Here is a 64,520-nt window from a genome sequence, read left to right on the forward strand (position 1 = left end):
GCACCCGGTTCGTTAATCACGTGAAACGACAGCATCTTGTTTTGCGAGACGACAAATGAAGTGGAGGGAACAATTGAACAACTTGGTCCCAATTATTTATTTTTAAACAATTTGTATAAATTTGCCATTTAAATGTTATCTAGTAATTATAGCGACTCTGAAATAATTATGGAAATAATATGAAAATAAAAACAAGAGTGTTTCAACTTCACTTCTATAGTAAAAAAAGAGAGAAGACAAATACAAAATAAAAAAGAACGAAACAACCATTATAATCGTTGGAGATGCTGGTATATTTCATTAGAGGAGAAATGATGAGAAACAAAAACCTTTATCTACGAAAACAAAATTAAAAACACAAAGAGTAAACGCTCTGTTGAGACTATAGTAGCGAAAAAAACCTAGTTACATGTAGATTATCGCAGAATACTGAAATTTACTGACTATACACTTCATTCGCTGCAACTGTAGGCAAAATGGCGAGCATAAAACAACAAAAGTAGGTATATAAAATCCAACCGTATAGAGCTGCAACAGACCGAAGACGAAGAAAAGTACACAACAGAGAGTTGAAACAATAGTGTGACACAAACAAAAAACAACAGTAAAGAAATATACAAGATGCTGCTTAAGATCCACAATTCAGAAGGATACCAACAAAATGAGAAAGAATGCTGACGAATTATATGAACATAATTTAAAAACCAGAAAATAAATGAATTATAGAAATAATTATTGAAAAAAGAAGATCGTGTTGATGTGTTCCGAAATGTTCCCATAAGCATTTTTACCACTTTAGTTTAATTCAAGTCATGAGTGTTCCAAGATGCATGAGCTTTCCTAACTTACTGGAATTCTTAATTATGGTTCCATTTCGTGCAATGTGTGTAACACTACATCGTATATTGCACTGTATGCTAATCCGCTTTCGAGGTTCTATTTTAAGCTTTCTGCCTATTCATATTATCCTTTTTCGGAAAAAACCAGCCTAGAGGCCGTGTGGCATCCCGCGGGTTGAAGTATCTCAGCCAAGAATTGATCCACTGGATTATGTCTCCCATGTCATAAGAGTCGACTGAAAACAGGAGTCCCCAAGTCAAGGTGTTTCTTCGTTCCGAGGACTGAATGGTTGACAGAACAAAATTATGCCAGTCGCGCACGAAGTGTCATGGGTCTGGCTGTGTTAAAGCGGATCTCTGACACAGTGTACGTTTGTTTCTTCGTAGTTTGTGAGAGTCAAATGATGGTCATTTCCCTAATACCCATTTCGGGGTTCGCTATTGGTGATTATAAGCAAAAGTGTTTGGTATTTTCTAGTTAAATAAGTTATTGGAGGCGTTTTAAGTTCCTCGCATCAGAATCCGACACAAACTTAGTTAACGGACTAAGCTAGCGCCGGATTGACGCTAGCTCCAAAGATCTTCTAGTTGCTGCGTCGCCAGCAACCAGAGCAACTCAAATAGCAAGCCACGTTCGGAGGCACTGTTGGAATCCAAGTCAATGAACACCCTACACTCAACACATCACGCGGAACATTTTATTGCCCAGATTTGAAAATGCTAACCGATGAGGAAATAATGGAAGCTAGAGTTACAGCGCAAAACGAAAATGAAGATTTTGAAGACAGCTACATTCATCATAAGCTTAAACTTGAGCCATCTACCAACAGCGAAGTCCCCAGAGAAGGAATAAGCACACATCAACCCACCACCCCAAATACCCACCAAACAACTAAGCGACAGCAGACATTAGTACAACAAAGAGAGGCAGACCCACAAGAGCACATAAAAGCACTAACTTACATGAGAGACCAAACTGAATGAAGAAAGCTGAATGAATCCGGAGAGCAGAACGAACGTAGCAGAGAGCTTAATGAGCGCGGAAAGCAGAACGACTGCATGAAGCGGTTGGAACATGAATATTGAAGCAATGCTGTTCAACGAGCAGTGGCGTAGTAGAAATTTTTTTTGGGAGGGGGAGATATGAATATTTTTTGTGTATGTGTACAATGTATGTATGTATATATGTTTTTTAGAGCAGAAAAAATGTTCAAAACAACCAGAGAAGGAAAAAATGTACAAAAACCAACAACTCAGGGAACGGGTTTGGATAGTCACCCGACCCGTTAATACAACTAATCTTGTACGGAACCTGATTCCTCCCCGGCATTACCTTACGGCATTACTTCGGAAAGAGGTTTTTTATGTGCACAGCATATAGGGAAAGAGGGTAACAGTGGAACTATGAAAACAATACGTTTTCATAGTTCCACTGTTACCCTCTTTCCCCTACTCATATTCATCTACTTAGTAGTTAGTTCTTACACTACCAGTTTTCGACCATCCACACAACGTGGCAATATCTGTATGGTGGTAGGAAAGTTAGCTGTGGTTCTAGAGTTAGTGCTCTCCCTACGAGGACAATCTGGGCGGCAACCTTCAGACCGTCAAATTTACTTAGCTCTTCGGTTCCCTTGTGCTATTTTATACCACTTCCTCATTGAGTTCGCGAATTACTCGGTCTAATCCCCGACGATGGATCTAGCCTACTCTGACGAAGAGTGTCCTGGCGAGAGAAGTTCGAAAGCGAGCCAACCAGCCAGGTGCCAAGGTCAGTTTGGCGATTCCGGTGGAGTAGGGCGTCCAGTTTTCTGGAGCCCCGGTGCTACTGGTGGTGTCTCGTCGCGGTCTACTCAGTATAGCTCCCGGCGGTGAATCTGACTGTACGCTGACGGAGAGTTCTCCGGCTAAAGAAGTTCTCCCATTACCGATTCTTCTTTGGTTTTGGTACCACAATTTCTTGATCTCTTTGGCTGCGTGTCCGATGCCATTTAGCACTCCTTTAAGCCCTACAGTTCTCTTCTTGTGCCATTTAGCACTACTTCCTTGATGAGCCATTCAACTCCCCGACTTGTTCGCGAACTACTCGGTCTAGTCCCCGACGATAGACCTGACCTACTCCGACAGAGAGTTCTCCGACGAGCAGTTCCTCAGAAGCCAATCAGCTAGGTGCCGAGATTAGTTCGGCGATTCCGGTGAAGCAGGGCGTCCGGTTTACTGGTGTCCCGATGACCCCGACTGGTAGTGTCGTCGCGGTCCATTCAGTCTAGTCCCCAGCGTTGAATCTAACTTAAGCTGACGGAGAGTTCCTTGGCGAAAGAAGTTCTTCCAATATTCGATTCTTCTTTGGTTTTCGCTATATGTCTATTGGAATAACCGGTGGGGTGCTACGGTTGGTCTGGTGATTCCGGGTGAAGCGTGGCGTCCAGTTCACTGGCGTTTCGACGACCCACACTCGGTGTTCTGTAACAGTCTACTCGACTAGTCCTCGGCGGTGGATCTAGCTTATTGCTGCGGAGAGTTACCCGTTTCCGGTAAGACGATCACGATCTACATCATAACTCTGTTGACTGCGTTCCACGTCTGTATGTCGGTTGTCATTTTGTAGGCTACATTATCCCAGTTGATGTTCGGTCCTCCCATTTTAAGTAGCTTCCTGCACGTCGCTTCAAACCTCGCACATGTTTCAGGTGGAATTGTCCCACTGTTGCCACATCACCATTGAATCGATTCTTATAATCTTCCTCACTTTTGTGGCGCTTCATTGATAGTAGCACTTAATACCCTCTGCCAGGGTGATGCAGATGGGGATCATATCGGCAATAACGCTTACCGCCTCCAAAGATATTATTCTGTACGCAATCGCAATTCGTACGACCACCAGCCGGAACATCATGTTCAGCTTTTCCTCACGTTTGTGGCGTTTCATTGATAGTAGCACTTAATATCCTCAATCGCAATTCGTGCGACCATCAGCCGGAACATCCTGTTCAGATTTTCGCGGTTCCGCTTAGTTTTTATTGCTGTATCGATGACGAAACACTAAATAACAGACGTACTTTTCGCAGGTGTAATCAACGTGATTGTTAAAGCTCAACGGTGACCTGTTCCGCTGAACCGCCTTGCAGTTGCTGACCAACAACACATCCGTCTTGTGGTGAGCTATTTACAGCTTGACCCCGTTCATTCAGCTCTTGATCGCGTCTATTGTCTCATCATTTTATCACATTTGTTCTCACGATCTCCTAACCTCCTATTCATCATTGTATCCCTGTCATAGTTCTTAATTTTACCACTACGTACTCACAACCTGCTTTCCTTCGTGTGCTGCTATCACCCACACTACGGGCCCTTAGATGGCTTCGTACCACCCTCGGTTGATGCACCCTCAACGCCGGCGTCGCCCCTTTCACACGCCGCCTGCTTACGGCTCCCTTCCGGCGCACTATCGGGAGTGTCTCTTGCTCGCGCAGTGAACCCTGTATCACTTCTGTTTCACCTGCACTTCCCGATCGACGCTTCTCTCGCTGCGCTCTGGACCGATATTCCAATAACTAATCGCCGTGCTCTTCGACAGACAACGATCTTCGCCCTTGGGAAGATTTACCATCCAGCCATCTCTCGCACCGAATCGTCGGCTCTCCTGACGATAAAAATCAATATTTATGTTCGGCCAAGTAGATGTAACGTTCCAACTTACTTGGTGATCCCCTGTTGTGATTAGGTTCACGCTCAATTCGCCGTTCTTCGAGACTGGAGCTAGTCGCTTTACCCAATGAGCGTCTTTTCCTGCGACTCTTCCGCCAGTCGTAGCTTCGGCTCGCTGCAAGCTTTCCCTGTATAGAAATGTCATGTTACTGGCCCGCATTTCAAACAATCCGATTCACGTATACCTGCTGTCTCTATCCCTGCCTCGTCAATTACTTCTGCTATTCTTCTGTCTTTTCCGGACCGTTTCGATCCTTTCGTGGTGTAAGAATATCGCGTGAGAACGATGCTCAAATCGATGTCAATTGGCTTCCTACTTGGTAATCGGGGTTTCTAAAGTGCAGATACAAAGGCCCTTAACTTATTTTTGCAAATGCTTTTACTGGTGTTTTGCACTCACTGCCACTAGTCGTGTGCTTCGATTCACTTCGCCAACGAGAAAGAACTTGCCAATGGCGGTGCGAGATGCTTCGTATTTTCTACTGCAGCGTCTGTGTGTGTGGTGGCGAGTGCCTATCGGGGCAGTTGATGGAAGGCGTGTCAAAGTCAAGACGGATACAGGTGTGCACATTTTTTTCTGTGTGTGAGTGCGGTTGTCATTTTTCTTTGATGAAGCAGAAAAAATAAGAGGATATGAAGAAGAAAAGTACAAACAAATGACGTTGTGGGCCTTTCTGTTGCCACAAGTTTTCTTTCGGTTCGGTCATAGTTAATTTAATCGTTTTTTTTAAGTAAAAAGTGTCCCTAAGTCTTCTAATAGCTAGATCGGAGGTGAAGCCCGGCCTTTTCTCACTTTTCATCGTGCGCCAAAGAATCAGGATGCTCGTTCGTTCACTTCAAGGGCCCCGGCCGCCATGCTTAATTGTGCAAGTATTAAACTAATACACTCAAAAGTGTCAAATGTTCCCGCCTTTCTCCCATCTTGCGTCAAAGTGGTGTCGTGTTCGATAGCGATGTTTTAGGTACGTTGATACGAGAGGCTTTGCACGCGTGATTCTCGCGCTTATATTTAAATGTTTTCTGGCTCATTTTTTCAATGCGTCTTATAAACTTAGTGTGCTTAATCAAAAATAATAATCTTACGTAACACACTTCTTAAAATGTCTTAAAATGAGAAATCGCAGTGTTAAGACCCCATCGTACATCTCTTAAGAATCTGGCTCATTCTTCTGCGCAGCGCTGCGACCCGGTGTCTTCCCTGACTTTAACAACAATACCAGCTTCTTTACCTTTCACATTTCGGGGAAATTGCCATTATCTAAACACTTCTACAGTAGCATTCTGAACATGTTCGGATGGTCCAGGATCGCAGCTTTCAGCACCACGTTTGTATTTCCATCCGGACCGAGGGCTTTCTTTGATTTTAGTCGCATCGACGCTTCTATCAGCTCGTCGTTAGTCGCTTGCCACTCGACTGTGTTTACTCCTTCTGCTTTGCCGTGCGGTGTCGGTGACCAGGTAGTTGGAACGTGATTCGAGAAGAGACCCTCAACGATTATCTTTAGCTTACCCAGGCATATTTCAGCTGGTGTCGATGGGCCCTCATCTTCATCATGACGACTCAGTACGCGTTCCCCATAGATTGACGTCTACTTCTCAGCACTGCTTCTTATGGCAAACTGGTTTGCTAAGCTTGATCTCTCGTTTTAAAGCGTCCCTACCTTCTCGAAACGTCGCTTGGGCTCCTCTCTCACTCTCCGATCTTGCTCTCTGAACCCGCCTTCTTGCTCTAAGACAAGCAGCGTGTAGTGTACTGAGCTACTCATTTAACCAGTAAGCTGGGGTTGGAGGTTTGTCCCCATAGTAACGTGTAGCGCCAAGAATGATAAGAAACCCAGCGAAGGTGGTTGTAAAGAGATGAAAATTATTATGAACTACACTTCCTAATCAATTTGTGTTTCAACAGGTTTACATCACACCTTAGCAAGTCAGATATACCACGAAGGTTGGACAGCAAGCAAAAAAGCAACAATGGAACAAACAAACATGAACTATTAACACAACATAAAAATAACAAGAGCACAATTACTCAATTTGATAAGCTGAGTCGGTTGGTATACAAGCCTCGGCCCTCCAGGCCTGGGCAAAAATATTAAAAGTTTGAAGGATTCTATACCTTTCTGTTATAAGAAACATAAATATTCAAAATTCTCCCCTTGAGAATTCTCTGTGCACGTGCCTGCTACCTAAGAAGCAGAGAAAACTATGTTGGAAAACGGTTTGCTCCCAAGACATGAACCTGGCTGATGTTTGCTGTAAATTTCCGTAGGAATTATGTATGTCATCAGAGACATCTATTGACTTGCTATAAGCTTTTTGGCTTCAATGTCCAGTTGATACTAAGATTTTTATCTGCATTGTTGTTGTCACAAGATAGCAGAACTCGTTAAATCGAGAAATAATCACTATGCTCCAATTTGTAGTGCTTTAAAAATCCATGGCATGACATAACACATCTAACTTAGTTTACCTCAAAATGGCGTTTGTCATAACACAACGACGACATACGGTATATTTTGAATGTCACTTACTTTATTTACCATATTGAAGTACAAACAGAATTATAATTATTCCTTAGAATATTAATCTGAACTTGGCAAGTTCATGAGTTATGATCAGAGTTGACCACAGATTTTTTTTCTAAACGATCCTAAACAGAACTCTGTCGATATGAGATTAATGCAAGATTCGCATTAGAATTCCATTCACATGTGGTCCTGCGTGCTTCAAGGATGGTGTCCCGAATACCAGAATGCAGCTAAGACGAGACTCGTAAAGGGAAGAGCATTTTCTTATTGAAACACCTACAAACCGCATTTATTTTTATGAGCACACCATTTGTCATCGATAACCGAAGACGGATTCCAATAGTATCCTTATTTGGTTCAAAAAAGCACATACAAACTAAATCTAGGACACATCTGTAGCAAGTCTACGAACTCTATTATATAGCGGGCGGTGGGGATTGGTTGAAATCGCTGTCTACTTCTGCGGAGGAAATTTTGTGAGGACCGGGTCCTTTGACACGTTCTTGAACTTCCATGAAGCTACTTTTGATTTCATCCAAAGCCTGACCAAGACCACGCTTGATTAGATTGAATTCCTGTGTAACCAGCGACAAACGACCCAGAAGATAGTTTAGATTCGAGTCCACCTCGGACATGCGACCGGTAATCAACGAAACCTATAACGAAATTAGTGTTAGTTTTGGTTGAGAAAGTAAACTGTTGGAACAGCGGATATGTTACCTTTCCTTCCATGCTATCCATCGTATTTAACGTGCCATTCACATAGGTTTCAGTCTGCTGTTGAAGGCGGTCCAAGGCTTGTTTGCTAGATGAAATCTCTTGATACATGATGCCGATCTGTCGCCAAACCTGACTGATTTCGGTTTCAATCTTCGAACTGAGATTGCTTAAGGCACCGTTGTGATTGTCCAGAATCGTAGCGCCAATATCATCAAATCGTTTAGTAACTGTCTTGTTGAGCTCTTTGGAGTTGGCCTTGACAACCTCCGTTACCTCTCGCAGAATCTGATGAATGCCATAATCGATACCTCGTTTGGCGTCCAAAACGTTCTCACCCGTTTGCAACAAGAACTTTTCTAATCTACTTAAAGCAGCGATTTCATCCTGCAATGATCCAATATCTTTTTTGGTAGCAGAGAAGAATGCTTCCGTATCTACGATCTCTTCCGAGAGAGTCTTTAAAATCTCATTTACGGAACCCTGCAGCACCTCGTTGTTCTCCTTGATGCGAGTCGCCGTCTTCGAGAAACTCTTATCGGACGCGGTCAAAACCTCCAAACGCATATCTTCGATTGCCTCCAAGGTTTCATTGATCAAGCCATGTACAAACTCCTTATCAATCGTTGAACCATGAGCAGAGACAGCCGCTAGAGCGGATGAATGACTTTCCTTCACGGCAGCATCGATCGTGTCTAGCTTCTTGATGACCTTCTCTTCGAAGTCGACGTTCGAGTGGGAGATTGCGACCGGATTGTTGTAGTACGAGGATAATCTTTCCTCGATTTTGCCAATAATTTCGTCAGACGATGATCCATGCTTAGCGTGGGCCAATTTTTCTGCCTGCTGAATCAGGTTACGGTTAGTTTGCTGGAATAAAATTCGAAAACATGTTGTTAGCAAGCTTCTTGAAATACACTTTAATATTTTCCTAACTGCTATTATAAACCATAGAAATACCAACCTCAAGTGTGTCTCTATCCGATTTCAATTCCGCGACCTCCCTTCTCAGCTCTCTAATACTTTCGGTAATCTCATCCATCTTGCCACCAAGACCTTCGCCATCTTCGTATGGTCTTGCCTCCGGGATGACCCTCGCCTCGAGTGCTGGTGCATTGTCAGTTAACCAACGCAGAACGCCCTCGAGTGTTTCGCCCAACTTCATCTGCTGTAGTGTGTTTTTCTCATCTTGCTGCAACGAAAGGAGGGTGCGGTCATTAATTGCACTTGAAGTTACCGGCTGGCGATTATATTCTCAAGTAGCATTCATAATTGGAAATACTTACGCTGAGTAGTGCCGTTTCGATGCTACCGACGCGTTCCTCCAGACGCGTGATGGTGCCCTTGAGTGGTTCAAATATTCGCTGGTTCTTCTGCAGCGTGATCAAACCCTTTTTAACCTGCTCACCGAGAGACCGCTCACGCTGCTCGTGTCGTTCTAGTTTGTTGTCCAGCAAGTTGTACGAGTGCACCAACGACAGGATGGCATCGCGGATTTCCTGGTTTCTGGAAGATTAATATGTTTGGAATAAGTAAACATAATAAACATAGTAAACACATGGAATCAGTAAACATGACCTACTAAATGAACATGTATGATGCTTATAGTTGCATAATTATGATAATTCATGTATTAACTTAACTTGTTTCTTTTTTTTTCGAAACCCCAAATATCTCTCGAAAATGGTATTTGTTAGACCTTTTTACTATTGTGCTGAGTATCACAAACTAAGATAGCACGGAAAAAGTTGAAATAAATAATATTCAAAGCAATAAACAAAAATTACCTAATTAGTTATTTGCAGAATTTGCATTTCGTTCTCATCAGAATCCGACACTAACTTAGTGACAGGTCTAAACTAACTCCAAAAACGAAAACAATACTTGTGTTTCTGAGCAAATCCATTGTCCCGCAAGAAAGAGTTATGATTGAGCTGAAGAGAATGAATGAAATCGAATCTTGGTTTGGCGAAAATTTGATAACTAATTTTGTGAGGGTTGCCGCCCGGTCAAACCATTCGGAACTTGATTCGGAATCCTGAATGGAGTCAGTATGGATTCCAAATCAAATGCAACAACCGATTCTGAGTCGGAATCGGTTGTTGTATTTGATTTGGAATCCATAATGACTCCATTCAGAAATCCGAACCGGTTCCAGAATGAGTTTAACTGGGTTAGCTCGCTCCCACTGACAAGGCCTACTTGATTGTTGAGCGTTGACTCTCCTGGAGGTAAGTTGTGCTTGCGGTTAAATCGGTAAAGATTGCTTGCTGGGTGATTCCCGATGAGATTCGGATTCACACATTAGCGATCCCGCCAGGCCGCAGACTAGAAAACTGAATTTTCCTTAAGGTGAAGATATGTGGAAACCAGGAACGCACGTTTGTTGCTAGGCACCGACTCACTTCTTTACATTGAGAAAAAATGGAATTCGAAGTGAAAATTCAAACGCACAAATGAGAGTTTTCGAATATTTTTCTTCGGTCATCTGCACAGTGACAGAAAATTTGAAGTTTTGTTAGTAAACGATTAAAGTTTCGCGGGTGAAAATGAAAAGAAGAAAAATAGGCGTGTTTCGAAAAGAAACCCCAAGTGAAGAGGGGTGACATTTTCGCACAAAATAAAAACTACAGATGGCATTCCGTCAAGAACTCGGGTTGATTGTATAGGAAAATGTTCTAGTTTCCTCAAGTAGCAGTTTCGTGGTACACCGGCAACGTTGGTGTGTGGACAAAAGTATTTTTATATTTGATCATGTCAGATACATGGTTAGGCAGGGGAGAGGTATGTTTGTGACGTAGGAGCTATGTTGTGGCTCGCTTGTATAATGTCCTTAATGTGCTTGAAATTATCTAATACAGGAGTCATCAAGGAAATCACCCAACATGCGAAAGAGAACAAGAGTGAAAGAAAAGTGAAACATCAGTGTTCTTACAAAATCGCGTCTGTCGAAAGAAAATAGAAGCTATACGGATAATGAGCAGCTACAAGGAATTGTAACGATGGCGTATTGGGAATCGAACAGTGCAGTAAGTTAGGAAAATAATGCCTATGGGAAAATATAAGGTTTCCCCTTGTCTCAAAAAAAATTACCGAATGCCGAAGTTGCGTGTGAGTTGGGACTATTTTCTCGTGCATCGATCCACTACACGATATATTAAGCGCGTCGAGACAACCACAAGAAAAAAAATCAATCGAATGTATAAGATAAATGTTTCATATGATCAGGCATGGGAAAATACGCTCATTCGCGCGACTGTTGCTAACTGTGGATCACAAAGTAACCAAAATTTTGTGCTCACTAATTAACCATGAACAACGCACCAAGGGAGAAGTCTAAAAACTTAACAGTAGGTCACTAGATGAGCAAACTGCGAATAAACAGTGAAGCCACAGAGAACAGACATATAAGCTGGAACAAACTTTCCCGAAAAACCTGTGTAAACATTTAAATGAAAATACGTTGAAAATCACCATCGCATACAGGTTCGCATGCGTGAGTCACCATTGTATGCAAGTTTGCACACAAGTCCCGTATAGCTATTGCTGGTCGATCGAAGCGCTGGCAAGTGGCAAGTTGCTACTTGCTGTTGTCATTTCAAAACGACAGTTTTATTTCTTACACAAGTTGAAAACTTTACTTGTAGGGTGATGCGCCTATTATGGCAGTAGAGCCTATTGTGACCCTATTTCGTACCCCGTGGTTTCGAACCAAGCATATGAGATAATGACACTATCGATTTGGCTAAAACAGGTAACATGAACTTGTAAATATAATGTAATGCAATTTCAGGTATAAGTAATCAATTACTTCAAGTTATTAAACTAATTGCTGATTGCAAATATTTTATTTTCATCTGCACATACAATTCGGATCGGGAGAAAGCAATGTGTGATGTGAAACTTGTCATTCTAGTTGTTAACCTTCGAATGGTTTTTTTCTGCGTGCGCAATTCTGGGCGCTCTTCTACTAACAGCTGATGAGTTTCATTGTTATGCGTGATGTTTACGTTTGTTTTGATCGGCTGAAAAAAGCAGAATGATTCGTTTTACAAATCACACGTTGGCGTCCATGATCTGGATACCTAGTTAGAATCGACGCAAATGGAATATGAGGCATTGCGTTTCAACTAGATTGTTTTTCGATGAGGTGGAAATTGGCACACCCATGAGGCAATAATTGGATCGTTGAGGAGGGAATAGATGCACAGAATGGAACATTTATTTTCATTTATGCTGAAAATTGAGGCAATTCTGCTAAATAAGCATTATATAGATGTTTAAGAAACAGTACACTGATACTTTATGCTGTGAAAGGTTATAGATATGGCTTCTTTTAAAGTTGTTCAAAAAATAGTGCGACCCTCTCCCTAATGGTGCCAAAATAGGCTCATCACCCTATGTCAGTTCTCAGTGGTGAAGCTTAAAATTTTTAAGAGCAGCATAAATTTTTCGCGATTGCATATGATGATATTTTAGCGTGTTGGGACAACCGCTTCGGAAAAAAGCGAGTTGGGACGACCGCTATGAATTATTGGAATGGATGGAATCTAGTTCAATTAATTAGAACTTTTGTTAGAGTTAGTAGTTTGTGCAGTAATTCCAATATATAGTATGAAAAACGAGATGAGAGAAACTGGAAAGTACTAATATTTTTCTTGTTGATTTACAGATAAGATTTGAGCCAACTATAAAGATCAACTATTTTGAAAATGTCTGAAGGAGGTATATACGTTCGAGTCGGTTCGGGTTATGATAGTAACTCGGAGGCTTCACACTCCAAAGAAGTAAATATTGGAGAATATGAGGCAGGAAAATACGTCCGTGCTCCCGATATCGACAATGTGGAACACGAAGAAATCATTGACAACCAACAGGGAAGCTCGTATGACCACTATCTGTTACCATCTGCGTCTGCTCATCGGAACAAAGAGCTTAGCAAGAGAATTTGTGATTTAGAAAAAGCAATAACAGATTTGATTGCCGCGAATAAACCGAATCTGATCGACGCTCCCACAATGTAGATTCGAGTTGGGGTATAGTTCCGACATCAGGTTTACATGAAAGTAAACTACTGAGTATTAGAGGCGATTATATTAAACCAATCACTAAAGGCATCCTCGCTAATAAAATGTGGGAAGATTTGACGAGGTATGTAGAAAATTTTGAGAAAGCTTCGTGCCTTTCAAACGCGCACGATCTGGTACGGCGAGTGCAATTGTTATTTCTGTAGATTGGTGAGGAGTTGCAAGGCATCGTACGAGCCGCCAAACTACGTCCTAGTTTAAATGACACATCTTGCTATACAACCTTCGTGAAAAATGTTGAACAGTACCTGAAGCGCATGACCGATACCTCGGCCGAACACGGCACCTTTGTTAGCATGGAGTAAGAGAAAGGAGAATCGGCCGTGAACTTCCACGCTAGGCTGATGGAAAAAGTATGGATTGGTGGGTATAGTGTAGCAGACCAAGATCGTTTCGTGCGAGCCCAACTGTTGAAGGAGCCAGGGAATCAAAATCTAGCAAAAATGGCACGAGCCTATAGTTACGAAACTAATTGCATCATTCAGTCCGCCACTCGAGATGAAGTGTTTAAATCCACAACGGATCTAGTACTCGACACGGGTATGGAAATTAGTCGTTTGGGTGCATGGACTCTTGATAGATTCAGGGTCGGACACATCGTTGGAGGTTCAGCTGGCTCAGCTCAAACAACAATACACGCATTGCGAAACTTGAGATGTTAGATACACTGGCTAATAAAGAACTGCGCACATACGCCACTTATAAGCCAATGGTGATCGAATACGCTTTCGAAGCGGAACTCCAGGTATCTCACCTTGAAAAACTTACGATAACAGAAAATTACCTGGTGGTACAGGAAGGACGCCGCTCGTTGCAAGGACGATCGACATCCAGTTTCATGGGCTTGCAAAAAGTGGGAGGCTCTATTCGAATTCGATAAAACGAGCACGCGATTTATAGGACATGATCTAGATGGAAAAGGACTCCACGTCGATGTAGCGAAAATTCAAGATATTAGGAATATCCGTAGACTGCATCTGAACTCAGGAGTTTTTTAGGGTTGGCTTCGTTCGTGAGCCGATTCATTGAAAATTTCGCGCACATCAATGCCCCTTTGTGGGCTGTTGCAACTACCAATACATGGAATTGGAAAACAGAGGAAGAACGTGCGTTTCAACTTGTGAATGATCGTATCGTCCATTCCACAGAACTTTACTGTATACCGACGCTTTTCCCAATGCTCTGGGAGCAGTATTAGTTCTAAAAGCTGCTAATAAAACCGCCCCGTACAATTAGTTTTGCCTCTAAAACACTAACGACGGCGGAGAAGAGGTATACCCAGAATAAACACGAGACCTTTTATCCTCAATCATGCACGAGAAAAGTCGAAGCGAGCCTTGACAAGAGTCAACGGCTGGGCTTTTAGGCTCACTCCATGTAGCTACGATATAGAATTTGTCCGAGGTCGTGATAATATAGCCGACTCATTTTCACGTCTGAGTGACGGATGCAACGATCTCTTTGACGAAGAATCTAGTCCTTAGGAAATTGAACGCTTAGAGGCGAACTCAGTTATGTTGTTAACGGATGATGAAATTAGAAAATCTACGATGAATTATGCCACACTAATATCGTTAGCAGATGCGTTGAGAACTGGAATATGGTCTAAAAGTTTGCACACGCATAAATTTTTAAGTAATATTAGATGACCTGTATACATACAACGGCATCATGGATGCGCAATCATTCCGAAAGATCTCCGCCAAAAACCCTGCAGACTGCACATTCTGGCCACCCGTTAACAGCAAAATTCAAAAGCATTCTTCGGGAACGCGTTTGGTGGCCGGGTATGGCTGGTGATGCTGAAGACCAACTCCAATAGAACGAACATTTGCTCCTAAAACCGTTTGAGAAACAATGGCAGTGGATTTCAACGGTCCACACCTGAAATTTTAATTTTAGTGATAATAGATTTCAGGTCCAGATATGCGATTGCCCGCCCTGTTAGATCGACTAGTTTCGACAACACCCGGAAAGTTTTAGATGAGGTTTTCGACAAAGAAGGTTTTCCTGGAGCAATAACGACCGACAACGGTCCTCCCTTCAACGGCGACGAATACAAGCGGTATTGCGCAGATCGTGGCATCCAGGCGATTTTCTTTCCGCAACAGAACGGCTTGGCTGAGAGCTTCGTGAAAGTTGTCAATTAAGCTACGACTACTGCGTCAATGACCGGAGCAACTATTTGCAGGAGCTACAATCTGCAGTACATGCGCATAGCGCGGTTGCACATACAGTTACTAAAATTCTACCAGAGAAAGCAATGTTAGGCCGGAAAATTAGGCGTGGGCTACCTTTACTGAGCATGTTTATCTATGTTGTCAATTTCGGCAGTAAGTGCCTTTTGAACACATACAAGCATCCATATCTTGGAAACTAAACATCGGAATCAAAAACAAATTAATAGATTGGATTTGGATAAAGTCGGTCCAGCCATTGCGGAAAAACAAGAATGAGAGTTTGTCCGTTACATACACACACAGACATTGTCCCAAATCGTCGAGCTGAGTCGATTGGTATATATGACTCGGCCCTCAAGGCCTTGGAAATAAACTTGAAAGTTTGAGCGAATTCTATAATTTCTTTTATAAGAAACGTAAAATAAAACGTGAATTTTAATGAAATTTTATAATACCTATAACTTGATACATGAAGACATAGAGCATCACTATCTTCAATAACTTGTCGTGGTTTTGAATGCTATAAAACTTTGCCGAAGACAGCAAATCTCTAGGATGCGAAATAAAAAAAATTTAACATCGCAGCGCAACCTATGCGGTGAAAATCCAAACTAATTTACATCACCAAATTAGGGACAGATAAAACCAAGATATTTTGCTGAATATAGCAACTACAAAATGCACTTTCACAGCGCTAGACGTTTCGTTTTGCTAATTTTCTGCCCCACTGTGCATTGAACACATAGGCGTACTTTAGTTTCTCTCACTAGTGCCACCATGCGGCAAATTTTACATTTTCCGAATGAGAAATGAATGTTTTTTTAGTAATCTACAACTTCGTAGAAAATCAAAATGCTCCATCTCTTACCGTTGTACAGATAGTATTCCCTTTAAATTGCTTGGCTCAGTACCAACACCATGCGGAGAACATCATAACTTTCTATTTCTCATCGTTTTAGAGATATGTGTGTTTTTCCTAACTTTGCCCAACCTTTACACGTGGTTCACATACATGAGATAAGCGGAGTACGCCCTTTGCGAATGTTAAGCAGCAGTATCCAACTTTAAACGTTAATAACACTTTAACGGTTGGTTGGATTGTCTTGCAGTCTTCGACAAACTTGTTTGCCATATCTTCAAAAGTTTAACTCCTTCCTAGGTCCGTGTTCGGATGTTTGCAGTGATCTCTAGTGGCAATTTTGTAAACTGCGAGTGTTTTCATATACATTTTGGCCAAAAATCCCATACAAACTTTAAGTCACCCTACTATTCAGTGTAATAAATTTGTACAATTCTAGACCAACATGAGAAAAGGGCGGAAGTCCAAATGAGAATCTCTCTTTGTTTACTCTTTCTTTCGTCAATAACTCGGCCGCTTCTACGTTTGCTTCTTAAGTCGTAACATAATATGCTAGACGACATCAGAATCTTTCAATATTTATTGAAACAATGTTGGAGAGATTTATGTTGACTCCATAATAAGAGAAAGTAAACACAGAGAGACTCTCATTTGAACTTCCGCCCTTTTCATATGTTGGTCTAAACAGAGTGTCTCGAGGAATTGCCGGGCACCATTAATCATCATCCGATACGACGAACATATTTCGGATCATGTCCCCGAATGAACACATGTATACCGGGTGACACTCCAAAGACACATGCGATGGTCAAACATCACAGCTTAGTTTGGGAACGATCAACTATACAACAACAAACGGCATCAATTATGACCAATTAGATCCTCTTCTAAGCTTGCTCGAACAAACATAGCTTAGTACTGTGTGAGATGATGGCTCTTAAATATATATTTAATGGGTTCATTGCCACTGCTGGTCGATGCGGATCAAATCCGCTTCCAACATACCACAAACTGTAGGGACAAACGCATGCGGTCTGTCCGATACGCTACAGTTAACTTAATTATGCTGCCGGGATAATCTTAATTAAGATGTTTGTTTATTTTTTGGAATGGAAAGCAACGTTTTCAAGTGCACTTGCGGTGCAATGACATAATGGAGACAAGTGTTGTTTCGGAATATTGGATAAACGCAAAATGTTTTGATAAATAGTTGCATTTCGGGAAATTTCAGCACTTAAATTTGAGCCAACGGGGATAACAATGTGAACTGATTTCTTCTAATCAATGCGATGAAGTCCGAATTGACATGACATGCAAACGAATCAGTATATGCGGCTGAATGGAGAACAGGGAGTTGCACGGAAAAAATCCGTTCATAAATTCATGAACGAAAGATCACGATTTACGAAAACCGTAACCAAGTCGCTGAAATTATGAATATTAAACCTCGTTTTCATGAAATTATTAGTGTTTTCAAAATACTAGTTCGCCCCGAATATATACATGGCATTACATTCGAATGTTTGGTTGGGTTACTGTTGTTGTTCCTTGAATATGTTTAGTTCTTGTGACATTTCTTCTTCATGATCTGACAGCCGACAGTAAAACAATGTTTATGACTTCAATATCCTATTCGCGATTTTGGTGATTTCTCATCGTGCTATTTTATTCATGAGTTTACCATCGGATTTTTCTGTCAGACTAACGGGATTCATGTGAATGATTTCAGGATCTTATTCGCGATATTCGCAATTTCTATTCACGTTGTCGTGATATTTTAGTAATAAGTAAAGTGATTCATGTTCATGACTTCAGAGTCTTAGTCATAATTTTATTATTTTAATCACGACTAAGGTGATTTATGTTTATAGTTTTAGGAACTTTTAATGATTTTCATAATTTCTTTTCACGCTATCGTGATATTTTAGTCATGATTTATGTTTATTTGTGTTCATGAGTTCAGGATCTTTGTCGCGATTTTTAATATTTTTGTCACGATTTATATGAACTTAGTCACGATTTTCGTAATTTTTGTGTACGTTATCGTGATATTTTATTCTAGAGCTTACTTTCGAATTTGACATTTGGAATAATGTGGCTCGAGTAATGATATCAGCAATTTTATCGTGGTATTCGTAAATTCTCTTCGCCTATCGCGTTCTATTATTTTTTGGTTTCCATCGGTTTTTTTACTCGGAGTAACGTGACAATATGAGCTAGATCATAAAAGTGGGACTGATTCACGGTGTCTTGCTCTGTGAACTATATCACGAACACAATTCGTGGTGCACAGCTCAGTTTTCGTTTTCTGTACAGACATCATACTGAACCTTATCAAATGAATAACAATGTTTGAGGCCCCACTAGTTTTTTTATATCTACTGCTTGTTCTTTTTACTAGCAGCAGGACATTTCATGAAAAAGTGCATGAACAAAAATGATTCTACGAAAAATAGTTCAAATTTTGTGAAATAGTTAACTTAAAAATTTTATTAGCATGTTACATGAAATTGAAAATCGTTGGTGATATCTTCTAAATATCACCATCAAAATAGATCACAAATCATGTTCTAGGAATCATGAACAAGTTCACGAATACAATGATAATATCTCATGATTTCGTGAATTATTTCACGAGCACGAATGGTAAGTCGTGACTATTATACTAAGTATCATGAACTAGTTCACGAATACATGAATAATATTTTATAATTTAATGAACAATTTCACGAGCATGGATATTGAACCGTGACTTATATATTAGGAATCATGTTCACGAATGAATAATATTTTATGATTTTGTAAACTATTTCACGAGTACGGATTTCGGATCGTGATTCATATATTAGGAATCATGCATTAGTTCCAGTGGATTGAATGGATTTATGAACAAATTCCGAGTTTCGAGAAATAGTTCACAAGAAAATATCTAGAATGTTTTGATTTTGTGAACTAATGTTCCTAGATCTATGAATAACATCATTAGTCAATCTTTGGTTTTATGAATAATGTTCATAAAGTTGTGAATTAGTTCACGTGCACCAAATCGATTCCAGAATTCATAGTACCGTCATGCGGGGCTACTTTGGATATGTGGGGCTACTTTGCACACTTTAGCTTTTCAATATTTGCTAACAGACGCGCTTTTAATAGTTTTATTATACCTTTGACATTTGTAGAGCCGCATGTCTTTAACCATATTGCATATGACTTTTGTCATTTTTCGTAACACTGTTTACCAAAACAAACAAAACACCTCAAGGGTCGATAAAAGTGATTGGAGGCTCGTAAAACAAGACTACTCAACAAAACAGAAAATCTTAAGTGTGCCGTGACCACATACTGGTTTTCGGAAAGAAGAAAAAAGATGAAAAATCCATATCAACTTTTGAATAGGGCTTATAAGATTTGTAAACAAACTTTTGTTTTACTGATTTCTCTTAATTTGTTATCATTTCAACACAGAAAACATGTGGAACTGATTGTACCAACGGTAAATATGTTGATTCATATGTATTTTTCATGAAATGCAACTCGGTAACGGAATAATGTGCGAAATAAGTTTGTTTACAAAAATCTCATTAGCCCTTTTGAAGAATTACTATTGAAATGGCTTTTTTCGTTTGTTTCTAGTATGCAAGGATCTGCCTGTGTTTGTGTTTTTAAAAAAGTTGTTTTTAATATCATTATCAACAACTTTACCGAAGATACCAAGCCTCTAAATACTGTTTTGAGTTTATTCTCCGTAATTATGTCCAAGAGAATTAATTACCAAAATTGTTTTTTTCAATAGATGTTCTGTACTATGTTGTATAATTTCTTTGAAGACATTGAACCTCCAAAGTTGGTGGTTGCGAAATAATGTGATCTTGGCCGTGAAAAAGCTGGTTTCGAACCTTTATTTCAGAATTCTTGACATATAAAGTGCATAACTTGAGAACGTAGCCTTGTGTACTAATTACGCCATCAATTTAGCACTCAAATATACGTCATAAATAGCCTCTTATTTCACTTTTTTATTTTGCGAAAGTCCACCGTGTGACTATTTTTATAATTGATAGTACAAAAAATCTTTAAATGCCCATAAACCTATTCTAACATACTAGAAACAAACTGATATTGCAATTTTTCATCATTTTCCTTTTTTCTACACAAAAAAACAATATGCAGTCTCAACCCACTCAAGTTTTTCAGACAAGTAACTTTATAAATGTTACATTAAAATGAATCCTTTATTTTAGAAAATACGATAAATGCGTGATGCTTTATTGTTGAAAAAGCCTCTGATATCAGTATAAATTAATGATATTGCAATGAAAATCAATAAAACTGGTTAATTTTTATTTTATATCGAATTCAAGAGGTGTGCAAAGTAGCCCCCAGCTAGTTCACAAAAAATATTTTTGAACGCTATATGAACAACTTTTTTATATGTGAACCAATTCTGCTTGATAAAAAGTGCGCAAAGATACCCCGCACAACGGTACTTTATGCACGATTTTGGGAACAATTGTTTCCGTGTATATACGGTATGCAAACTAGGCGGTTCCAAGATATGTTCTCCTGGATCATATACATTTGGAGTAACATCATATATCGTTTCAAGCTGTTCTCAATTGCTATTCGACAGTTTTCACTAAGCCACTCGCGTTACGGCTTGGTAGCATTTCGGCTAAAAGCGGCAGATAGTTTATAGTGACTATAAGAATCGAATAGGCATATGTAAAGGTTTTTAATTTCATTGTCATTTCAGATAGTAGGATACTGTAAGATGCAGAGGCGAATAAGTGATCTCATTTTTTACCACAGAAACTATTGTACTAACTCCAAATCAAATCTATGGAACATTCGTAAGAAGGAAGACAAGATATAAGGAATAATAAAAGTGATAACTAGAGCTTCCAACCGTTTTCAGCCTCCCGGACTCGTGTACCAAATAAGTAATTTCACTGAAAATCTCGGGAAAAATAGCAAAATGAAAAATGAATTGTTTTCTTGCAAAGGAAAGAATAAATTGAAAAGTTTTCAAACCCTATTGATTTATATATGTGCGAAGAAGCGTTGACAGAGAATGCCGATTTGGTGGACTACAGATCACTAAAACATGTAATAACGGGACTGGTTGATGGAACGATATCGTCGGAAGATAGTTTGCCCTGTATAAAAAATAGGTATCTGGTACGAAAAATGTAAAATACTCGAAGAGTACGAGGGTCAATGATAACCCACGCTGTTCCAATTAGAACATCCGCTATCATATTAAAAAATAGAGAAATTTGCCAAATTTATAAATCTATTGTCATCAAAATATATTGATGCTCGGTACATTAAATAGTTGATATATTTAAAAGGTTACATAAGTCGTGCTTGGCAATATGATTTATTAAAAAAACTAACAATTTTCCAAATCCCGCGATTTCCGGTTGAGCGATTCGCGAGATATCGTAGGCAACGCAGGCAGTGATTGAAAGGCAGTGTTTTGGGGTAAGTCCATATCTCCGTTAATTGTTTAGAATTTTTAATAGTATTTTGTGCACAATTTTATAATGAAAAGCTTGTTTAATAAAATTCTGCTATTTGCTATATTATTCGTAAAATTTTTCGACCCGCAACATATATAAAAGCCTAATAAAATAATCTGCATTTTGAATGTTCTATTGGATGCCTAATTAGTATCTCGAATACGATGGTGATTTGTGCGACTTTGCTATAGATGGCACAATGTTTTTTTACGTGCAAGCAGTCAATTATTTATATTGTTTTAAAGTGAAAAACTTACGTCACATCTACCCTCTGCTGGGCGAACACTTGGGATGATATTAGACTTAAAGTTGCCAAAATGAATATGCTGGATTTCGCAACCATGGTTATCTATAATATCTGAAATAGAAACAAAATCCAAAATTATTGAACCTAGCAGTTAGTTTCGTAAATTGCATTAAAAATTTGATTGCTCCATTTATCATATTTGCTTATCAATAAAAATTCGTGTGAGAAAGTTGACAGTTAGATCTGGCACCAAGTAGGAAATCGTTCAATTCGGATTTCAACTTCATTTAATGCTATGATCACATTTTTTTAATGTTCGAATGGTATGCAATATGATAATTATAAGCTTTAAGAACTGTTGATATAGATGCTACAATATGGACAGACTTAAAGTTAGCACTACCACTTTCGAAAAAGTGTACCGCATTATATGGGTTAATTGTCATTTAAGAGGTTACATATGTTGATCGGTCAAAAATCGAAAAAAAATATTCTTCTATCTTGAAGTTTAGGTTGCGAATGTTATCGCAAATTTTTATAGAGATCGGAGCGGTAGAAGTAAAGTTATAGCGTTTTTTATCTTGCTCCCTTACGGAGGCGTGGCCTATAGGCCGGAAAAGTTTTCATTCGATTTCAATTTTTTTTTTAAATTTATTGGAAATTTAACTGCCGTGTCCTTGATTGATTCCATTTTTTCGCCTAAATTTTTGTATCAATATTATACAGGTGAAAATAGTGATATGTTTGGAAAAGTCGTACTCGTTTGCAAAAAAAATAAATCGCTCAAGGACATCACAAGTACCTATACTAAGGATTTTTTTAATTTAATGCTTTCAGTTGAGCTGTTGGCCTGGAATCGCAGTCACGAAAACTTCTTTGAAAAAAAACACGTTTTGCGGAAATTCTTGTAACTTCGACAATTATTATTATTTTTTTCATTTTCTCAAGTGGATTTTGCAAATTAGACATTGCACTATACTAGACGTATAACAAATATTTCATGAGAATATGGCTACATAGCTTTACAAAAATTTAAATCTTTCCCTTTTTCCCGCATCTCAACATATATAACCTCCCAATTGTGATAAATGTGAAGTCCATTTAACGCGTTCTTTTTTATAAAAAGGATATGGTAGTGCTAACTTTACAGAAAAGTTAGCACTACAACTCAACTGGACAGATAGTTGATTTGAATTCATTTTTACCATACACATTACTGGTACAAATCCCCGACTACATACGGGGAACGTGCCATTTAAGCCAATATATTCTGATTCCTGATTCCTACTGTGTAGCAACAATTGAACCTGATGGTACCCATTTCTTGACCAATAGAAACATATTTATTCGCAGAACATTAAGACTTGTAATTTCAAGCATGTCCATCCATCAAAAGCAGTTTTTATGTCCAGTGACACTTGCGCTTCCAACAATTTAAGTACTTATCCTGAAAGTTTGAACCATTCCTAGGACTCATTTATCCATAATTCCTGAACGAGAATTCCGAACGAAACAATATGCAAGCTATAAGGATGACTGGAAAGAGACTGTATTATAATCAACGGAATGCACGACTTTAGTGCTTTCGACATAGCCTACTTCACACTTACGTCAAAACAAATGAAAACTTTGAAATATTTACCTGTCTCATTCACGAATCGCATTCTCCCTCTGTCGGTCTCTGTTTAAGGGGCTTGAAAGTACATGTGACCTTGACTCCCTGTATTATTTCGAATTGCTCGTATATACGTATTCTGCACAAATTTTTTTTCGGGGTTATGTGACCAATAAGAACACTATGACTTTCAAAACAAATTGAACGTTCCAGGCTCCTTATAACTAATTAAGGTCCATCAATAAACTAATCACATAAGATAATCTCAAACGACGCCATCAAGAAAAGAAGAACGAAAACGAAAAGGTGAAAACAAAAAAGAATGGAAACCCTACAAAGTCCATTGTATATAAATTAGCCATTTTCCAGATAATGGGATTTTCAAAGACAATTTATAACTTTCTGATACAATGTTTCTCAAATTCGTGCAATCTGGATTATTCATTTAGTTTCTTCAAAAATGGTTTTCAATTTCATTCTAAATAGACGTTTTTTCAGTATCTTTATATCATGGATTTCATTCATCTTGTTTATTTTATTCATTTCTAATTTTAAGTATGTGATCATTTTAAGTATATGATATTGTTGTTGATGGAGAAACGCTTTTGACTTATGAAAAGGTCATAATAAAACAAAATAATTGTGTTGTTGAAAAATAATTTAAAATATCTCGAGAACTACTACATTTCAGGGAATTTTTCCTATGATCATTTTGATGTAAAATGGTGTTCATTCAAAAAGACAACGGTATTTTTGACTGCAAATATTGCACAGTTCCCACAAAATCAAACTGCACAGTATGAAAGTGTGATGAATCAAAAGTGCAACTCCTTCGACCTGACAAATTATTGACATAGAAAAGTGTCAAAAACAAACTTCTTCTTACTTTTAGTAGCTGAAAGGTTAGCATGGCTGCCAGTATCCCGATTTTTACAATAAATTTGATAGAAAAAGTTAGTTTTTCGTCGATTTCGTATCATTTCATTTGGCAACCGTGAAAAAAGTGTGATAGCGAAGTGCATCAAAAATCCAACTTTCAAAGCAATAAGCAATAGTATGAATTTTTTAAATATGTCAAAAGTTGTTGTTAGGAAAACTTTTTTTATTGAGAGCTTCTTCATGATCCAATTATACTAGGAAAATTTCTTCTTTCGTCTTTAAATCAATAAACATAAAATTGACATTTTATGATTGAGTAAGTGAATAACTTTTAAAAAGGGCATAATCACACGAATTAATTGTTTTTGTTGGAGAAAAATTCCAAATATCTCGACAACTATCACATTTTGGAAGATTTCTGTTAAATGCATTTTGATTTGCAATGCACAGACTAACAGACACTTAAAAACAAAGCTTCGCCCGCTTTAACAGTCATTTTAAATATATTTGTAGTTGGGACTGTGGCCACATTTGAAATTATGGCGCCACTGACATATGAACAAGTATATGGGGGATAGACCACTAGTGAAAAATTGCTTCCAAGCCTGAGGGGTAACCCACCAGTAAATGAGTGTTTGGGACCGTGAATAAAAGGTGGAGCTAGTGTTCTGGGAAAATGGTCGGATCGATGTTTTTTGAGGGAATTCCCTCATAGTGTTATGTCTGTTAGTCTGTGATGATACTTAGAATTATATTCTGTAATATAATTACTGTTTTGTATGCCAATTAGTGTGTAATTTAAATACATGTATAAAGTTATTGTTAGACAAACTTTTTTAAGTTCTCCATCAAAAACATTCAAAATATAAAAAAAATCTGTTTTTTTGCGATTCGAATTTTTAATATAAATTTTTTCAGTGTATATTTTTTTCGTATAGAAGAATTAATCCTTTTAAAAATTACTCTTGTATCAAAATATTGCAATTGCCAGAGACAATCATGGAGATTCATAAACCGAAAACAACTGCAAAGTTTCGTTCGAATCCACTATCGTCATATTTTGCGGTCGGCCGGTTTCTCATGGAATTCCTCTTTAATAGGATATTACTGCTGGAAGCAAACATGTTATTCCCGCGGATTGCACATAAGTATCTCTGCTTATGAATCAGCCTAATCTTTTGGACGTCCCTTTAGCAACAGCAATAGTGTGAAGATTAAGTAATAAACCATTTCAAAGTTACGGTAGATCGGACTGCCCACACTGGGAAAACCTTGAAAACATCACATCACACATTTATTTGAAGAATTGATTCTAGGAAGATTAATTACTAATGTTTCTGTATCAGAATATGGGCTGTAGATTTTTTCGAAGATGCTAAACTTCCATAGTGGATGGTTTCGAAATGATGTGATCTTAACCGTAAAATACTGTTTTCAAATATTTATTTCACCTTTTCTCAATTCAAGTGGGCATAGCTTCAGGACGAGACCTTGAACAAAGTCTAACCACACCGTTCAATTCAGCATTCAAATGTAGACCATAAATAGCCACTAAATTGACCACTTTTTCATTTTTCTTTATTTTCAATCTCACTTGGTGGCTATTTTTAAAATCGATAATATAAGCAAAGATTTACCACACCTAGGTCAGACGCTCCTTTATGCATCTCACTAGTAGTATTTTGCGGAAAAGTTATACTCATATATCTTTAACAAGTTTGAAACAAACTTAACTTGCAGCAAATACACAATCGACATACAAAACTAAAAACCCAGTACCAAACTTACTCAAAATTGTTTCAAAATTATCACTATCATGGAGCATTTCCATATCAAATTCTCAAAGTGAAAAAAGTAATACAATAGTACCAGCGAAACCCATGCGGAATTTCGGTCGGTTAACGCCAAACCTGACATGAACAAGGCGAAATCAGTGCGGCTAACCGTATCCGTATCCGAGAATGTTCAACATAATTATGAATTTCATCGATAATTGTGATAATGAAATGAATAACATGGCTTAGATGAATTGGAAAGCATCTACCGGGTTCTACCCCACGCACATAACGAAAAAACAGAAACGAATCGACTATCTTTCAAAAAGTTAAAGTGAAACATTGAACAATATTTTGAAAGAACTATGTAAAAACTTTACAGTTCATACTTTAAGAAACTAATAGCACATACATATTTTGCAAGCAATGGTTACAAAACAAAAGAAAGTCATGAGGTGAGAAATCACAGAGAACTAACTACTTACTACACTACTGATTATGTTTTTAAATCTAGCATACCGGTATAACTACAAATCCCATGAATTTTAACGTTTGTTTTATCTTCAAAAACTGATCAAAGTCAGGTAAAAGAATTTCCTGTGAGATTGAAGTGAACACATTTTTATCCATTCATGCATAACTGCAATCCAATATATTCCGTCTTTGTTACACACCATTCACACTGATAGAATTTTTTCAAATCTACATCCAGCTGATCCTGCTTCAAAATTGCCCATACAATCAGTTGACATTTACAATAATGGAATGTTAATATATACCACAGCCCACACAACAGAGTTTAAGAACATGACTCTTTGACGATTATTTAAATAATCCGAAGACGATTATGTCTAAATAGTATCAATTTATGAACAGTTTGTTCATGAAACCATAGCAATTGGTTTTACCACATAGCAGGAATTTTGACAATTTATTGCGAATTCATACATCAAACCACCAGTAACTAGCGATGAAACAAACTTTTCTCATGTTCCCGATCTAAGTTCATTTAAGTACACACGTTACTTATTAAAGTCTATGGGATGAGCGGGCAGTTCAAAAGATTGTTGCTGATTAAGGTAATTTGTCAGCAATTAGATCGCATTCGAACGATTGAAGATGCTAGTCTTTCAAAACCGTCTATTAAATCTACAACTGTGAATTCTTTTGTTCTGATGCTCCTAAAAGTTAACGGAGTTTAATTACAGCAAAATACTCATTATTTACAATACAATTTTTACGATCATGACCTTTCACATAGGGAGATTGGCGTACATTACGTGAAAATATTGATAACCTAGTGCCTACAATAGATTTGACACACTCCTAGTGGTCAAAGATCATGGAAACAGAACGTCGGGTTCTTGAACCACTCCATCTCGTTGATCACCCATGCACCGCCCACTTCAAGTACTTTATGATTATGACTCTAGGGACGCAACTAATATTGTGTACTTATAGCCCTTTAAAGTGACATAGTTTGAACCCTTACAGCTTTTACTATACACCATATGCACTCACATTTCACAGCACTCTAAACCGTTTTCAACTCCGAGCCACTAGATGAGAACACGTGCGGTCCCTGAGCAGGACCAATGCAGACTAATGCCACCGCGGGATACGGTTAGCTCCTCACTGAGAGTCAAATGAGTAAACACACCAAGTTTTCAGTTAAAAAATAAATCGCATAAAATTCTATTTGTAACACGATCCAACACTCTGTTCGTCTTGCGAGCATATGCTGGATGAACGCTTGGTGCGCAAGTGGACGAATTTTCGGAAAATCAACCGAAGAAGAAAAACTTCTCAAATTACAAAACTCATCAATGACACTTGACTTAAATCTTATCACTTAGTTTTCTGCTTGAAGAAGTAAAAATAACTGAAGAATAATCTTTTGAGCGGTCCTCAGCACCCAGAGCTCGAACAAAGATGTTCACCGATCGAGCACTGCGATTATACTGAGAAAAGGATCGATCACTTGCTGTTTACACTAATGGGAGGGAATTGCATTGCCGGCTGGAGACGTCCAGGGTTGCCGATTATAAGCGATGTACGGTTGCAGTTACGCAGCGGTGAACCTTGTTTTATTTGGAATGTTTTCAAAATCTACTTCTTAGTCTAGATTCGTATGCGAATGGTTATTAGAGTAAAATGAAATACTTTAAAGTCATTAATTAGTTAATCAGTGTTCGAATCTTTCTCAGTAAAATTACGGAAAGATGAAGCCCAAACCTTATATTTTAGCAATAAAATTCATAATTTTGTGAATGACCCTACACACAGAAAAAAAATGTTGGTAAAAATAAGAGTATTTCACTCTTAGCAAAAAAGAACCAACGCATACTCTTAGTTTGAGAATAAAACTTTTATTTTGAATACTATTCTTCATTAGCTTAAAAGGAAAACTTTTATTTTGATTATTATTCTTGATTAATTTAAAAGTTTTACTTTCAACCTGATAGTAGGCGTTAGTTGTTTTTTGCTAAGAGCGGAACACTCTTACTTTTACCAATATTTTTTTTCTGTGTGTATCCGACACCATCTTAGCTATCACCTTGTGGATAACATAACAAGTTGTAATTAGCATACCTTGCTATTCACTCAAATCATGAGCACTTTGATTATATATTGAACAGACAATCGGGCAGAGAAGACAGATGGATCCATTGACGCTGGACTTTCGAGAGCGAAAACAGAATGAGTACAGAAAAGAATGGATTTCAGACAAAATTTCTGAAAACAGGGAGCGTTTAGTTAGAGTTAGAGCAGTGTCTGCTATCTCTATTGAACGTATTAGGTCAAATGTGTAGGATGAATTAGAGTGCCTTGGCTTTTTGTTTCACTCCAACACGAAGATTTTACCTTTTGAAAGCCGGATTTTTATGTTACTGCTTCTTAGGAACGAAGCAAGGATGCTGAGACCTATTTAAGCGCAAACCAATCACTGTAAGCCGAGTTACAATTGAACTAGTGAAGTTCTTACTAATGGTAATGAATAAAAGTTCGTCTACACTACCTTTTAAGTTCCAAATATATACGTTTAATTGAATTTTATGTTATATCGAAACATAAAAGAAATATGTTTTCAAGAAGAATTATTTCTTTATTCATCGCATGTTGAAAACCATTGGCTGGTATACGGGGTGGATGAAGGGAATACGAATGTGTGGCTGGACAGTGAGAGTGGGGATGAGAGAGTTGGGGAGTGGTGTGAGAGGAAGGAGGAAGAGGAGTGGTTAGGGAGGGGGGGGGGGTACAGACAACTTTATATTATATTTTCCATTTGAGACTAGGTTAGTGAAAATTGACTCAGTCATCACTGAAATGGCTTTAGTTCTGGAATATTCCCGGAACTCGCGACTTCCGGAATTATTAATAGTGGACAATATATGTCAATAATCTTTGATTCGCCATCACTGATCCAGACCAGCAAATCGAAGTAATTTGATGTTCATTTGAATAGATATGTGAGGTAGTACGATTGTACCGGTTAATAGGAGAAATTTCTATGTGACCGCAATAACCAACCTGTTACTCAGGAACAAAAAGCCAGAAATGAATGAAATTTGATAGCGGTCATTGGGAGTATTATATCTATCATATGAAATCACGTTTGTGAAAATCGGTTCAGAGCTCGCTGGAATATAGGTACGACATTGGCTTAGGAACTAGGTGAGTTCCCCGGAGGCATCAAGAACCGTCATAAGTGGCCAGTGTTACCAAAACTACTTTGATTTTTAGTGATCTAATCCCGCAAATCCATGAACTTGAACCCATTCGAATATGTATTATATCATTCGGACATCATAGTGTTGCCAGTTTATGTGGAAAATTGCTGTGACCGCACTCTTTAACCCGTAACTCTAGAACGGGAAGTCGGAGAAACTACAAATTCAAGAGAAGCCTATGGGAGTATTATATTAGTTCATTTAAAACTAAGTTTGTGCAAATCGGCCATCTCTGAGAAAATTGTGTGACATTAGTTGATACACACATACATACACACACAGGTATTTTGCGATCTCGACTCGACGCACTGAATCGAGTGATAAATGGCACACGGCCCTCTCAGCCTATGTTGGAAGATAGAATTTTGGAGTGCTTGCATAGCCTTTCTGTATATGAGAAAGGCAAAAAGATGCAAAGTCAACCAAATCCCAAAATGTCCATAACCGCTAATTTTTTTGAGATGACATCGAATCTCGCCGTTTCATACATTTGAAAGACATTTGGCATTAAAAATATGAATTCAATTTCTGAAATATTCATGTGGACTCCTTTGAAAATAAATTTTTGGTTCCCGCTTATATGGGAATTTCATATGTGACCAGTAACCAGACCCCTAGCGGGGACTACTGGTAGCCTTGGCGGAGTCTCAGTTTTGCTCCTCCTTAGTGTTTAAATGGAACTCGTAGTTTTACTGCCCTTAATTTTCGACACCAGCAAGCACTCGAGCCGACTGTTCCCAAGTTTGGAAACTGGAATGCGCTATATTTTATCTTAGGAATTGTTTTTACACTTACTTGCTCGACCTGCATAAAGGATGTAAAACCGTAGCTGTTTGTTGTGTACGAAACGAAAAAGGGCTAGCTATGGTTAGTCCGATGCTTAGCGTAAACCTTCCCATTTGAAACTGTTTCTTAAAACGGTATGTGGTATCTATGATCAAGGCATTGATTCAATTTGTGAAATAAAAATTTGGGTGCCCGGTTTGATTGTTCGTATCGCTCAAGCACGAGCGTTTCACAATTCAATTTTCGAATTCTTTACACACGCAATTAACCGTTGCGTGCGGAGATTCTTTTCCGCGGCGATCATGCATTTTGAACATCAGCTGATAACATCTGAGGGTCATTCAGTCTATTTTCTTGATTGTCACTTTCGTCCATGCTATCGCCGATGTGGGTATCTTGTATATTGCTGATTGCATTAACTTTTTTTTAGTGTGTGGATGGCGGTCGCGAAATCATCTTCCTTACTTCCTGTCATCTTGTTGGAGTTCCTGGTAGCATCTTCTGTTGAGTTAGAGGACGGTTGGGTTTGTTGATGGTTTAGTAGGTGTCACCAAATACAAATTATTACAACACTTGGTATTTGGTGTTTCTGTATGCAAAATTGGTAAAAAAGCAACTTTTTGCGGTTCTAAAAACTAACTACAAATCAAGGGATTTGTATGTCGACCTCCTCTTTTCAAAAACCGGCACACTAGATTGACGCTGGTCTAAACTGAGAAACACAGTGAAGAATACATCTAAAGCTGGGACGGGACCTGCGGATAGGTGTCTTTCCTCTCGCATAGCCACTCGATCTCCTCACATATTTTGAATGGCCTGCCTGCATTTGCCTAATTCCGACAATAAGTTAGTGCCAGTGTTAGTCGCACCCATGGCATTGTTGACCATTTTCGGACAAAGAATCTGTAATACCGATGTACAGATTTTTTGTTGGAAACAGATTTATACAGATGTTTGAGACATGATGTTATATAAGCATTATACCGATAAATGTGATTTTCAGTTTCAGTGAAACTTTCACCATATATCACCTACTCTGAAATTAGACCAATACTTTTAGTTACTTTCATTTCTGATGGTGGAGGATGGAGGTGCCGGAAAAAACCTAGCTAAATTGTGCACCCTCGAAAACTAGTTTTGATATTATCTAACTTTGAGAAATTACAATACCTTTGTTAATAGATTCAACACCTTCATTCTGAATATGTTGGTTATATGAAAAAATGAAAGCCACAAGTTGTATCAATTCTATTACTATTTTTGTTAAATCACCTATTGAATACGGCTCAGATATTATTTGATGATTCATGCAGATCATAATTTTGATATAAAATGAGCGAAAGCATTGTAACCTGGCGGGGTCGTTACTCCCAGCACTTATGAGACCCCCCTCTACACTTCTCAGGGAAGGCTTGCGATCGCGAACTATTGCCAAGAAAACGCTTGTTTGACCTTCAAGTAAAAACCCACTATATTTCCGGATATCGATGTCACTTTTTATTTTTCTGTTGGTTGAGCACTTTTCCCACTTTCTTAAGCTACTCCTACCTCGGGTGCCGATGGTGGCACTACACCTGCTGTTGTTTTGGGGCCCCTTCTGCTACTGCTGCGTCGCCGTCGTGCTCAGTGGTGTTCACAGTTTCCGTTGTAGCTCGCAGGGCGGCCACGGAATCTACGTTGGTTGTTAACGGCGTCTCGTTGCCTGCAGAAGGACCTTGGTAACCCTGCTGTGCTGGCCTGAATGTGGTAACGTGTCCAGGCAGCTTTTAGGAGGCCGGTAGGAATGGCGTCGGCCTTGACTCCGCGATGGCGGTCGCAACTATATCGCGCTTTTATGATGGTTGACGGGTCGGGAAACTCCGGCGGTCTAGCACGCTCTGGAGGTTTCCTAGGGTAAAACCGAAGGGTCCTGGTTGTCTTCTCCTTACTCGATTCCTCTTTCGTCACTTAAATGCAATCACTGCTCAAAACTTTATCTTCCACTTAAACTTTTCGTACCGCTTTGCTAGGTGGTTACCAGGCTAATCGCGTTTTTGGTCCTGGTCGTTCACCTCGAACCTCGACCGTTGACCCCTCAGTCGTCCACATATTCCGCCCCATTCGGTCCTTATAGTTGTGTGGCTATCGCCACCCTCCATGGCCGCCTACTTCCTTCGATATGCGCTACCAGTGGTGGGTGGTGGAAACTGCTGCATGTGATGGATGGCTGCGTGCTATGTGGGTGTTGGGTGGGCTGCTTACCGTTAGATCTTACATTTATTTTCTTGAAACTCACTATACACAAATAAACACAAAAATTACGAACCGCGAAAATCTCAACAGTCTTGGACGAAACTAAACCACTTGTTACAGCATCAACGATTAAAAACATTAAAATAAGTTGACAAAACTATATTTGGCGGTAAAATCAAAGCATCTCTATTCCTTAGAAATTTTTAAGGATGATGACGGAGTGCAAGGCGTTGAACGGCCTTGATTCTGTCACCGCCGTTCTGGTAGAACGGATCCCAAATAGTAAAACAATACTCTAGTGCTGAGCGAACTAGTGCGCAATAAAGTGATTTTAAACAGAATACGTCCCCAAAGATTTCCGCTATTCGGAAAATGAGCCCAAGCGGTCTTGATTCCTTATCCATGATGTATGAAGTCTGTGGTTTAAACAAAAGAGCTGAATCCATGATGACTCCAAAATCCTTGACGTGAGAGTGTCTTGGAATGCTCGAGCCGAATAAATGGTAATTGAATTGAATCACGTACTAAAGCTCTCCAGTTCCCTCTGAAGAAACTCGGCATCGGTTTTATCCCGTATTTGTCGAAAAAAATTCTTGTCTTCGACCAAAGAAGGGCTGGATCCTTGTAATTTGATATTGACGTCTTTAAAGTAGAGGAGGCATTTAACTGGCCCGAGATGGCTTCCTTGTGAGATGCCGGATGTAGCGAAGAATGGTGTAGATGGACATTTCTTAATGCTGATTTGGAATTGCAATCCATCGAGGTATGAACGAAACCAGCGCCGGAGTTGTCCATGAATACCGAGTTCGTCCAGCTTTGCTATTGTGATATCACGGTTATCGAGTTCGTGTAAATGCATCGGTTTGCAATCCGTCAGCGAATTCATCGAGTACATATGTTGTGAAAGAGAGCAGAGTGGTCGTTGTCGATTGTTTACGCAGAAAACCGTGTTGGTCGTCTGCAATGTAGTGTTCGCAGTGTTGCCGTTGCATTTTTAAAATTCAAGAGTTGGTTTACGCGCTTATTGCCAAAATATTGAAGCGGCATCAATCGTTAGTCTTGCGCTTTCTTTTGCGGATAGTTTCACAAAACGCATATTGTAGACAAATACTTCCAAAACTTGTCTGTCTGATGGTATGACATTTACATTTCGAATGTGACACTTCGATTTCTATACACCATTCTAACCAAGTTCACGTTATTAGGTTAGGAACAGCCCCCTGCTACGCAGCCATTTTTTCAAGCCAACATCTCTATTTGTTAAAATTAAAACAACCCAATGCAAGAGCATAGGTGGCAGAAGCCTAGAAGCGGCTGGGCCCACCATACTTTCATTATCAACATAGGGTTGCCACCCCCTGGTTAGGAGTGATCGACGTAGTGCGAATTTTTTTTTAATTTAATTTGTATCTCGCACCAATAAAAACTTTATATATGCAATTTCATATTAATTTTACTGGTTTTAAAATAATGTATGTAAGGAAAGAAGCGAAAAAAATGTAAAATTTCAATAAAAAGCCATTGCATTGGTTCACTACAAATCATCAGTTTCAAATTTTTCAGGTGTTTTTGTTGGGTTAAAAGGAAACCTTTTCAGCCCGGCGCTCGTTGATATGGCTATCTTGAATTTTTTCTAACAAATCGCACTCAGATTAGTGGCCATATTGTTTTGTCCGACACTGTATAAGTTATATGTTTCGCACACACTAAACATCTTTTTCTTTTCCTTTCTTGCTATTTTAATGTTTACAATACTGTACTGTTTATGTATTATCAACATTATGTTCGGTTTTACCGCACAAGTGGAATTGTTTGGAGATAGTAGGTCTAGGTATGTGATAAAATGAACCTTTTATGGGAATTATTTGAATTTAGGAATTTATGGTGGGCCACCCATCGATACAATGGCGCTTCTAGCTATAATCAATACTTCCGTATTATGTTATCTGACCTTTGGTTGAGGTTGACAGAAATTCAGTAAATCTCATAGATAGAGAAAAATGTTTTTTGTTCAACAAAAATTCAATCGGAAATAGATGTTTGAAACTTTGGCAGCCCTTCTTCATACACTGATGGGTGGCGATTTACACACATTTTTTGCACTTTTAGACACGAAAAAGGTTAGCATTAGGGGAGTAGAAAAGCTAGTGGTTCATCACAAAATTACGTGCGTAGACTGATACTATATAACCGTTCATTTAAGTCTGTGGTATGAGGTTTAAGAAATATTAATAAAACTTATTTAATTCGGCTTTGTATTCGATCTCTTCTCCTAAATGTTCATTACCGTCAGTCACTGCTAACAGAAACGTATACGTAAGCCGTGACCGTCAGTTATCATGAACCGATAAGTATCCCAGTAAGTTCAACTGGAATTTCGAGTGGCTCTAGTTAGCGACACAACCGATTATACTTAGTATCGGATGTGTCACTAGAGCCGAATACTAACTAGACCCTGCCAACATTCCAATTTATTTTCCGGCTAGACTTACTGGGTAGATATACAAATCAAATGAGATTTTCGATTGATGTGCACCGGTGTAGTGCAGTGCTCTGGTTCTGCACTATTTTCTGCAGAGGTACACACGGATACAAAAAACTACCACAAGTTGAGCTCTTTTGGCTCAATCTCGGGGTATAGTGGAATAAGGTAAAATTAGGTAAACCGTGTTGAAGGTAGTTTTCCTTTAACCACGGCAAAAATCACAACTCATTGAGAGGTTTTTTATACTCAACCTTGAGTTAAATATACTTAAATTTAAGTTGAATCTACCTAATTTTGAGTATTCTTCAAGCAACTTAAAAGTACCTTTTCCGTGGAAGACCCCGACTGAGTCGAACCTCTCTCTGTTTTAACAACACTAATAAATGCGAAAGCGACGCAAAACTCAAAACTACTTAAATTTAAGATAAAAGAACTTATTCTGTGGGTTGTTTTATTTTTCCGTGCAGAAAACTGGGTATGTTTCATTGACACTTCTGCTAGAAAGTGCAAAACCAGTGCACTCCACTACACCGGTGCACATTAATCGAAAATCCCAAAAGTAACGTGTTATTAGTACCAGTGCACAGTGGTAAGTAGTTGTAGAAGCAATTAAGTAACACATACCTTTCACTTATCCTCTTTTTTCACATTTCAATTTTATTTATTTTTTAATTTCATTTCGCCATTCTAACACGTGCCATTTTTAAATTATGCAAAGGCCGGACATCCTGTACTTGCAAGTATTATTCTGTGCACTATGACGAAGTCGATTAATTAATCGACATAAAATTACTTTTCTGCTAGTTTATGCCAATTCATTGATCAACTTCGTCAGCGTCCACAGGCTTATTGTGTATTATAATAGAATACTTTGTCGGCTACCGAGAGTTTTCTGACCGGACTAAACCCCACCCGCAGTATAGCTGTACGATCGCTTGTTGTCAGGAACCCGCATACCGCGGCAGATGGTTGTTTATTTTATCCCTTGTGGTGCTGACTGCCAATCACCACAAGCAGGCTGATGTTTGGAAAAATATAAACCAGATGAGAACATCCAGGTTTTTCCTTGTTCAAATTTGAAAGCGGGACGGCTAAGTGTACTGTGTGAAAATGAATGACGATGGTCGATGATCAATTAATGCGCATTTGACGCCAAGTCATCATTGCCATACCGACGTCGTCTTCAACTACGCTGACCGCGTGGTGTTTCCATTAGTTCATATTTACTCATTGTGTACCATATTTGTGGCTTTGCTTTGATCCTTTGTTGACTTTTTACAGAGTTATTCAGTATTGTATACAAGTTGGTGCATGCCATCAAACAGATTTAAACTCTTAAAACTATACAAGTAGAGAAAATAGAATCAGGTGATCAACTTATTTTAACCTTACTTGAAAATGGTCCCAATTCTTTGCGAATAAGTTCTAACTGATGCAGTGTTATCAATACCCCTTCACACAATAAATTATCATTATACGTTATTCCTTACACATTTATATAGTTAAAATTGACAAATATCACTCAATGTTTAGCACATTTATTTTATTTTATTATATTTATGTATACACTATACTAATATTTTCTGTATATTAAGAGGTCAATTATTTCACAATCTTTATTATAATCACGCATCATTCTATTGACGGGGCAATTTTAGCATAGTTTGCCCTAAAATATTGTATTGTTCTTGAAATGAATAACAAGTTCTAGATGACAGCTAGGTACAAACAATTCTATGTATGTATGAGCATTCAACGTGCTTCATACGAAAATGAGGAAATGCCATCTAGTTAAGTGTTTTCTACAAAAGACAATGGTTTTGGACAGGCTCGATACGTTCTTCGCACAGGGTAATGCATGGATTGCATACTATGCTGCAATACTTCGAAATCGATCTGACGTTTGTATCTATTGTATCATGGTTGAGTTGTGTTTCTTGAAAATTATAGCTGAAACGTTTAATAAAGCCCAGCATACTATTGGCTTTATTCATTATTATATGGTAATGTTCCACAGATGTGAGCTTGGAGTCTGATTGCGCCTATATCTCGAACAAATTTCATATTTTTCTGTACTTTCATTGTACATTCATATTGATCAAAACTCTCATAAAAATTTTGATTCGAGCTGCCCAATCTCCGAACTTCGTGAGGAATGTGCAAATTAAGCCAAAATATTTTGATTGTCGCGATGTCCTTTTAGTCTTCTGATACGACCCTGGTCGCGAATACTTACGAAAAGTTTATTAGTCTTACACAATTTGTGAAAATATTTGGCAAACGTACATCGTAAATAGGTTTCTTGAGCGCGTCCCGCATTCGTCTTGAAAACATCTGGTCACTGTACTGTAACAACATTCTACATACGCTGATTGATTTTTATGAAGATCTGACATACGGTGTTGAAAAAATCTGCTTTTTTCGTTTGCGAATTTTGCGCATTCTCTGTGCAACCTTAAAGAATAGACAAACTCTTTTCATTTTGGAATACTTCAGCGTCTTCAGCATTTCTCATTTCCATGAAAAGTTTCCTGTCGCCTGATCCCTGGGGGGAAGGGGGATTTGGGGTTAGTACACTATATGTTACACGTATGGATTCAGAGTATATTTTGAAAGAGAATTGTTTGTTCACGTTGTGTTAAGTATGATTTGAACTATTGCAAAGGCTATTTTAGGGTGACCCCCCACAGCACGTCGTTCTCGTGCTCAAAATTAAAAGCGTCTAAACCGTTAACTTTAGGAGTATACTTTGTTCGGAGAAGCTCTTGCCTTTATGATTGCGCATCTACAAGAATATATTGTTCAGTGATTAAGTTACCTATAAGTGATATACGCAATTTATCTCCTGAACCAATCAAGATAGAAACTATGTGTCTTCGGCAAAGTTGTAGAAAATGTTACTAAAAAGATGTTGCTGAAGATATCATACAATAGCTTTCGAGTCATGGAACTTGTTATATGGAAGACCCCTTAAAATTAGTTTTTTCATGATAACTTTTTTAGTGATTCTCCTACGTTCTTAGAATCTTCTACAAAGTTGTTTGCAGTGTCGAATCGCGCATTTTTGCGGAACAAACTAACTTCCTGTATCGATTTTGTGGGCTATTTTCGGCAAATTTAAGACTTAGAGAAACGTAAGCAATAAAATTGAAAGACGGATAGGTATTCTAGAGTGAATCAGTTATAAACATAGAACGGAAAACTAGGACTAGGCAGGCTCATATGGACATTAGGCTGTCTCAAAAAATCGATGGTAGAAAAGTCATGGTGCTCATCCCTATAATGGAGGATAAGTATATTTTAAGCACTTTTGTAGAACAAATCAAGTTTCTAAAAAATCATCTAGAGGTTCCGCACTTGCGATTTATGAAAAATTGTCGTATATAAGCGGTTTTCGCAACTTTTTCAAAGCCCAATCATTTTTTAATTTTTTTTTATTTTTCTGTGGGCCTTAGAGAACAAATCTCATTTAAAAGTTTATTAAAAAGTGCTTATATCAATGATAGAACCTCTTAATCCTAGCAAAAAAAATGTTTTTAGTCAATTGTGAAGGAAATCCACACAAAACAAATATCAATATTTTGTTTCATTAAACCAATTAGAAATCAGGAATCAGAATATATTGGCTTAAATGACACGTTCCCCGTATGAAGTCGGGGATTTGTGCATTACCCTGTGTTTATATCATTTCCTGAGCGGCAGGAAAGCAGAACGAGGTGGGGGGAAGTAGAATTGGAAGGGTGGGAAAATAACAGAACAAAAACAAACAGCAGGTAAGTTAATTACACAAGTAGTTCAACTCGCTGCGAGTAAGCCTAAAGCTCTTTACCACATTGGATAAGAAACTTTAGTAGGTCTCTGAGTTTCAGTCATCCAAACATGGTGTCGTCTATGTAAGGACGGCTGAAAACTCGAAATCGCAATAGCGCTACCGCTGGACAGTTGCATATCAGATGATATGTGGTTTCGTAGTCGGATTCACAAAGATCACATGAAAAAGACACAGCGTGCTGAATAGTTTCCATGTTATAATTGAGTTTACACTGGCCGGTTAAAGCCCTCGTCAGCATGCCGCAGTGGAGCTTCGAAAAATGTAGAAGATTTTTCCAAATCACTGGGTACAGTTGGTCGGTATTAAGTCAGACCGGACCAAGTCGCAAAACATCAAAAAATGAGTTAATGATAGCACTGGATAAAGAATTTCTTAATCTACATTCCACTTTTACCAGATTTAAAATATGAAACAATAAACAAGAATTTTAGTAAAAATTATTTTCCAATTATAATGTAAAGGATGCTGCGATTCAAACTTTAAACGCGTTTTTCTCGAAATCAATGCACTGCCACTTAGTCCGATCTGACCTAACACCGACCAGTTGTTCTAGAATCGTCTTTGTTTGGCGACACGTTTATAGATTTCTCCAATAATTGCGGTGCTCGGAAGCAGCCCAGGACCGTATTTTTTCCTTATCCAACTTATCGAAATGGGCAGGGCGGGCTCAGGACCAACGAAGTCAATCGCTGAACCTGCCCTAACCAATTCGTCAGCCCATTCATTTCCTGTAATACCGGAATGTCCGGGCACAAGGTAGATAGCGTTGACAATACATAGCTCTTCGATTTGGGTTCGGCACGCGATCACTAGCTTAGACCGTGATTTGTCTGAGCTAAGGGCCTTGATTGCAGCCTGACTATCGGAGCAGAAGTTTATAACTTTGCCGGACAAGCTCAGTTGGAGGGTCGATTGTACCCCGCACATAATCGCATAGATTTCTTTTTGGAATACAGTACAGTATCTACCTAGTGAGTGAGGTTTGTTACCGTTGATAGACCGGTCACAATTCCATCAGATCGACGGACAAGAACTTCTTGTTTAATGTACATTGATTTGCAATATAATTGTTTGTTTTCATTTGCTCATTACTATATTGAAGGTTCTTATAAAATTAGTCATAAAAAGGTTTCTATTTTTGTTTTGAGTTAATTATTTAATTTTAGTATTAGTTTAGTCCACATATATCCCATTACCCTAAAGTAGACGGCTAGCATCTCGTCGGTCCACATGCATTGTGGCAAACTTCACGGCGAATATATTCGGCACGCAACACCACTACATCCGGTCCAGAGAGAGAGAGAGAGAGAGAAAAACGAGATGGACAGAGGAGCCTAGAGAGATGTGAGGAAAAGGCGAAGTCAGTTGAATTACGACGGTCAAAGTGACGAGGCGTGTGATTGGAGTCTCTAGTCGGTGAACGAAGTGCAGCACGTGCCAAGTGCAAAAGTCCGGGAAACAACGTCCGTCCGGAACAAGCACCGTCCGTCCGGAACAAGCACAGTCCGTCCGAAATAAGCATCTTCCGTCCGGAACAAGCACCGTCCGTCCGGAACAAGCACAGTCCGTCCGGAAAAAGCATCTTCCGTCCGGAACAAGCACCGTCCGTCCGGAACAAGCACAGTCCGTCCGGAATAAGCATCTTCCGTCCGGAACAAACACCGTCCGTCCGGAACAAGCACCGTCCGTCCGTAACAAGTACCGTCCGTCCGGAACAAACACAGTCCGTCCGGAACAAGCACGGACCATCCTGAACCATCCGCTTGGAAGCAACAGTTTTCTGATGTAACCGCCTTCCAGGCCGACAACGGTGACAAGAACCAACTGGTGCGTGAGGACATTAAAACAGCCGTCGTCAGCGGACTTCATTACCACGTGGTGAACCCTCACGCCGCGACATCATCTTCATTCAATCGCGTCGAGTGGTGCTGGTGACCGGTGAGCCCCTTTATGATATTGCCGAGTCACACGTGTTCGTCGATTGGTGGAAACGAACGTTTCGGAGGCTTGAGTCCGTTGAGGTCTGGTTGAGCCTGGCCCCCGCTCATCGACACTTGGGCCGATGAGTTTCCCCTCCGTACACGAGCACCAGGAGAAGAGTCAACGACACCTATATAACCAATGGCTCTATTCTCCGACGACCATCGTACCATCGCAATACTTAAGGTATGAATGCCCTCGCTCTCTCTCTCTCTCTCTCCACACCAGTATGATCCTGTCGCACGTGCCCCATCAGTTCCTGTTCGGCCGCATCGATACCTTCTCCCCTTTTCCTACAGATTATGTTTCCCTTAATAAATAAGTAAAAATGTATGTTTGATAATTGTACTTTCTTTTTCTACTGAGCCTTAAAGTCTTTCCTGTTTGTCGATCTGCCTTGTTGTCTGGTTTGCGGTAAGTAATCGGTTGTGAGTCCTCCTAAAGCAGCAGTGGGAAAGCCGACCTTGAGCAGTAACACCGATTGAGCTAGTCAGCTGTTACATTTGGCGATCCGCGTAAAGAAAAATATTCTCAGTAATCTTGACTGAGAACATTTTTCCCACCTGCTCTGGGAGACTCACGATTCCACCTACTGTGTATCGTGAAACGTGTTGTGTCCTTTTTCAGATATTTTGATTTTGGTGAACCAGCATAGAGTTTGTTTGAATACGCGAGAAGGAACGCGAAAGGCGTTCACGTTGGTTTCCTAAACTTTGTTTAGAACGCATTTAGAAGAAACACCTGTAGCAATCAGAAGTGGCAAGTGATTGATTTTTCTCTTATACCCAGTTCGTTCTAGATACATTATTTGAAGATGGCAGAAGCTAGGATTACAAGAGAAGTGCAAGAGTGTGATTTAGGAAAGTTGATTTACGACATTCGAGTGGGTCATCTCAACGAGGATGAGCTTGATTTCGAATTAGAAATTAGAGAAGTTGTTTCCGTTCAGGATGATAGTATGTGTAGAAAACGTCGTTCGTTAAGAGAGAGGCTTAAGCTGGAAAAGGAGGAAAACTTTCCAAATGTTAGGACACTAAAGCGCACGCCAAGTGACGAAATAAGTGTGTGCGAAAGTAAATTACGACATTTAGAAGAGACTATTAAACAGACTTCAAAAGATTTACCCCCCAGATGTCAGTCATCGTTACTACATCTCGGCAATAGAGTTATCTTGTTGAAAAGTTACGCGAGAACAGAAGAGATAGGCACGCTAAACAAAATTCAGGAGAAAGTTCTGATTTATTTGAACAAATATTTCTATGGGAGACGCTCCCAGCATCAATTCCTGGACCCTGAAGTACCCGGTTTGGGGGAATTGTTCACAGAGAATCCACCCCCTCAACCTCAGCAAACAAATTTATTGACAGATGATAAAATCATAGAATCCCTGAATAGACTGGGAGTTTTGGAAAAGGGCGAAACTGAAACAACTTATATCAAACAAGCCCTCGAACAGCTAGAACACGAAATGTATCTTTTAAGGATATTCAAGTTTACCCACACACCTTCGGAACTACAACAGTTTTCAAACCCCACTACACCATATTACAGAGAAGATATACTTCACTCAGTTAGACCCAGTATTGCATACACTGGTACAATCCCGAAACAGTCTAACGCGGCTATTTCTACATCCGTGCCAGCTACTAACGTCCTGTCCCACGCTTCAATAATCGGTTTAACAACCACAACTATAACAAATTTAACCCCACGAATAACCTCAACAGTTGATTATTACCCAGATAACGTTTTCGCTCAGGTTACGACAATGCGTTACCCCACGGCGATATTTAATCCACCTGTTTACACTACAGCAACCACAGTTCCTTCAAGGATACCATCATTATTACCTGATTCTTATTTAGGTCCTTGGACTCGTCCAGTTGTCACGTCTTCATACACAGGTCCAAACCCTAGTTTTCCAAACTATCCGGCGCCCACCACTTCATTAAATGGAGGTATGAATGGCCCCCAGATTCCTACCCCTTATCAAACCTATGATCAGATACCGCTATCGGTAGCCCCGCCAGCATCAACGAATTATGTGCGCGGACAATTGAACCACCAGTCCTTACCAGTGTCAAGATGGAAGCTGGATAAATATGCCGGTACTGACCAAGGTCTAAAATTAAACGAATTTTTGGTATTGGTTTCACAGTTAGCCCTATCAGAACATACATCTGAGGCTGAACTGTTCGATTCCGCTTTCCATTTATTTACTGGACCAGCTCTCAATTGGTATATGTCGATGAGATCTGCTGGTCGCCTGATGAGTTGGTCTCACCTAGTCAGTGAGCTCCGCAAAACTTTTGCCCACCCTGAACTCGATTCACTAGTACGCACGAGAGTCTACCAACGTAGACAGCAGCGCAATGAAAGCTTCCAAGAATATTATTATGATATGGAAAGTATGTTCCGATCAATGATTTCACCCATAAGCGATTCAGAAAAGCTCGACATTCTAAAACGCAACATGAGAATGGATTACAAAAAGGCACTTCTTTGGAAGCCAATATCAAACCTTCCCGCATTGTTAGAAGCTGGTCATGTTATTGACGCGTCCAACTTTTCGCTGTACTCAAAAATGTTCGGCACAGAAAAGTCAACGAACGCAATATCAGAGACTAAACCTTCAAAATCAGATAACAATAAAACCGGAAATGGCAATAAACAGGCCCATAGACACACTGATCAAAATAACGGATCCCATAAGCAAAAAGACAGCCACTATAAAGGAAAGGATAATCTTTCGGAAGGCTCGAAACAATCCTCGGGGCACAACCAAAACAAACTTCAACCCATAGGTAGTGAGAACCCTCAAGAAGGTCCTTCAAAACCAACTCGTACCCTACAAACCCTTGTGGAATCCCACCACCCACCAAGAAGCTTTGAGTGTCTTTACTGTCGGCAAACTAATCATGGATTAGATCAATGCAGACATTATAAGGGGCTCATGTGCCTAATATGCGGTTTCAAAGGTTTTGAAACACAACACTGTCCATATTGCCAAAAAAATGGTTTGCAGGCGATCGAAAACCGCCGACCGTCACAACCACCTGCGTAAACATTTTCCGCTCAAACTCTGACTTTCCTTCGCCGATATCAAAATATACGACGTACAGGCAAAAGGACTGCTTGATTCAGGCAGCCAGCCCACTTTATTAAGTGAGAGAATGCACGGAAAAGTTAAAGCACTAAAAATGCAACCGTTATCTCGTCCTATAATTGTTCGTTCTGCCAGTGGATCTTTACTCGACGTCCTAGGGCAACTAATGCTACCATTTAACTTTCAAGGACAACATAAAATAATATCAACGTTAGTGGTAAAAGATCTCACTGTAGACTGTATTCTGGGAGCGGACTTCTGAGACAAAATCAATATTTGGCCTACTGTACAAGAAAGCGCGTTAGTATGTGAGGAGGAACTCTCCCACTTAGAAGCTAAAGTGTGGTCTCAGTAAGCAGTGAAGCGATTAGTTACTGATCCACCCGACTTATTGCAACATACTTTAGCACCTTTATTTGTTTTCTCGGTTACTTATACTATCCCGTTCGTAAATAAGCACATAGATTTTATAAATTTCGGACCGACGAAAGCTGGTATTCAAATAATCCACTTTTCCTCATTACGCAAACAATTGTTGATTTATTGACCCACTCAAAACCGGTAAACTTTCCTTCGTATTGGAATTTATGGTTTTTGAATTTACCAAAAAAAATATAATCTGTATACAAACCATTGTACGTGTAACACTTATCTGGGTAACTAGACCTCGAAGCAGGAGTTATTCTGGTCATAATTCCAGCAATTCCAACACTCCTGTCTGCCGGGGTGAATCCATTTCCCTTAAAACCTTAATTTCCTACCTTCGTTGTTGGGAACATCGTGAAGCAGCCTTCATTCGATAAATCGTTGACAGCTGTTTCTTTTCACCTCAGAATTCGCCCCTGTTCGCTTACATGTGTTCATATAAAAATAGGTAATCAAGAATATTGCCTCGCATCTTTGATCCGGTTACCATCCGGCAAAGAATTTCAAATGACTGTTTCGATTGATTTCTATATTTGGAAATCAAGGTAAAGCAGGTCAATGCTACTGTAGATAAAGTATTATCAAAAAATTAAGGAAACTAAGTCTTTTCGGAAGAAAACCACTGAAGTTGAGATTTGCGTGAATCGATAAATTCTGGGTACGTCCGAGGCAGCAGTCGCCTCGACGTCTTCTCAAATGTCGGAAGATTGACTATGAGGAATATTAAAAGCATAAGTCAGAAACTTCTCAAAACCTGAAGAGAGAATTTGAGGAAAATTTAGCTAGTATAGGTATAAAGCAATGGAGAGAATCAAAAGAATGAGTGGCGAATGAATGTGCAGTAATGGGTACCCAATTGAATGATGAATGAATGAGATAGACACGAAATTACTATAGGCTAGAATAGGATATCGTTATCGCTTAAGGCTAGTATGGAGGTGCTCGAGAAAGAAGATAGTGTTTCTCGGACTCTGGTCGTAAGAGGAAAAGAAATTGCAGCACCGGTCCGGTGGCTTATAGACGATTCTATAGAGGTTGAAAATGCTGCGTTCCCAACGAAGTTAAATACGAAGAACTAAATTCCGGATTCATGCCCCACCATAGTCCGAATGTTTGGAGAAGGTCATAGCGGGTTTTATAGTATGCGGCAGAAAAATTACTGATACACCTATATGTCTCAGCAATTTTTCCCCTGGCGGAGGGATGATTGTTACCGTTGATAGACCGGTCACAATTCCATCAGATCGACGGACAAGAACTTCTTGTTTAATGTACATTGATTTGCAATATAATTGTTTGTTTGCATTTGCTCATTACTATATTGAAGGTTCTTATAAAATTAGTCATAAAAAGGTTTCTATTTTTGTTTTGAGTTAATTATTTAATTTTAGTATTAGTTTAGTCCACATATATCCCATTACCCTAAAGTAGACGGCTAGCATCTCGTCGGTCCACATGCATTGTGGCAAACTTCACGGCGAATATATTCGGCACGCAACACCACTACATCCGGTCCAGAGAGAGAGAGAGAGAGAGAGAAAAACGAGATGGACAGAGGAGCCTAGAGAGATGTGAGGAAAAGGCGAAGTCAGTTGAATTACGACGGTCAAAGTGACGAGGCGTGTGATTGGAGTCTCTAGTCGGTGAACGAAGTGCAGCACGTGCCAAGTGCAAAAGTCCGGGAAACAACGTCCGTCCGGAACAAGCACCGTCCGTCCGGAACAAGCACAGTCCGTCCGAAATAAGCATCTTCCGTCCGGAACAAGCACCGTCCGTCCGGAACAAGCACAGTCCGTCCGGAATAAGCATCTTCCGTCCGGAACAAGCACCGTCCGTCCGGAACAAGCACAGTCCGTCCGGAATAAGCATCTTCCGTCCGGAACAAACACCGTCCGTCCGGAACAAGCACCGTCCGTCCGTAACAAGTACCGTCCGTCCGGAACAAACACAGTCCGTCCGGAACAAGCACGGACCATCCTGAACCATCCGCTTGGAAGCAACAGTTTTCTGATGTAACCGCCTTCCAGGCCGACAACGGTGACAAGAACCAACTGGTGCGTGAGGACATTAAAACAGCCGTCGTCAGCGGACTTCATTACCACGTGGTGAACCCTCACGCCGCGACATCATCTTCATTCAATCACGTCGAGTGGTGCTGGTGACCGGTGAGCCCCTTTATGATATTGCCGAGTCACACGTGTTCGTCGATTGGTGGAAACGAACGTTTCGGAGGCTTGAGTCCGTTGAGGTCTGGTTGAGCCTGGCCCCCGCTCATCGACACTTGGGCCGATGAGTTTCCCCTCCGTACACGAGCACCAGGAGAAGAGTCAACGACACCTATATAACCAATGGCTCTATTCTCCGACGACCATCGTACCATCGCAATACTTAAGGTATGAATGCCCTCGCTCTCTCTCTCTCTCCACACCAGTATGATCCTGTCGCACGTGCCCCATCAGTTCCTGTTCGGCCGCATCGATACCTTCTCCCCTTTTCCTACAGATTATGTTTCCCTTAATAAATAAGTAAAAATGTATGTTTGATAATTGTACTTTCTTTTTCTACTGAGCCTTAAAGTCTTTCCTGTTTGTCGATCTGCCTTGTTGTCTGGTTTGCGGTAAGTAATCGGTTGTGAGTCCTCCTAAAGCAGCAGTGGGAAAGCCGACCTTGAGCAGTAACACCGATTGAGCTAGTCAGCTGTTACAGGTTGCTCCAATCTCATTTCACGGAAGTATACACCAGCACGTCCCTCCATCAGAGAACCGTCGATGTAACAGACCACTTGCGTTTGTTGTTGTCTTTCCATGTAGCCAGACAACCACTCCTCTCGAGAGGGAATCTTCACATGGAATGTCCTGTAAGGAAAACTACAAGTGAGTGTAAATTGCTGGGAGCAAGAATATCTTCACCCCATGTAACCATTTGTGACCACAATCGTGTATGACTGTTAGCAAGATCAACATGATTACTGTTCCAAAGCCCAGTAACCTGCAGTCTGTATGCACATGATAGTGCTTCTTGTTTTAGGAGTGTGTAATGATTTGATATTTAGAATTGCCTCAAGAGCAGCAGTCGAAGTTGAAGTGAAAGCACCAGTCAACGCTATGAGCGCCATTCTTTGCAGCTTTTACTGGACTGTCATCACCTCTCCCCTCCGCCTCCACATAAGGCATCCGTATGACAGTATTGGACGCACAATTGTCGTGTAAATCCAATAGATGTATTTAGGTTCGAGACCCCAGGTCATTCCAAAAATTTTTTTGCATTGCCCGAAGGCCATGCAAGCTTTCTTGACTCTGAACTCAATGTGAGCAGACCAATTCAGTTTGGAATCCAATATAACTCCAACGTATTTGACTTGATCTGTACACAGTAGCTCAGAATCAAAGACCTGCAGGGGACGAACCCCGGTTGTTATTCGTTTCTTCGTTAAAAGAACAATGTTCGTGAAAAGAACCATAGCAGTTTTGTTTGGGTTAACTGATAATTTAACTTGTCGATACCACTGTTCGAGAGCTCTTAATGCATGTTGCATTAAGTCAAAGATTGTTTCGATGAAAGTCCAGTAATTAGTATTTGGTAATCGTCAGCAAACCCGTAGGTTGAAAATCCAAGCTCATTGAGTTTCTTCAACAAGCCGTCGGTAACCAAATTCCATAACAAAAGTGACAGAACGCCACCCTGAGGACAACCGCAAATACTCACCTTCCGTATCTCAGCCTGTCGCAGTGACGAGCGAAGAATGCGGTTACAAAGCATTGCGTTTCTCCAACCCAAGATACATGCAGATATCCCATGACCGCGCGTCGCTTCTAGAATAGACTGGAAGGACATAGGAATACTCCCAAGCTAGACTGCTTGAGCGAGAAAGCTTTCTCAATGTTGTAAACAACAACGTAAAGCAGAGCGATCGTGGATTTCCACACTGATATGAATGTTGCATGTTGTGCAGTGGATATTCAACTAAACTAACGTTCCTAATGTGATGATCGATTAGAAGTTCCAAAGTTTTCAGAATAAAAGAACTTAAGCTGATAGGCCTAAAACTCTTGGCTTCTTCATAGCTTGATCGCCCTCCTTTGGGGATAAATCTAACAGTTATTTCTCGCCATGCTTTCGGGATATTCCCGGTAGCAAGACTGGAAAGCATAAGCTTTTCAAGACATGTTTGAGAATATCAAATCCGTTTTGCAGTAGCGCGGAAAGTATTCCGTCTTTTCCGGGTGATTTGTATGGAGAAAAAATATCAACTGCCCACTTGACCGATTCAGTGGTAACCAATGCACAATGGCACGACTTAGAACAAAAGGTGGACTAAAGTCCAAACTTTGCCGTATCGGTTCAAATAGAACCATTTTATGTAATTTTGGGATGCAGAATTCGTTTTTGATATTAAAACATCTCAATAATAAGCATTTACTATTCATGGGTGCCTTAAAAAAACTTGTTTTTTTTCGAAATCGTTCCTAAAATTTGTGTATATTAATTTTCGTGTGCTAAATCGTTTTTGATATTAACACATTATATGTTAGGGTGGCTCAAAAATTATTTTGTTGTGAATTTTTTTAAAGAAGTTTTTGTGCGCTGAATTTTTATTTTAACTTTATTACTTATTAGAGTGGCTCAAAAGTAAGTATTTTGTCTTTTATAATGACTTTTTTCAATAGTAATTTTGAAATTTATTTTTCATATCGAAACGAATTAATTGACATCTCATGATGAGGCTTCAGAAATGACTATTTTGTTTTTACGGTTCAAATAAGATGTGTTCGGCTCATTTTGAAACATTTAATTCGTTAGTGGGTTACTTGATATGGAAGCTACATTTTCAAAACAAATATTTTGAGCGTCTTGGTGGATGTTTAATTACATTCACTAATCAAAAAGATGGTTAACGATTTTTTTCGTAGGTGTATTTTAAGTTACTTAGATTCCTTATTTCATATCTTAAATGAAAATAAATCCAAAATCCTTTTTTCGTGTATATGGTTCATTTTAAAATGGTCTTATTTTATTTGGATAATATCGCATACACTTAAGCTATATCAGTGCTATGCAAATTTGGATCAAAATAGTCTTACCAAATGACTAGAACTTAACTGTGTACACTATATTCGACAGTTATTGCGCAGAAACATTTTATAACCTATTTCAGATGGTTTAAAATATTTACTGATTTTCAATCATTCTTAATACCTCTACCATCTAAAAAAACATACTTCCCACTCGGCTCCTTACTCTTGATCACTAGTAAAACCCTTGTGGATCATGCTCTCAATGCTATTTGAAAGTTGTGCATGTATTCGTGTCATTATTCTAGCTATAAAGTGAGTATTCAAATTCAATATCAGTAATAACCATGCGTCTCCATTCGCAGTTTTTTTTTTGACTGCTTATCGCAAGTTTTTGCAAAACTAGCGTATAGGGTAGACGTGCCCTTACTCATCTCATTAGGCACGATGCCACACTATTTCGCTGATAATACGGCATACACTGATTAGAATGCGCTGAAATAGGTACCAACGCCTTTGCTTCATTCTTAAGAAGCAGATCAATAAAAAATCTGGCTTGGAAAATGTAAAATACTCGCGTTAGAGCGAAGCGAAAAGTCGAGTACAACGCACCCTTATTCATCCTACCATTTGAGCTAATGCGTTGAATAGAGATAGCAGATACTGCTCTAACTAATGTGTTTAAATGGGTGGGATGAATAGAGGTGCTACGATGAATTAGGGCACAGCAACCCTACTCATTTTAAGGAGAAAATTAAAAGCTTTCGAATGAATATAGTGTGATCGCGGGCATTCGCGGGCGTCGTTGTTGTTATTGCACTAGAAGTTAGAATTCAACAAAAATTCATAACCAATCTAAACACTAACTAAACCAACTAGTGACTTATTTTTGGCGATTTTACGATGTAATTTTATCACACGGATAATTTTGGTGAAGGAGTTCAATGCATAAAATCAACCATTTCTTTGAAAATCGAAAATAACCGGATGTAGTTCCTATGGTCAAAACATACAAAAAACACTTGAATTATGCCCTAAAAAGCAGCCAAAAATTCATTTTACGTTCAAATCATTTAAAATCTCGCAAAAATGTCTCTGATGGCTCAGTTGATAGGAGAAAAATACTAGTGAGAATATCTCATAACATTCATATATGGACTTAAGACCGGGTTCGTCCCACTGTGCATTGAGCCATTGACACGTCTCGTTCTCGGTTGGAATGACACTGTCAGGTAAATAGTAAACAAACAATAGAAATGACAAGTCGTCATATTAGAGATTCAACGTCTTTAGCGAGATAACGTCAACTGAATTAAAATGCTCATGTCTAATATGTATACTTATTTTTCTCGTAGAAGGCTATTTGCTCAAATTTAGTCGATTTCTAAATCTTACGTCAGTTTCAACTACTATTACCACAGACTAACAGACATAACACTATGAAGGAATTCCTTCAAAAAATATCGATCCGGTAATTTTCTCAGAACACTAGCTCCACCTTTTATTCACGGTTCCAAACACTCATTTGCTGGTGGGTTACCCCTCAGGTTTGGTAGCAATTTTTTACTAGTGGTTTATTTCCCAAATGCTTGGTCATATGTCAGTGGCGCCATAATTGCAAATGTGGCCACAGTCCCAACTACAAATATATTTAAAATGACCGTTAAAGCCTGCGAAGCTTGGTTTCAAAGTGTTATGTCTGTTAGTCTGTGCTATTACTATTAAAAAGGTCAGCGCAAACATCCATCTAGAGTTATTGAATGGTGTAAGATCAAATGGATTATTAAAAAGTACTGCCTTTTGACTGTATTAACAGCTTATACCGCTAGTTTGGAATATACTGGTACGGCAGCGAAGGTATTTCAACGGGAATTCATTTAATTGTTTACAGAAGCATTTTATACATATTTTCTCAAATATGGAAGTCCGTTCTATGCAACAACAGTATTTATTCAAAAGGAAATCTGAACTGAATTGTGACGCGGGCTGCAACAAACACGAGATCAACAACTATCCAACATCATCAATAAAGATTCAAATGCCGATGGAAATGGATTTACAACAGCGAGTTGTAAGTTCAAGAAGCAAATAAAAACATCCGACCGTGAGCATCATGAGTGCAATACCGATGACGACATGAACGTGAGCAAAAACGAGAGACAAGACGGACCGAATGACCTCCAAGGCGCGGGAGACAATGCGGATAAAACTTCACAGCCAAGGAAGAGAATCTTAACAACGCGGCAAGCCGCATCAACAAGACCCGATAGGCAGGCATTTTGAAAGTTAATTTTACTATTTACATGGTATAAAAATCATAAAAGTCCCACGGCTCAGTTATGCTAACACATTGAGCCGTGTCAAATAAACAAAAAGGAAAAAAAATAAGCGAAACAACAAGCTTTGCCGCCTACACTCTTCATTGAGTAGTAATAAAGTCAAGAAACGTATGAAAATGTTAATTGCAGAAGATATGGCTAAAATGCGTTTTTTCCTAAATCGTACAATATATTGTGGTCATAGCTTATTGTGTGATCTGCGATGTAATTTTTCGTATATATCACGCAATTTTACTTTTATCAATTAGTTATGATTACAGTTAGTTTGTTCAACAAAACATGACGTATTTTAAATAAAATATGTTTTGAAAGTTGTTCGCAATATTGCTACTTCTTCTAGTTTTTTCTTCATTTCTGTATAGCGTTTCCACAATTTTGTGATTTATTATGGTAATATGTATCTGCAACAATAATCTTGATACACAATAACTGTAACGAAAGTTTTTCAATAAAACTACTACTAGATTTTCAAAATTTTATGTAAATTCTTTTAATAAACATAAAAAAGACGTTGCGCACAAAAAAATTGGTAAAAGTAAGAGTGTTCCGCTCTTAGCAAAAACAACCAACGCCTACTATTAGGTCGAAAGTAAAACTTGTAAATTAATCAAGAATAATTATCAAAACAAAAGTTTTCCTTTTAAGCTGATGAAGAATAGTAATCAAAATAAAAGTTTTATTTTCAAACTTAGAGTATGCGTTGCTTGTTTTTTGCCAAGAGTGAAAAACTCTTATTTCTACCAACATTTTTTTTCTGTGTGTGGGTTGGCCATTATATGTGATGTGGCCAAAATACCTCTGTTACCCTATTTAAATTGGCAAATTGTTAAAACAACCGAAAACAACCACGAAAGTCGGGCCACAGACATCATAGGATTTTTCTCAGTGTAGAAAAAAACGAACGAAAAAATGTGACCACCTTCTCATTTTGCATCACATAAACGATTGCTTAAAAGTCAAAAGTGTGCGTGAAGCAGGTGCTGTCAATCTCATTTTGTTTTGTCCTCTTCGGTGTTTTCTCTGTTTTCATTAATAAAATGTGCTCGCGATTGTAATCTGATTAGTTTTAAATTTGAAAAGTTGCACCAGAATGTACAGAATATCTAGTTTGAAGGGATGTTTTAGAAACAAGAACATATTACTACCCAACAAATGCTTTGGTTTACGGCTCAATCCGGAACTGATTCGTTTTCAGAAATTTTCTCATTTATGTAACCATCAGCACGGATCAACAGTGCAAAGACTGCCTTTAATTTTACACGGTAAGTGGGTGTTTTTTATTGTACCATTGTGAGGGTCAAGGGTGCCACATTCTGAACGTAACTGACCAATAATCATATTCTCAAAACTGCTAAGATACTTGAACGAAGTAATTGCGTTTCAATTCGAATCGCGGATATTACTATAGGTTATGTTAAGATTAAACGCTCAAAACAAACCGCAAAAACCAAACAAACTAAATTTTTAATACTTTCCAGAAATATTAACTATCAAAGCTGATATCATCAAACGTGTTCATTCATCTACTCCAACGCCAGAAATGCTAGATACCCTGAAGAAGAAAAAGCGCAAGAAAGCAAGGAAGTTTGCCGAGCTCTTAACAGGTAATTGCTAAAGTACGCGTAATTGTTAATTGGACAGATTTTTCGCATTTATATGAGAGTTTAACAACGCCCTATATGAGCGTGCGAATACCTTTTTCTAAATTAGGTAGTATGCCTGCTTCAACAGGCAATCCACATTTATTCGCAAAATTCAGAAAAAGATTATCTGAATAGAAAAGATTTATATATATTTTTTTCTTTCGTAGTTGATGACACATCTACAAAACATACTAAAGCGTCTGTCCAGCAATTAAAGGCCCAGAAATTGTCTGACTTTATCAATGATCACATCTCGCACGAATTGATCGCTGCCCAAATCACAAAATCAGCAAAAATGAAGAGTATTATTCCGGAAGATATGGTAGACCTCCCAAGCCATAGATTTGAAGCAACCCCAGTGATTTTTATTGGAGAGAACATGCAGGAAATGAACCTTCCTAATGAAACACTTGCGGAAATTTTAGAAAGCTATCGAGTGCTAAAACAAATTCAGAGCAAGCAGCCCAATAATTCAAGTTGTGTTGAACAAGTAACAGAGGAGGAGTTTCTAGAAACAAGTGATGTGCTGGTCGAGGAAGAAATGGCAGAAATACCCATCACTTCGAAAACGAAAGGTAAATCTAGGAAACGTAAAGAACATGCTAGAAAAAGCAAAACCAAAAAGGCCGATGAGAAAAAACATAATGAAAAATCTCCAGAAGAATTACTAGCCCGTCAGAAAAGTTTCCACATAACGCTCACGGCATATCTGGATATTTGCCTAGCAAGTGGGATGATCAATCGTGCCTACGCGACTGTTCTGAATTACCGATGTAAGCGAAACAGACAAGATATAAGCATCGATATCTACAATATGCTTCTCCACGGCTACGCAGAAAAGGGTAACATTCTTAAAATTAAAGATATTTTAAAGATTATAAATGAAGATGGTATCGATCCGAACCCGCAAACGTATGCCGCTATTTTTGAGTGCCTCGGTCGGTTAGAAACAACTGCAGAACTTAAAACCGAGGTGAACGCATATCTGATGGAAGCGGAGGCCAAAGGTATTAATATGAATGATATATTGGATTGTAGTAAGTTTACGACCGATCAAAGAGAAACAGTACTTAGCATATTTCATGAGATAAACCCTGAATTCTGCCCTCGATACACGCCGCCGGCTTTAAATTACGATAATCATTTGTTGAACCCACTAAATGAGCACGTTAAACCAATAGGTGCATCTAGTGGCTTCGATAATTCGGATGCAGGATCAGAAATCATGAACTCAAAGGCTGGATTCACGCGTGAGGAGTTGGAGCAACTCGCTAGGGAGCAGATTGAAATGGAGTTAAAAGGACATCTCACAGTGAAGAGTATCCAAAAGTTTCCTGAACCGAACGCTACTGTGAAAAAATATGTGAGTACATTGGATTTGATCTAAAATTTTGAAATACTTTCCAAAAAACCTTTCAATATAAATTTCAGTGTTGTGTTGATTTCAGACTAATAATTTAACAAAGTAGTTTCTCCGTCCAATAACATGAAAGTCACCCGTTTCCTTCTTTATTTCAGCGTAAAGAATTGGAGGAACTTCGTAAAGCGTGGGCTAAACAGATTACAAAGGCCTTCCATCGCGATGTGAACTCATTGAAAGCGGTAACAGAATCGAAATCAAACAGATCAATTAATCTGTTCCCATATCTGAAAGCCCTTACAGTTGCACAGTACACGGATATACTTCTCAATGAGGCCCAGCAGCTAGTGGAGGGATCCGACACGTTCAGTGTCGCTGTGGCGCACCTCTACAGGGAACTTGGCAGTCAGGTGGAGGCACGCTATCACATTGAGCAGAAACGTATGAACGGAGTACTGGATAAAACGTGCGAGATTTATAACTTGTACTGTGATGCATTAGCAAAAGGTAACTCCAGCGATAATCCGCGACAACTATGGCAACGTTTGGTTCACGAGTGTCGACAGGATGGCCCAAGCATGAATATTACAAGTATTGCCTGGCCACGAGCTGCCGTTTTCGGTGTGGGGAAATTCCTTTATAACATCATGAAAAATGATCTTAAAATCAATGTGCATGCAGCAGCCCCTGGAAATCGCCCAGTAAAAAATGTGCCCGCATTTTATTCGCTGTATCGTTATGAGTCTAAAGCTGCCAAGGAACAGATCAAACCACATCCGGTGTTGGTTAAACTGCACCGTAAATCACAGCAAGATACTTTAAACTTCGATATCGGTCTTGTTCCAATGCTATGCCCACCTCAGCCCTGGAGTACACCGGTTAATGGTGGCTATATCTTGGCGAAATCAGAACTTATTCGGCTACCACACCAAGCACATCAGCAATCTGAGAGGATTAATGAAGCCAAACTAACGGATATATATCCTACACTAGATTCTCTGAATCAGTTGGCCAGTGTACCTTGGGAAATTAATGCAAATGTGCTGGACGTAGTGTTAGAAGTTTTCAACAGAGGGGGAAATGCTAAACTCGATGTTCCTGAACCACCCAGTTCATTGCCACCAGTTACCGAAACTAAACCTCGTAGTGAAATGACAAACTACGATCGTTTCAATATGATGCGACAAAAAATGAACCATCGGCGGAAACAAGGCGATATGTATAGCTTGTGGTGTGACGCGTTGTACAGGCTTTCGTTGGCCAATCATTTCCGAGATAAAGTATTCTGGTTGCCTCAAAACATTGACTTTCGCGGCCGTGTTTACCCAATACCACCCCATTTGAACCATCTTGGGCACGATCTAGCCCGATGCCTTATGGTGTTCCATCAGAAGAAACCGTTGGGACCCGATGGTTTCAATTGGCTTAAGCTGCATTGCATTAACTTGACCGGATTGAAAAAGCGAGACTCAATTCAAGATCGTCTGCGATATGCCGATGAAATAATGGATGACATACTAGATTCAGCGGATAAGCCACTAACGGGTCGAATGTGGTGGACTAATTCGGATGAACCATGGCAAACTTTGGCATGTTGCATGGAAATCGCTAAGGTTTCTCGGTGCCCCAATCCTGCTGAATATCTTTCGAATTTTCCCATTCATCAGGATGGTTCGTGTAATGGTCTTCAGCACTATGCGGCACTCGGACGTGATACTCCGGGTGCCATCAGTGTGAATCTTTCCACGTCCGATGTACCTCAAGACGTGTACAGTGCAGTAGCTACATTAGTAGAAGAAAATCGAGCAAAAGATGCCGAAAACAACAATGAGGTTGCTCAAGTTCTTGAAGGCTTTATTAAACGAAAAGTGATCAAACAGACCGTGATGACCACCGTGTACGGTGTTACCCGCTTTGGTGCCCGAAAGCAAATAGCTCGTCAGCTGGAATACATCGATGAATTCCCTAAAGATTATGTTTGGCCAGCATCCAGTTACCTGACGCTCAAAACGTTCAATGCTCTTAGCGAAATGTTTACATCGGCGAAAGAAATTCAAGACTGGTTCACAGATTGTGCACGACTAATTTCCGCAGTGCGAGCACAAAACGTCGAATGGGTCACTCCTCTCGGATTACCAGTGGTACAACCTTACAATCGCGCAGATAAACCTGTTTCCTACAAATCAAAATCTAAACTTCCCGAGCACTTTGTTATGGACTTGTACGATAAACCTAACATTATGAAGCAGAAAAATGCATTCCCTCCCAACTTTGTACATTCGCTTGACTCTAGCCACATGATGCTAACTTCGCTGTACTGCGAGCGTGCCGGATTAACGTTCATTTCCGTACACGATTGTTACTGGACTCATGCCTGTACGGTAGCTACGATGAATAAGGTCTGATTGTCCATGTCTCTTTGCTAATCAGATATAATTGAAACATTTTCCTTTTTAGATCTGTCGTGAACAGTTTGTTGCGTTACACTCCAAACCTATACTAGAAGATCTCTCAAAACTTCTGATGCAAAAGTACAGTTTCAATGAAAGGTAACTACAGATAGTCACGTGACCCTTGTATGATGGCAACCTACTAATAGCTTTTTTCCATTTTTCAGTGAAATCACCGACGACGGTTCCGTAATTGATTTAACTAAACGCAAGCTAAATCTGATTCTACAACAATACCCCGAGAAGGGAGACTTTGACCTGCGGCAAGTGCTGAACTCTGTGTATTTTTTCAGCTAAACAATGCTGCTCCAACAATCGGGCCGCTGCAAGTCTAGTCAAAAACGATTCGGGAGTGAGTCGGTAGAATAATTGTTTTACCCTGAATAAAGTTTACAGTGTACTTTGTGATAAGCGATTTTCCGGATATGTTATTTTTGCCATACAACAGGCAAAATCGAGTACAAAACAATGAATTAAAAGACGATTTGTCGTTGACATTATTTGTTAATAATAAAAAGAACTCATTGATATCTTCCATTAACAAAAAGCTGTGATGGATTTGGGTTTAAAAATCTAGAAGGGAGGTGACGATTGGCCATTGCCTTTAAAAATGCGTATAGGTACTATGCACTGTCTATAATCGCAAATCAGTTCGATGTCGATGGAGGATCCCATAGAACATAAAACTATAATATACTATGAACAATTGGAACGATTTTCATTCGCAGAGTGACTCAGCGTGTAGAAGTTTTTTTGAGTTAATGTAGTGTAACGTTGCTATCTAGTGCGCTTTCAAGGTTATTCTGAGCCTTCCCCGCCTCATCGAGGTTTTTGATTTTTTTTCTTTAGTATGTACACGTTATCAGTTGATCGACCGTACCGTTATAAATAAAAGATAAGTATCGCTATTATTTACATTCCCTATTCTTGGTTCTTCTACTATGGTGGACTGTGCAATAGGCCCATGCAAAAATGATATCCCCTGGTAATGACTCGCCTCAATGTGAGATGGATGTCGAAACAAAATCGACTCAAGGTATATCCATGCTCGGCCACCTGCCGTTACGTGATCTTCCGGGCCAAAGACAAAAAGTATGAATGTGTTGCAGATTTCTTGAGTTCGAAAATTCGCCCTGATAATCAGGAATCAGAATATATTGGCTCAAATGGCACGTTCCCCGTACATAGTCGGGGATTTGTGCCTTGCCGTGTGTTTTCATCATTTCCTGAGCGGAAGGAAAGGACAAGGAGGTGTGGGGAAGTAGACTTGGAAGGGTGGGAAAAACAGCACAAAACAAAAAATAAACAACAGGTAAATTAAACTCACAAGTAGTTCAACTTGCCTGCGAATAAGCCTAAAGCTCTTTACCACATTGGATAAGAAACTTTAGTATGTCTCTGAGTTTCAGTCGACCAAACATGGTTTCGTCTATATAAGGACGGCTGAAGACTCGTAATCGCAATTGCGCTAGCGCTGGGCAGTTGCATATCAGATGATATGAAGTTCCGTAGTCGGATTCACAAAGATCACATGAAAAAGACTCAGCGCGCTGAATAGTTGCCATGTGATAATTGAGTTTCCAGTGGCCGGTTAAAGCCCTGGTCAGCATGCCGCAGTGAGCTTCGAAAAATGTAAGAGATTTTTCGAAACCACTGGGCATGGTTGTTCTAGAAACGCCTTTGTTTGGCGACACGTTTGTAGATTTCTCCAATAATTGCGGTGCTCGGACGAAGCCCAGGACCGTATTTTTTCCCTTATCCAACTTGTCGAAATTGGCAACGCGGGCTCAGGACCAATGAAGTCAATCGCTGAACCTGCCCTGGCCAATTCGTCAGCCCATTCATTTCCAGTAATACCGCAATGTCCGGGCACCCAGACAAGGTAGATAGTGTTGACAATGCTTAGTTCTTCGATTTGGGTTCGGCACGCGATCACTAGCTTGGACCGGGATTTGTCTGAGCTAAGGGCCTTGATTGCAGCCTGACTATCGGAGCAGAAGTTTATAACTCTGCCGGACAAACTCAGTTGAAGGGCCGATTGCACCCCGCACATAATCGCAAAGATTTCTGCTTGGAATACAGTACAGTATCTACCTAGTGAGTGAGATTGTTCCAGTCTCATTTCACGACAGTAGACACCAGCACCAGCACGTCCCTCCATCAGAGAACCGTCAGTGTAACAAACCACTTGCGTTTGTTGTTGTCTTTCCATAAAGCCAGACAACCACTCCTCTCGAGAGGGAATCTTAACATGGAATGTCCTGTAAGGAAAACTACAAGTGAGTGTAATATCGCTGGGAGCAAGAATATCTTCACCCCATGTAACCATTTGTGACCACAATCGTGTATGACTGGTAGCAAGATCAACATGATTACTGTTCCAAAGCCCAGTAACCTGCAGTCTGTATGCACATGATAGTGCTTCTTGTTTTAAGTGTATGTGTAATGGTTTGATATTTAGAAGTGCCTCAAGAGCAGCAGTCGGAGTCGTGGTGAAAGCACCAGTCAACGCCATGAGCGCCATTCTTTGCAGATGGTTTAGCTTTGACTGGATTGTCACCACCTCTCCCCTCTGCCACCACACAAGGCATCCGTATGACAGTATTGGACGTACAATTGTCGTGTAAATCCAATAGATGTATTTAGGTTTGAGACCCCAGGTCTTTCCAAAAGTTCGTCTGCACTGCCCGAAGGCCATGCACGCTTTCTTGACTCTGAACTCAATGTGAGCAGACCAATTCAGTTTGGAATCCAATATGACTCCAACGTATTTGACTTGATCTGCACACAGCAGCTCAGAATCAAAGAACTGCAAGGGACGAACCCCGGTTGTTATTCGCTTCTTCGTGAAAAGAACCATTGAAGTTTTGCTTGGGTTAACTGATAGTTTAACTTGTCGACACCACTGTTCGACAGCTCTTAATGCCTGTTGCATCAAGTCAAAGATTGTTCCGATGCAAAATCCAGTAATTAGTATTTGGTAATCGTCAGCAAACCCGTAGGTTGGAAATCCAAGCTCATTGAGTTTCTTCAACAAGCCGTCAGCTACTAAGTTCCATAACAAAGGTGACAGAACGCCGCCCTGAGGACAACCGCAAATACTCAACTTCCGTATCTCAGCCTGTCGCAGTGACGAGCAAAGTATGCGGTTACTAAGCATTGCGTTTATCCAACCTGAGATACATGCAGGTATCCCATGACCGCGCGTCGCTTCCAGAATAGACTGGAAGGACACATTGTCAAAAGCACCCTCAATATCTAGGAATACACCCAAGCTAGATTGCTTGAGCGAGAAGGCTTTCTCAATGTTGTAAACAACATCGTGAAGCAGAGTGATCGTGGATTTCCCACACTGATATGCATGTTGCATTTTGTGCAGAGGATATTCAACTAAACTAACGTTCCTGATGTGATGATCGATTATCCGTTCCAAAGCTTTCAGAAGAAAAGAACTTAAGCTGATAGGCCTAAAACTCTTGGCTTCTTCATAGCTTGAGCGCCCCCCTTTGGGAATAAATCTAACAGTTATTTCTCGCCATGCTTTCGGGATATACCCGGTAGCAAGACTGGAAAGCAAAATCTTTTTCAAGACATGTTTAAGAATATCAAATCCCTTTTGCAGTAGCACGGGAAGTATCCCATCTTTTCCGGGTGATTTGTATGGAGCAAAGCTGTCAACTGCCCACTTGACCGATTCAGTGGAAACCAATGTGCGTGCTAGCGCCCACGAGTCCGAATCACCAGAATGAGATCTGTGAACATTGATCAACTCCGGATCGATACAACCTGGAAAGTGTGTGTCGAAGAGACAATTAAGAACATCTTTTTCGTCTGTCACATAAACACCATCTCTGGTTTTCAAGGAGTTCATCTGAAAATCATTCGATTTGGAGAGAATTTTATTTAATCTGCTAGCCTCGTTCAGACTAGAGACATTAATGCATAGGCTTTGCCAGCCAGCCCGTTCTGCAGATCTAAGACATTTCTTATATGCACTACGAGCTGACCTGAAAGCCCTGGAGTCATCACGCTGACGCCGGTTCCAAGCTCTTCTCATAACTTTCTTCATTCTATCAAGCTCAGCCCTCCACCAAGGGGTTCCCCTAGTCGATTTAACAGTACGAAGTGGACAAGCTTCTTCGTAGGATGCTAATATGAATGAGTTTGTCGTATCCACGACGTCATCTAAGTCGTCTAGTTGACTAATTGTTGGAAAATATCCATGAAATTTAGTCGCTAAGTTTTCCAAAAAGAGGTCCCAGTTTGTAGACTTAGGATTACGATATGTCACCACATTGAAGGTGACATCAAAATGCTCGAAAAATATATATTTATGATCGGATAGAGACGGTTCAGTTTCATTTGGAACCTGCCAATTTCCCAGTTCATGCAAAATTCTATCAGAGCAAAGTGTTATGTCTAACACCTCCTCCCTCCCAGACCTCGCAAAAGTTGGTCGGTTTCCCACATTCAGAATATGGAGATTTGTACTACTTATGTACTCCATCAGTTCAGAGCCTCTCAGATTGATGTCTGAGCTGCCCCAAATGATGTGATGAGCATTCGCATCACTGCCGATAATGAGCGGAAGCCCATTTCTGCTACAATATGATACAACGCTTTTGAAATCATCAGAAGGAGATGATTCGTTATGCGGTAGGTATGCTGAACAGTATATATATTTCTTGTCTACGTTTCCGACAGTCAATGTAACTGTGACAACACAGATATCGCGAGTTGTGAGCTCCGATATGAGACACGCGTCAATAGCCTTATTTGCAAGAATGCAAGCACGAGGCATTTCACGTGGGTTAGTCATGCCTGTCTTGTTGTAAGCAATGAAGCCAGTGTTAAGTAACTTTCCAAAATAGAAGTTTCCTTTATGGAAATACGGTTCTTGAACCAATGCTATGGAAGCTTTACCTTCCTGCATGAGTCGAGATAAATTCATAGTTGCTGTACGTTTATGTTGGAGATTGACTTGTGCTATTCTAACCATTGTTGATTAGAGAACTGTACATTTCATCTCCAACACAAATTGCACAACAACTAGAGGACACCAAGCGAGTTGGGATGTTAACGCATTTAGCGAGCCATATCAGGTTTAAATGGGACATGATCATTTGATTCCCACGATTTGCGAAGAAAATAATGGTCCACTGTGTCAGAGATTCGCATAACACAGCAAGGGCAAAACCCAAAATGCTCCGTGCGCGACTGGCATATTTTAGACCCTCCAATCATTAAGTCCTCGGCACGGAACTACACCTTGACTTAGGGTCTCCTACTTTCAGTCGCCTCCTACGACATGGCAGCAGGACTCCAGTGGCTCAATTCTAGGCCGGATACCACACGGCCTCTGGGCAGGTTCATCTGTACACATCGAAATTTGATAATCGAGACTCAACAAAACTTCACCGAACTACCATCAGCCGAGAGTCTCTGCAAACCCCCAGCCAACAAAAATTCGGCAAAATTAAGTGGATCATCGGTGAAAAAAATCGGAGTGTAGAGTGAACGTTCCGCTGCGTAATGCAGCGTACTGGGGAGTTCGCCCGACTCTTCCCAGGCTCCGTTCGCCATTGAGAATGTTTTAAACCCCCTCAACAATTTTACCCATAGCACGGGTCGCATGACACTATGGAATTGGGGTTCCCTGTATGGTAGATTTTTACCACTGAAACAGGTAGTCCGTAGTGTAATTCTTAGCCGGTTGAAACAACCACTACCGACACTACATGGCTTATCTAGGCTGTTCGGTGAAAGAAGCTGACATTGAAGAACAGCTTCCATATTCAGATGGGCGAACAGCCGCAGAAGGAAGGAAGGAAGGAAGGATAACGGGAGGAGAGGGATTTGGGCTAAGCGCTTATTTAAAGGCGGCACTGGCTCGCCTTGTCAGGGCTGCTTTAGGGCATGTGGTATTTAGGCATAGGACGTATAGGGCCCACTACCTCGTCCTACCACACCCGCAGTCAGCCCCCGCTGCTGGTTCGGGTCGCGAATCACAACTAGTTGCTATCGCGATTAAGCATTATCCACCACCTATGACCCGCCCGGTTGCTTGCAGCTCAGCTTCCCACGTAGCGTTCCTCCACCACCACGGGGCCCGGGTAGAGATGGATGTCGAAACAAAATCGACTCAAGGTATATCCATGCTCGGCCACCTGCCGTTACGTGATCTTCCGGGCCAAAGACAAAAAGTATGAATGTGTTGCAGATTTCTTGAGTTCGAAAATTCGCCCTGATAAGCTTCAGGTGGTGGTAAACAGTTTGAATCAGGCAAATCATGCTGCTGGCTACGGGCCCGTATGAAGGAGTACAGAGTATATGTACCAGCTAGTCGGGTGGAAGCCTGCGGGGTCATCTCCGATTGGAATTTGAATTGCAAGACACATGCCTGTTTTAAAGGTTCCATACTTCAGCCAGTGAAGATACTAAAGTGCAAATGTTAGCATCAGTTACAGCTGGCGGGAAGAGAACATACGTTAACTCAGACTCTTATCGGGTGACCTGCGCAGGGTTCGCTCTACCAAGCATACCTTCTCTTTGGTAAGGTATGCCTACCTGTTTACCTTTTTGTGCCACGGGTCATGAACTGTACTAATTGCAAATAACTGGGACACACAGCATCCCATTGTAGCAATAAGGTTCGTTGTGCGAAGTGTAGTGGGAATCATATGGGTGATTCCTGTGGAAGGGATGTTTTAAAAGTGTCTACTGTGGGGGAAACCCACATGATCTCCCAACATGCCCCCGTACAAATAGCGTGAGGGGAAACTTGAGCATTTCCTTCTGGGACGTTCTAAGCGATCTTTTACAGAAATGCTAAATGTCTACTGACGAAGGCGACTGTAATGAACCCCAAAAGTGAACATCTGCTATGCACGGAAGCAATAGAAAAAGGAGGAACATTTCCGCTAATAAGCTTCGTTGTAAAGGCCAAAAAGGTAGGTCCTCCAAAAATAACAACTCTTTGAGAAAGAACTGGGCAAAGCCGAAGCAAGTAGCTCCCAGTCTCAGAAACCTGAGCTCAGAAAAGGAGTTCCCAGTACAAAAATTCCAAGTGTTTCCATGTCGTAGAAAGAAACTAGCGCTGGATTAGAAAAAATCTCTGGCATTGTGGACCGCATTCTCACAGCTTTAAATATTTCTTACTCTCTTCAAATAATAAGCTTTCTC

At 39.9% G+C, this 64,520-nt stretch overlaps 2 protein-coding genes across 2 annotated transcripts; one reads left to right on the top strand and one right to left on the bottom strand.

Moving 5' to 3' along the window:
* Positions 1–7,059: 7,059 nt before the first annotated feature.
* Positions 7,060–27,908, bottom strand: LOC131681982 (uncharacterized). The gene is made up of 6 exons (XM_058963107.1): positions 27,478–27,908; positions 21,698–21,798; positions 9,079–9,298; positions 8,757–8,984; positions 7,796–8,662; positions 7,060–7,731 (listed from the first exon to the last, which is right to left on the bottom strand). Exons 2-6 carry the CDS (start codon positions 21,781–21,783, stop codon positions 7,492–7,494), a joined length of 1,641 nt encoding a protein of 546 aa, XP_058819090.1. The 5' UTR covers positions 21,784–21,798; positions 27,478–27,908; the 3' UTR covers positions 7,060–7,491.
* A 24,956-nt stretch (positions 27,909–52,864) lies between these two features.
* Positions 52,865–57,833, top strand: LOC131681983 (DNA-directed RNA polymerase, mitochondrial). The gene is made up of 6 exons (XM_058963108.1): positions 52,865–53,147; positions 53,364–53,489; positions 53,696–54,891; positions 55,047–57,287; positions 57,346–57,437; positions 57,506–57,833. Exons 1-6 carry the CDS (start codon positions 52,976–52,978, stop codon positions 57,633–57,635), a joined length of 3,957 nt encoding a protein of 1,318 aa, XP_058819091.1. The 5' UTR covers positions 52,865–52,975; the 3' UTR covers positions 57,636–57,833.
* The last annotated feature ends 6,687 nt before the right edge of the window (positions 57,834–64,520 follow it).

Source organism: Topomyia yanbarensis, chromosome 2 (genome assembly GCF_030247195.1).
Source record: "Topomyia yanbarensis strain Yona2022 chromosome 2, ASM3024719v1, whole genome shotgun sequence".
In the NCBI taxonomy this organism is placed as follows: Eukaryota; Metazoa; Arthropoda; class Insecta; order Diptera; family Culicidae; genus Topomyia; species Topomyia yanbarensis.

Bases quoted from the DNA above. Each gene is read 5' to 3' on its own strand.
- LOC131681982 (XM_058963107.1), bottom strand. From the start codon at position 21,783: ATGGTTGCGAAATCCAGCATATTCATTTTGGCAACTTTAAGTCTAATA. The intron at 8,985-9,078 runs GTAAGTATTTCC...CTTTCGTTGCAG, and splicing joins TCGAAACGGCACTACTCAGC to CAAGATGAGAAAAACACACT. The intron at 7,732-7,795 runs GTAACATATCCG...ATTTCGTTATAG, and splicing joins TGGATAGCATGGAAGGAAAG to GTTTCGTTGATTACCGGTCG.
- LOC131681983 (XM_058963108.1), top strand. From the start codon at position 52,976: ATGTACAGAATATCTAGTTTGAAGGGATGTTTTAGAAACAAGAACATA. The intron at 53,148-53,363 runs GTAAGTGGGTGT...AATACTTTCCAG, and splicing joins ACTGCCTTTAATTTTACACG to AAATATTAACTATCAAAGCT. The intron at 57,438-57,505 runs GTAACTACAGAT...TCCATTTTTCAG, and splicing joins AAGTACAGTTTCAATGAAAG to TGAAATCACCGACGACGGTT.